Source organism: Haliotis cracherodii, unplaced genomic scaffold (assembly GCF_022045235.1).
Source record: "Haliotis cracherodii isolate W230 unplaced genomic scaffold, xgHalCrac1.p SCAF_23, whole genome shotgun sequence".
NCBI lineage: Eukaryota > Metazoa > Mollusca > Gastropoda > Lepetellida > Haliotidae > Haliotis > Haliotis cracherodii.
Window position 1 is genome coordinate 10,679,116 of NW_027266279.1, and position 64,993 is coordinate 10,744,108.

Consider the following 64,993-nt stretch of genomic DNA (forward strand, 5'->3'; position numbering starts at 1 on the left):
ACCCACGAACACGGGTATGGTGCTGACAAACCTAGAAACATAATCGGGGCGAACCGGGATTGAACCTCTCGACCATAATGGTCATATCCCCACTTGATGCCCCATAGAGCAGAATGAGGTGACAGAGCATCCAATCCCATGTCATTTCAGGGCTTGAGAGTGTTGGCGAGTCCATTCGGTACCAAACCGGTTTACCATTTCGCGATTTCCCGCTTCGTCAATACCGGTTCCTCCTGTTTTGAACAGCATTCCTCGATTGATAATCTATTTAAGTCGTCCGTGTCTCCTGAATCGGGCTTAACTGCACACAATATTTAGTGCATACAACCTCGATGCCCACAAACACAACTTCTAACTGGTGGCGGACTCGTAAAGATCCGGGGTAGAATATGTCTTCAGCAATCCATGCTTGCCGTAAAAGGCGACTAACGGGATCGGTTGGTCAGGATCGCTGACTTGGTTGATGCATGTCATCGTGTCCCTATTGCGTGGATCGATGCTTATTGTCAATCACTGGATTGTCTGGTCCAGACTCGATTATTTACAGACCGTCGTCATATAGCTGGAATATTGCTGAGTGCGGCGTTAAATAACAAACAAACAAACAAACAAATGCTGTCCGCCTCCTGGGATATGTGTAATTCTGCTTTCGGTAACTCTTTCCTTTTGACCGTTTTCACTATCTGAGTCATAACTTTCCATAAGATTCATTGTAGTTCGTGTTAAATCCTCGAAACTATTAACGAGTGTGAGGTCCTTCAACTTTCTCAGAGTTTAATGCTAAACCGAGTTTCAAAACGGGGGTTGGACCCATTGTTGACCTTGTTCTCTGGTAGATTTATGTCCTACCTTTAACCACAAAGACCCCTTCAGGCTCAGTGGCAACGATGATATGGACAAGAAACGTGTTGTCACGCGTTGGGAAGGAGCTTGTTCGGTTAAAGGACAAAGCGAGACAACTCAATCAACGTTTTCATGCACGCATCTCAGAGTTTTGTTGGGCAATTTTTAGTTTCATCCGGGTGGACCCGGCGTATTCCGTTTCCTACATAATACATCGATATACGACTCGTTGGATTTGTGGAGCCGTGCCGTTGATGGTAAAGGGAAGTAACTCTAAATCATGTTTACATTTGCTGAACAAACTTTCCTCCCTTTGAGACAAGGGACATTAATCTTGACTTGTACACGAATATCTCCCTTCGATTGAGGGCACACACCGTGTGTGAAGTTTTAAGCGTGACACCACGAGGAGTTCAAGCTCCTCACAGCGATATCCCGTTCGCGGAGCCCCCTATACTAAAAACTATTTACAGAGATAATAACGAAGGCGCTGGGAAGGAGCTTGTGAGGAGTTAAGGCACGGGGATTAACTATTGTACCATCTTCCCGAGGCAAGAGAGTTAACTGACTATAAAAGTCCAGTTTCCACCTTTGCCGAACTAGGCTGGTATTATGGAGTTACATTTTGGCTGGACTAACGAGTCTATGCATTGTCCAATCAAAATTGTGCACCGAAATTGAAATCCGGTTCGTAAACTGTCGTGCAGATTTCGGTCGATTGCAGGATTTGCAAAGCATGTTCACAACCAACTTGTTGTCAGCAGTTATTTTCCAAATCTTCTCACGTTTTTAATCAAGGTGCTCACGTGATTTGAGGCATTTCGCGATGTAAGACACGTTTTATCACAATATAGATATTGATTATCGATCTGATCGTCCTGACCGGGCGCAACCATTTTGTGTGAAGCAAACGCAAGTGATACGAGAGGTGGAATCTGATTGGTCCTTAGGAGAGGCTTAGAAGGGACATAATTGGTAATAGCCACTGGTGGCGCTACGATCGAGCCCAGTAATTCCAGCCTAGTTCGGCAAGGGTGGAACTGGACTTTTAAAGTCAGTTAACTCTCTTGCCTCGGGAAGATGCTATTGTACAGACACGATTACCTCCCTTTCTGAACACACTATTAAAACCTCGGCGAGATACGAGCCTGCAACCTCTTGATGTGTAGCCCTTCACGCTACTAACTGTGCTACGGACATTGTTAACGTCACACGTGTCATTATATTCTCGTCACCATTATCTCAGCTTGGTTTATTTGTACTTTGTGTTAATGTTTATTTATGTTTTTATTTTATTTTTAAATTATGTTTTTAAATTTTTAAAAATATTTTTGGACCTCATTTATTCATGTTAATTGTCCACGATTTTACATTTTACATTGCCACGTGGACTGATTATGTTAATATTGTGCCAAGTGTGTTGTACGTTCTGGTGGTACATGTGTTATGCAAGTACCTTTGAAACTAATTGCACACCTAATAAACATTATTCATGTTATCCATATTTAACCTAATGTTCAATAATATACACTTAGGACAGTACACAATGGTATGCACTGTGTCGTAAACGTAAATGAGATAATGGCACATTTCATGTGTTTTAGACCCTAAGCATGTTTAGATTTAAACACACTCCCCACACGTTTAGATCTAAACATGTCTTGTATGTGTTTACATTCAAATAAACATTTTTTACGCCCTGTGTAAGGCGTCCTAGCTTAAAAAGTGTTGAGTAAACATGACAGGTCGAACTTTAGCCGAACAAGAGTGAGTGAGTGAGTATGGTTTTACGCCGCTTTTAGCAATATTCCAGCAATATCACGGCGGGGGACACCAGAAATGGGCTTCACACATTGTACCCATGTCGGGAATCGAACCCGGGTCTTCGGCGTGACGAGCGAACGATTTAACCACTAGGCTACCCGACCGCCCCCAGTTTACATGAATACCCCACTCAGAGCTGACCAGAACTTGTTTTAGTCCCAAAATGGCGATCGCCAGGAAAACAGCACGTACCATCTTTTAACGTCTTTCGAAATGACCCGGCTGAGGATCGAACCCCGGACCTTTCGTCTCCGGGCGGACGCTAAACCACCAGACCACGGAGGCGGTCAGTAGAACAGTGAAATACGTGAGTTGGGTTAAACGCCGCTTTTAACAGTATTCCAGTTATATCGCGGCGTGTCAGCTTAATGTGGGAGGTAAGCCCGAAGTGATGCAGGCCTCAGACGTTTTACCACTTCGGTGAAACCCACGAGCACGGGTATGGTGCTGACAAACCTAGAAGCATAATCGGGGCGAACCCGAATTCGAACCTACAATACTAGGTTTCTGGCGTGCCAAAGGGACGAAACTCTGCACAGCGAATCGCGGCGCCTTAGACGATTGGGCCACCCGTGTCCCCTGAAATACATTAACAATAATGCAAAGGAAGTGATATTCGTGAGTGACCATGCGATATTATTGGAATAAACCTTATATTTTCTCCGCGAGGAGACGGAGTGCACACTCAGGCTTGTCAAACAGGTAACGTGGACACAAACATAAATCGGTTATTTTGAGTGTTTTTGGATTAGGACCGGATAGTTTGATAATGTAACCATGGTTACTGAGATTAACTCCGTTTTATCATAAAGCACTTGTTGACCTTTATCTCTATACCCGTAGAGCTAGCAGGTGGAGCGGTATGTAACAGTATCCTTGGTTAGGGCCTCAAAATCATAAAACTTGGCCCTGGTCGTGGAAATGCGTTTTTTCGCAGGTGTTTCGTTTTACAGTGTGTGTCTGTTTACTGAGCGAGTGAAGGTCGTGATGCTAAAACCCACGACCATGGTTAATAATATGGGATTCGAACAAACGACAAGCGGATTCTGGCAGAGCGAAGGGACGCAACTCTTCAAAGCGAATTGTAACGCATTTTTCAGGCCAATAGGTTAGCCGTTACATCATCTTTGAAAGAGCGAGTGAGTTGGATTTTACGCCGCTTTTAGCAATATTCCAGCAATATCACGGCGTGGGACACCAGAAACTGGCTTCACACATTGTACCCATGTCCGGAATCGAACCCGGGTCTTCGGCGCGACGAGCAAACGCTTTAACCACTAGGCTACCCGAGCGCCCCATCTTTGAAAGAGAATGTATCCCACAGTGGCCGTTAAGAGGTTAAAGAATTAATGGGTACCTTTAGATACACACCCAGTGCATCATTGTGGCAAAGCCCTGATCATGGTTAAACGGGTATCGGTATATGGTGATGTCTAGCCGAACCTTACGGAACTGACGTGATATTATCAGCAAGTCTCACAACTGATTCGTACGAATATTTCAATCAATAGTATTCAGTCAATGAACATCCAAGACCCACTGGTCTCATATGTTTGTTTGTTTGTTTGTTTATTTGTTGTTTAACGCCGCTCTCAGCAATATTCCAGCTATATGACGGCGGTCTGTAAAATAATCGAGTCTGGACCAGACAATCCAGTGATTAATATCATGACCATCGATCCACGCCATTGGGATCGATGACATGTATCAACCAAGTCAGCGAACGTGACCACCCGATCCCGTTAGTCGCCTTTTACGACAAGCATAGTCGCCTTTTACGGCAAGCATGGGTTGCTGAAGACCTATTCTACCCCGGAATCTTCACGGGTCGGTCCCATATGTGACAGAGTGTGTTTAAGCTGATCTGTAGTAAGGCGATCTTCATTCATATCACGGTACAATCATTATACGCCAACATTATACGCCACCTGACACTTGGAGGTCCAGAGTGATATTCAGGAATGGTCCAATATTCAAACCTGCTATTCGCCAATGTACATTTGAAACAAGCAGAAAACCGACACAGTGGCCATGCAGAGAAGGCAGCGATCATATAACGGATTGTTCGCAATTATACGAGTATAAGTCGCCAATACACCTGGGGACACATTGGTAACATTACCAGGGAACAATGACACCCTTAATTTGTTCTCACACCTCAGCAGACGACAATTGTCTTCTGCTTCGCGCTTCATCGATCGAGCAGACGACATGTCGGTAACACGATCTACCCAATTACAGAGTGTTGGATACCTGTTTGTCTCATTAATGTACAACCAACAGACAAGAACGGAGGTTTTAGGGATCCCCGCAGATATTGTGTCTCTGTGTAAGAAATGTCAAGCGCTGACAGCAACAACTCGCTACAATATCATTACGCATGTTTTTTCTTGGGTATTGATTTGAGGACAACCATCCGGGCCAGTTTATCCGTTTGATTATTAACTTCGACCAGTAACCACGCTGGAACAACTTTTCGCTGAAACTTTGAAAGAGGATTTTAATATTGATGGTTTCATGTCGAATTCTGTTCGACCCTTCTCGTTGCATCGTCTGTAAACTTGTTGATTGTGCGCGTCTAAAGAACAACGTTCTCAACGACAGATTTTAAAGTTTGGAGACATACCATGATATTCGAAAATTTAGCATCTGTGGCTTAAATATATTGATCTGTGACAATGTTTACCGACCTCTCGAATGGCGTGTCAACGAGTTGGAATGAAATGACGACACTTAACATTTTCAAGGCACCAGAAGGACCATTACACGTGGGTCAGAATGGAGGCAGGAAATTATGAATTCTGACCAAGGGCTTGTTTGTATGTCACGTGAGTCCCGCCGTTACATGTAACATTTCTATTGAATCCGGGAAGTTTGACAGTTTGAGCTGATGCATGTCGGAGGTGTCAAGCCGAGTTTTTCGACTGGTCAGAGCATGGTCGAATCTTTACAAATAATTGTGTTACTCATTTTAGATTTTCATCAACCTGGAGTGACGAATGTGAAAGGTTACAATTGTGAATTTTGTAAATATGTGATCGTTGAGTGTGGTATTCCAATTTGAGATGTTATGAGGCAAGTATCAATAGTCTCCTCAGCGACGTCAACAAATCTCGCATTGGCACAATAAGGTGTCCGATACAGCCATATTGTGTTTTAAACATTGTGAGACACAAACCTACCCATTGTTTAACTAACAGGTGAAAGATTAGATATGTCACATTTTGAACGACTTATCACAACAGAGGCTATCTGCTGAAGTGTGTGTTCGACAATATCCGCGTCACCAGCTAAATCACTATCTGTGGGCACAGCTTGAATGACACGCCAAGGGCCATCGGGGAAGTCTCTTTACGACTTGAAGCATCAAGGAGCAAATGTCCGACCCAAGCAAGGGCTGTTTTATGACCACAGAGCACACAGTAAATCCTGCATGTGTGACAGAGGCGATCACCACGGAGATGTATGGATAAAGTTGGGTGAATGACGGGTCATCACACAATTACGTAGAGGAACCACCAAGAGGTTTACTTCCTGTCATGGTTAGTGATGAGTGAACTGATTTCTTAATTGTGTCCTTCCCTTCAGACTGAGCTGAGGCCAGAGGAGTGTGGCAACAGGGACAGGAAGACAGGTGCATTGCCTTGCGCATCACCTATTTCCAGTGAAAGTTTAATTCTTCAAAAACGAGTTCGACGAATGGAAACGCAATGCCCGTGTTCGCATGAACCTACGATGAATTGTTGTGTGTGCTGAGAAAGGTTCCCGAAGTTCCTGAATTTTGTTTGGTTCTGTTCCAATCAACATCAACCGAATTTCGTTGGTCTTTGGCTTTCCAAGGGAACTTCAAGGATATTGACGCTAAAGAGAAGTGTTGTGTTTACTGAAAACAGTTCATAAAGACGTGGTATTACGTTATAGCAGAGCAAAAGGATATCTGTAGAAAATTATTTGAAGTGAAAGGCAAAATTGTTTCCTTGTGCGACAGAAATATAACATCGGCACGACGCCATTTGGTACCCCTGAGGGGGTTCAGGCTTTAACGGCACCTCAGCAAAACGTCACCGATTTTCTCTGGCGAAAACGGTACCGCATTTGACGAAAACGGCTACTATGTGTCGGGCGAAAACGGCATCTCTATTATTACGAACAAAAAGCGAACCAGTCTCTAAAAGGCACGTGGCAATTACAAGAAAGTAACTTGATCGACTGTTTTCAATCCAGTATATTGGTATCGATGTATTGCTGTGTTTTTTAACTGTTTGATGTTTCAAAGATATTACAATATGTCACGAGCCAATTAATATTATTATAACAAACAATACATTACGTCATCATCAAGTATATCTCTTTATACATTGCCAAAAGGCTGATGGTGACAGTTGTGCTTGCGATTTGTACTTCCGGTGAAACGCCATGATGGACAGTTTCCTGCTTGTCAATACCAACAATATTACTCGGAAAACTGCGACAGTCCCCACAGCAGGTGATAGTATCATATCTTACAGAGAACAACCCAGTGGGCGCATCTGTGGCAGATCCATATGAACTACAAATCTCATTACTTACTGATGTTCCTCTGCCGCGTAGATCGGACATCAAAGTGCATATTGATATTTCCGTGTAACCCGATGTAATGCCGGCACTGTGTGGCCGCCGGAATAGGTTGTGATATTGCATAACATTATACGTCTATGCCAGCGCCACAGGAGGCTTCTGTAGACGTTGATGAAAGTTATGGTAATTGAAAGCGGAAATCAAATTATCAAGGACTGCTATTACCTTTCATTGTCCTTTCATTACATGCAGGGTTTAAAAGCAATTGTACCTAAAACAGTTGCATGCTCTGATTATCGATTCTCACCAATGTAATCCACAATACGAAGTCTTGGTTTGCTTAGGGACCAGAGGATTTCGAGGGGGTCCTTTTCACATTTACATTGGTCTTCTGATCGGAACATTTAATCAAGGCAAACTACAGATGCCGTTGACAAGCAGATAATCTGTTGTTCAGGGATAATCTTTGACAAGCCTGCGTACAACCATTTTAGTCTACACTTTCATGACATGGCTATCGTCCCAGACATCATGTGGTTGTAGGGAAATATTGAAATGACTATGAGTAATTCACGCCATCTTCGAAGACCAAGAGACCAGAGGATGCACTGTGCGCCCTCTGGCGGCGGCAGAACATCTTCAAAATCGAAGGCCGTGACCTTTGAACATGATATTGGACGTGACCTTGAAACATGGCGTCTGTTGTGGCAGCGACTTCTACGGCAGAGGTGAGTTGAAGAAGTGAGTGAGTTGATGGAGTGAGTTAATAGAGTGAGTGACTGAATTAATAGAGTGAGTGACTGAGTTTATAGAGTTTATAGAGTTAATAAAGGGAGGTAATAGAGTGAGTTGACAAGGTGAGTTGATAGATTGAGTGACCTAATAGAGTGAGTTAGTTGATAGATTGAGTGAGTTATTAGAGTGAGTGAGTGAGTGAGTTGATAGATTGAGTGAGTTAATAGAGTGGGTTCATAGATTGAGGTGAAAGAGTGAGTGAGTTTATATAGTGTGTGAGTTAATATACTGAGTTAATAGAGTGAGTTGATATATTGAGTGAGTGTGTGAGTTAATATAGTGGGTTAATAGTGTGAGTTAATAGAGTGAGTTGATGGAGTGAGTTGATATCGTGAGTGAGTTAATAGAGTGTGTGAGAAAACAGCAAGTCATTTACGTCTGTTACCGAATTTCGTGTTCCATTTTTATCAGAGAACTATCATATTTTAACATTTTTTCGGGAACCTATGAGATGGCATGTACCTTTATACATGAATATATATACACAAAGTACGTCATCTAGATTACCAGATTTCGTTCTTTCATTTTGTGGAAGTTTCATTGCGATTCGATGCCTCACTCTGGCAGTGTTGGTTCGAATCCCGGACGGAATATGTACTTTGCTGGGAAAATGTTATCTCAAATATGACATTTGTTACATTTGACCTCTTTCTGAATGACATTGTGTGTTGAGTCAAACATGTGATGTCTGCCAACTGGCCTCAGTCTTGTGCTGCTAACAGGCTGTCACCGAGCGTCCATTCCACACACAGTGGAAGTGTATTCTCAGAGAATAACAACAATTAATGTTACGCCTGTTTCAATAACACCGACAAAACAAATGTCCATGGCCATAGGAAATCTCCGAGTCATCATCAAATAGTGATGACACCAGGTGTTTGCGAACAGGTGAGCGTATCGGGAACATAAGTTACAAGTCTAAATAGGGAATTGCACTGGACATAATATTCGTCAGGGATGCGTCAAATTTGGAAATGTCCTTGACATGCCTAACAATAACAAAAACCGAGGAAACACAGTAAAATTTAGTTTTGCGAGATACCTTTAATCAAGACGATGCGGGAAAATTCCATTGTGACGTATACGTAGTCACGTGTTACGTTAAGTCTTCCAGCCTTTTAGTGTGGCTCGATGACTTTCTCTAAGAGTCAAACATGTACCGGATGGTGATGACTTCTACTAGTATCTCGTGGACACTGCCATAAGTATTGTTAATGTCTGCTGCTGTTACTGAACATTATCACTGACTTGCGACGGTAACATTAACAACGTGTCTTGGGACATGAGACAGACATTCTTCTTCTCTGACAAGATGTCACTAGCGAGTTTATATGTAACGCTTTTATATCAGTGAAATACTCAGGATATCTGGGGGGAACGGGGTCCCAATTATGTTTCTAGGTTTGTCAGCACCATACCCGTGCTCGTGGGTTTCACCGAAGTGGTAAACGTCTTAGACCTGTATCACTTCGAGCTTTCCTCCCACATTAAGCTGACACGCCGCGATATAACTGAAATACTGTTAAAAGCGGCGTTAAACCCAACTCACTTACTCAGGTTATCTATACTTGTAGTGAGTGAGTATGGTTTTACGCCGCTTTTAGCAATATTCCAGCAATATCACGGCGGGGGACACCAGAAATGGGCTTCACACATTGTACCCATGTCATGAATCGAACCCGGGTCTTCGGCGTGACGAGCGAACGCTTTAACCACTAGGCTACCCGAGCGTCCCATCTTTGAAAGAGAATGTATCCCACAGTTAAAGAATTAATGGGTACCTTTAGATACACATCCTGTGCATCATTGTGGCAAAGCCCTGATCATGGTTAAACGGGTATCGGTATATGTTGATGTCTAGCCGAACCTTACGGGCTTCACACATTGTACCCATGTCGGGAATCGAACCCAGGTCTTCGGCGTGACGAGCGAACGCTTTTAACCACTAGGCTACCCGACCGCCCCTCTATACTTGTAGATTCATCAGGGCCACACTGTATCATGCGTGTCACGAAAGAAGCCCCGTAGGGATAATTAGTTCATGATTAAGCTGAGTGATTAGGCTGAGGTTGTATCATCGTGCTCCGAAGGCCTGTCACTCGATCAGCTTTATCGTTAGCCATATTGTTGTAGCCTGTTGTTCGATATACAATTGTACACCTATTTTCAAACTTGTCCCCATGTTGTTCGAACTGTATGCATTGTTGATATAGTTTCTGGCCTCTGCAAATAGATAATAACGAGAATATAACATGGCAGAATTAAATACACGTGTACGATATAAAAGGTTTAATATTATTTATTTTTGTTGAAACTATACCTACCGACCCTATTAATTTGTATTTTAATTTTTTTAAAACTTTAAATAGTTCGACTTACTCAAGCTAACTGGTAAGCATAAACTATATCCCTTTTGACCTTTGTGGATGGTAACGAGCGCTTGAGTCAGTACGATAACTTCAATCCTGCCTTACTTGCCTCGTGTTGAATATAACCAGTAACCCCGGAGAGTGTCTAACGTAACAAGTGTTATAATTGGGATAATATTTTCTTAGCAAAGTGGGGGCACGGGTGGCCCAGTCGTCTAAGGCGCCGCGATTCGCTGTGAAGAGTTTCGTCCCTTGGGCACGCCAGAAACCTATGATTGTGGGTTCGAATCCCGGTTCGCCCCGATTATGTTTCTAGGTTTGTCAGCACCATACCCGTGCTCGTGGGTTTCACCGAAGTGGTATACGTCTTCGACCTGCATTACTTCGGGCTTTCCTCCCACATTAAGCTGACACGCCGTGATATAACTGGAATACTGTTAAAAGCGGCGTTAAACCCAACTCACTCACTCGCTCTTAGTAAAGTACAGATTCTCGTAATTTTTGGGGTTGAGTCCCGTCCGGGATACCGGAGAGTATCTGTAAAGCGGAAACCATAAACAGTGTGTCCTCCCATTCGTCACCACTCGCCTCTTTCCGTTACCTGCAAGAAGACCCGTCCCCCATCGATGAATGTGCGAAAATACGACAAACCAATCAGAATGCGCGTATGATTTCAAGTTCTACGTCAAAGAATCCCTCAGAAATAATTTTTGATTTTATATATGTCTTGCATCTAAAAATATACCAAAGACACAGTTAAATGTTTTCAATCATATTGCAAAATTCCGCACGTCCCGATGGGCTCTAAGTTGCATCTGAAATATATATAATATATAGGGAAATGTGTGAACCATTACGCAACGAGTTGACAATTGTTTTAGGTATGCCCGTTTGCGCTAAGACGGAACCCGGTCGCTAAAATGGCCACGAGAAGGGCACGAGTCGCTCTTCGGCTTGTCCCGGAATAACACGAGTTGGTCACGAATGTGTGTCCTCCGTGGCTAGTTACGGGCGCTTCAGTCACTACGATGACGTCACCTCTCCTTTATTCCTTACGTCCTCCCCGTGTACTGAACTATCCAGTAACCCGTAGTGTAGTAGTCTGATATTGTATATCCATAGGAAACAGACACAGGGCGTTGTCTGAAAAACGTTGTCGTCAAAACATGAGCTATTCCGGGAAGGATTAAAGGTCCCAGCAAACTATTCCTGTCGCGAATGAATGGATTGGGTGGTCGCCTGACTTGGTAGATTTGCATGTCATCATATCCCATTTGTGTGCACCCAAAAGATATCTCCCGTGGAGACGAGTTTTGGATGATAAATAAGATTTACATGAGTACAACGTCACACGCTGTGAGGGGTGCCGATGAAGAGATGAATTAAAATATTTGAGAAAACCAATGTATCGCTTGTCTCAGTCAGGGAAACAATTTATGATCGTTTTTATTCATTAGCGTGATTTTAAAGCTTGGTGTTACAACACAAAACTTTAAATAGATTTTGTATTGTTGTGACCACATTCCTGAATACTAGGTCAGTGGATTCGTAGACCAAATTATGTAAAATAAAACGCTTGTCGAACATAGTTGAACTCCAATGACTAAAGCACTCTTTACAGCCATGAAATAGGTTTAACGATGGACTGAGCAAATTTCAGCTATATGACAGCGGTCTGTAAATAATCGAGACTGGACCAGACAATCCAGTGATTGACATCATGAGCATCGATCCACGCAATTTGGATCGATGACATGTATCAACCAAGTCAGCGAGCCTGACCACCCGATCCCGTTAGTCGCCTCCTACGACAAGCATAGTCGCCCTTTACGGCAAGCATAGTCGCCTTTTACGGTGAGGTGAGGTGAAATGGGGTTTAACGTCGCGACCAAGATTATTGCACTTATATAGCGACGTGCATGCACGTGTGTGTGTGGCTGCTTGTACTAGTCCGGACTGATGCCGATTTATAGTGCTAGCTCACTGAGATACCATGCCGCAGTTTAACATGAATATCCCACTCAGACACAGTATACTGACTCCGAGCCGACCAGTCCTTGTTTCAACCCCTTAATGCCGAGCGCCAGACAGGGTAACAACAAGTACCATCTTTTAGCGTCTTTTGGTATGACGCGGCCGGGGATCGAACCCCAGACCTTCCGCTCTCCGGGCGGACGCTCTACCACTAGACCACGGAGGCGGTCTCGCCTCTTACGGCAAGCATGGGTAAGAGACACATCAAGTTAGCGTTACAACACATACCACAAGAGAGGCCGTACAAACCCGATCTGATTACACTCACAATAAGACCACAGCAAATATAATACAAAGCCAACCTTTATTACACACGCTGGATAAATAACAATACGGCTCGAATGTAATGTTAATAAGAAAATCATACGCTGTGAGCACGTATCAAAACTTGGTATTAAGACTGATGAACCACAAAGAACTACAGTGTACTGCCCAGTATACGTGCCATTGGTATGTGTTGGTTAAAACCCGCGTACACAATGATATCTCCTGACTGTAAAGTTACTACCTGAGAACGTGTCCGCTGAAATCCGAGTGTAGTTATACACAAGGTCAAGTGTCGCCCAAATGTATTGAGGAAAAACATCGGGGACAATCTCAAAAATATTTTTATTTTTTTTGTATAAGCCTTTCCTATTAATCATCGGATTGTTTTACGAGTTGGTTCGCTAACAGTTTAAATGTTTTATTATTTATCAAATAAGGAATAATATTTGGTGATATATCAGGTATTATAACTTTTTTTTTGGTTTAACGCCGCACTCAGCAATATTCCAGCTATATGACGAAGGTCTGTTAAATAATCGAGTCTGGACCAGACAATCCAGTGATTGACATCATGAGCATCGATCCACGCAATTGGGATCGATGACATGTATCAACCAAGTCAGCGAGCCTGACCACCCGATCCCGTTAGTCGCCTTTTACGACAAGCATAGTCGCCTTTAACGGTAAGCATGGGTTGCTGAAGACCTATTCTACCCCGGATCTTCACGGGTCTTTTAGAATTGAATGAGATGAAATAATGATATAATCCCGTAATCTGAAATTATTACTATCTCTTGTTGGTTTAGGTTTGTGTACCATTAGCAGAGACCGGTGAACATCAGAGGCCAGTCCATATTTAATAAATTTAAAAAAATGAAAATATATTAATGTTCTGGTAGTGCCTTATTTAATCAGTAATACATACACACAGGAAAATTGAATTATATTTTTAAGAAAGACATTAAATACAGAGTCTTTCGCAATAATGTAAATCTTTAAACAGCAATGAAATATACCCCGGGTGCTATTTTAAAAATATTTTTAAAACTGGAAACTGTCCTCAAAACAAAATTAACTATGCTCATATTATTTTTGATCAAGTGCTTTTGCAGAAGAACGTTTTTAAAAATTCTTTCTCATTCTTCGAAAAGTGTACCGATGTAACTTGGTTTGAGGATTACTGTTATTTTTTAGTTTTGGGAGTTAAAAGGAGCTTCAGATTTTGATACGTTCCCTCAGATGGATCTCGTGGTACCGCATTATTGGGTTGTATTATGTTATTGGGGTGTATATATGAGAGAGTAATTGTTTGAAGAAAGGTATTTCTGTGAGACACGTCTGTGGGGAGCTGCCATCAACATGGAGATGATGGATTTCCCAGCGTTTGGTCAACCCAGAACTATAGTGGATGTTGTGAAGCAAATTAAGTGAGTTTTAATTTAAATTTGATTTTTAAACAATTTTGTTAAAAAACCCAGATACCCTTGATTTTGTTTACCCTAGGTATGCGTGAATGAGAAGGGAAATTGTATATGAATGTTGAGCGAGTGAGTTTGGTTTAGTGACTTTGAACACTATTTCAAGTTTTATATTCACCCGGTTTAACAACAAAGACCAAGTATAATAATTATTCTACAATGCATGAATTTAGACTATACTTAATTGTGATTTGCCATTCTGAGTTTCTAATCACGATAACCACCTCTGAAACAGATGATTTGACAGCCTCATCACCTCGTTATCTAATATTTTTGGTAATATACAGTAACCTAATTTGACACCGTGTACGGTCACTAAAGACACCATAACGAAATTATTATGCTGAAGTATCACTGCGCTGAGACGCATAGAAGGGGTGGATTTGATTTGAAATATGTCCATAGTGTGGGTATTGACAGCAACATTTCGTTCACGGAACTTTACTTTGTTGGACGCTGTCTACGTGCAGCCCACTCACAGTCGGACAGAGAAACTTAATACCAATCTATAAACTTGTAATATGTGTAGCATTGTGTTTTTTTTGTATTACCGGTTTTCAATAATAGCTTGAAATCATCACGTTAATTACAATCTCAAAAACCAATTACATGTACGTTTTTCGTTTTAGATCTCAGTGTGAGGTAAAGTTTTCGAATTGTTTGTGAAATCATTCGTTTGTTTGCTAAGCGAACGTCAATCTATAAACTTGTAATAATGTAGCATTGTGTTTATTTTGTATTTTTCAATAATAGCTTGAAATCATCACGTTAATTACAATCTCAAAAACCAATTACATGTACGTTTTTCGTTTTAGATCTCAGTGTGAGGTAAAGTTTTCGAATTGTTTGTGAAATCATTCGTTTGTTTGCTAAGCACTCCACAAGACTGTTTATAACGCGATGATTCATTAAAATGTAATTGACTTGAGTGCTTAACATTTTATTTGCTTTATTCGGAATTCCCACATGTTATCTTGATTTATTGCTTCAATTACTAAATACCTAAAATGACAAATATGACTACGAGCAAGAACTGTATCTTTGAAGCGGAGTTGGGCCTCGTGCTTGTGATGTGAGAGCTGTGATTTATAACCATCGTATAAAGAGCACAGGTGCTTTCATCGATTTGCACAAACATATTCCAATTATCACAGGCATGTCTTAGTTTGCCAACGCTTTATTAACGTTTTGTAATTGACTGTGTGTTTGCACAAATCCCATATCAAGAAGTGGAAGGATTGTGTCTTCATCGTCGTTAGTGCGGAACCCTAGCATTCCGACCTATTCGGAAATATCTCCAACACAAGCGGCGTGTCCTTGGGTAGTTAGAATGGTGCAGGGGCCCGTTCCACAAATCAGTCGTAGCGGTAAGGGGGCGGTCGGGTAGCCTAGTGGTTAAAGCGTTCGCTCGTCACGCCGGAGACCCGGGTTCTATTCCCGACATGGGTACAATATGTGAAGCCCATTTCTGGTGTCCCCCGCTGTGATATTGCTGGAATATTGCTAAAAGCGGCGTAAAAACATACTCACTCACACTTACTCGTAGCGGTAAGACTTTTCAAAGTCAGAGCGCGTCGTGAGTACAGTTTTCGGAGAGGAGCGAACACTTCAACCACTCGGCTACCCCTCCTCCCAGATCGATTTGCGGAATTAATTTGTACCTGCATCACCACAATATGTACATATAATTAGGGATGTCACTTCTGATCGAACTGTCCATGCGCAGGACAGTGGCAAGGTTATACAGTAAACTACGGTTATAACGAACTCAATGGGACTGTAGTTCGTTATAACCGTAGTTGTTATACGATTTACAGCAAATGGACGGGGCAGAAAAAAACAGTTCGTTATATCCGTCAGTTCGTTATAAGCGTGCCCGTTATAAACGTATCGATATTGAACACTCTAGACTATCGATAGTTTCTTTGAAGTGGCACATTCAAAATTATCGGTATTATCACCACATGGTATAAACACTTTCGTTTTCAATGAGAACGTTATCAAATTTTCACAAGATCTGAGCCAGAGCTGCCTTTCTTTAGCCTCATTAACTTCCATAGCGTTCTACCGAACCGTGGAATGGCGAAAGAATTTGGCTTGAAACCCTGAACATCCACGTTGTGAATGAGTATGGTTTTACGCCGCTTTTAGCAATATTCCAGCAATATCACGGCGGGGGACACCAGAAATGGGCTTCACACATTGTACCCATGTCGGTCATCGAACCCTGGTCATCGGCGCTTTAACCTCGAAGCTAACCGACCGCCCCTCTACGTTGTTAGAAGTTACAGATATCGCAGCATGATTTAAGTGAGAGAACAGTCTTCATTATACCACCCCACCCTCACCCCCGTCAGTCAGATTAATGACTGTCACAATCAGTAAGAACATGTGGCGAATTCGCTTGAATACTGTGTGTGAAAGTCCACAACAGCCGTGTAGATACAATGCGTCACCGCCTTTGCCCTTTCCACAGAACTCCTGTCTCTGCTTTCAGTACAACGTGTTTTACAAACAGTCAACCCTTCATGAAAGTTTATACCTCATAATGAAAAGACCCCCGCCCCAACCCCTTCTCTCCCCCGCGTTCCTCCGATCAGGTGAATCACGTTTGAAGCCTAACAAATCAAAGGTACACAGTCAGGTGCGCTATTGTCAGTGACAATGCATGTCATCGCTTCACTGATTGCTTGAACACGACTAGCTAAAGAAGCCAATGTCTTGTCCTCCCAGAAAGCATTATAGGGTCATTGAATTACACTAGCATGGAATGTAAAATCTTATGTTAGAATCGTCATCGGTCTTGTACATTGTGGATATCATTGACGACAATATCGTGAGTATTAGATGATCAAATTTGTACGTATGTATGGACGAACAATGACTTGTAATGGTTGAGTTCGTGAGTTAAGATTTAGTTTCGTAAATGTTGCATTTCAACAACATAGCGATTGGGTTGAATGTATGGACACGCACCTGTCTTCTTGTAACATTTTGTTTGTTTGTTGTTTAACGCCGCACTCAGCAATATTCCAGCTTTTTGACGGTGGTCTGTAAATAATCGAGTCTGAACCAGACAATCCAGTGATGGACAACATGAGCATCGATCCATGCTATTGGGATTGATGACATGCATCAACCAAGTCAGCGGGCCTGACCACCCGATCCCGTTAGTCGCCTCTTACGTCAAGCATAGTCGCCTTTTACGGTAAGCATGGGTTGCTGAAGACCTGTTCTACCCCGGATCTTCACGGGTCTCCTGTAACACATGCGTCCGAGGATGTATGCACGTCGTGTCATGTATTACAGAAGTGTGGAAACAGACCCCAGCGTGCGTGGGCATCAGCTAAAGAGGCTGACTCTCACGTGACGGTCACAACATTGCCAATAATAGATGAAGCGTCTCCAGTACTGGCAGTAGTACTAGTCTCAGTACTGTGGCCTGTTTTTGTTATACAGCTACTGTTATGCGTATATGATTTATGTAAGTTAAAACACAGTAAAAACACCAAAGCGAAAGCCGTATCCTGTAAAAGAGGTGCCGTTATAGGATTAAGGTCACATGTTGACCTGTCCGTCTAAATTTTTATGCACATTTAGTGGGGTGAGCTGAGATGAGGTGAGGTGAGGTCGCTTCAAGTCTATTGCACGTATGGCGACGTGCGTGAACGTGTGTTTTTGTGCGTGCGTGCGTGCGTGCATGCGTAGTCCACATAGATACCATGCCGCAGTTTAACATGGATACCCAACAAAAACAAAAGCCGCCAGGCAGGGTAATAACACGTCACTGGAATGACACGAACCTGGACAGACCCTCTATCCACTTGACCACGCCCGAGGCCAAACTATCTCAAATAACAAATGCTCAGTTGCCATGTCCTCGCATCAGGCTGGCAATTGTCTCAGCCCTGTGCTTGTAGTTCGTGCGTTGGCCCTACAGTGTTAGATTACTTCTCGTATGTCGCCGATATAGTAATGTGTTTGGAAGCGTGTTCAAATACACACCGCTGTCCAGTACGTCTTCATTGCCTCTCAGTCAGCTGTAAACAAGCCCTCCACTTTTACCGGAAGATGTCGCGTAATCCGGAACACTCGAAACATGTCACGAGCCACATTTTGACTCCACCGAGGAGTGCTGAATGCCGCCGAGTCGTGCTGAATGACGTGGTGTGTCGATTCCAGATTTACGACTCTGAGAAATAGGTTGAAACTGTCTGATGGGAAATTTGATCCAAGGTTCGACATTATTTTAAAGGTACAAGTAACAGGGGTCAAGGAATACCAGTGGATGACAGCATGAGCACTTTCCTACGGGGTAGGATGAAACTCAATCAGGCAGGTCAAACATTGTAACTGTTATACATAAGATGACACTTAAGGGTTTGAAACAAGGACCGGAAAGCTTGAAGTCGGTATATTGTGTTAGAGTGGGGTATCCATGTTCAAATGTGGCATGTCATTTCAGTTAGCTAGCACTATGAGTGAGTGAGTATGGTTTTACCCCCGCTTTTAGCAATATTCCAGCAATATCACGGCGGGGGACACCAGAAATGGGCTTCACACAGTGTACCCATATCGGGAATCGAACCCGGGTCTTCGGCGTGGCGAGCGAACGCTTTAACCACATGGCTACCCGACCGACCGCTAGCACTATGAAGCTGCATAAGTCGGACTAGTACAAGCAGCCGTACACATACGCACGCACGCACGCACGCACGCACGCACGCACGCATGCGCATGTGCACCTGCATGTGCGTCGCCATATAGGTGAAACAATCCTCAAAAGTCCTTTTCACCCGACCTCATGATACGTATCGTGTCATGAACATCCTCGACGTTCCAGGGATATATTATTCCAACTACCCCGAGTGAATGAGCGACTGGTGTTCAAAGCGCTTTGAACAGTATTGCAGTTATATATTACCGCCGTGGCAACTTATCTCAAGCAAAATAAAAACGTGCTTCATCAAATGTAGGATTTCAAACGCGGAAGCTGGGGGCGGAAAACGCGTGCAGCTAATTATCTGCGAAGAATGGTAACAATATTTCCCGTCTCCTACGGATTAGGAAAGCTTAACGTTACAAACATGAACCGTTGTCCGTGTTTGTGCGGAAATAAATGAGGTCAGGGAACAGGTTCCGCTGTTTACTTACAGTGTATGGGGTTGAATAAAGACGTACATGTTGTTGTCTTTGTGCCTCCAGGGGTCACAGCGTTTAGCAGAATAGCGCCCACGACAATAGACTCATTGGCAGTTGGTATTCAGTTCCTGGTATTAAGTAAGGTAGGGTCGGGGTGGGGTGAAGGACAGATTTGACAGCAGAGTAGAAACCAGAACAGCAGAGAACAGTGCGTGCGTGTGCGTGCGTGCGTGCGTGCGTGCGTGCGTTTGCGTGCGTATGTGAAAATATGATCAGATGTACACTGAAATCTAATTTTTTGCCGGAATAACGAATTACCGCCATGGATTACAGATCTTTGTTTCAGTGAAACCTCTATAATCCGGACGGTACTGTATTCAGTCAGTACGGGGGCGGCGGGGTATCATTGTGGTTAAAGCGTTTGCTCGTCGCACCGAAGGCCCGGGTTCGATTCCCCACAGGAGTACAATGTGTGAAACCCATATCCGGTGTCAAACGCCGTGATATTGGTGGAATATTGCTAAAAGCGGCGTAAATCCCTACTCACTCACTCAGTACGTTCTGATTAACATTTTGTTTTCGAATCACCGTCAAGGCTGGTTGGTTGGTTTGTTGTTTAACGCCGCACTCAGCAATATTCCAGCTATATGACGAAGGTCTGTAAATAATCGAGTCTAGACCAGACAATCCAGTGATTGATATCATGAGCATCGATCCACGCAATTGGGATACGATGACATGCATCAACCAAGTCAGCGAGCCTGACCACCCGATCCGTTAGTCGCCTTTTACGACAAGGATAGTCACCTTTTACGGCAAGCATGGGTTGCTGAAGACCTATTCTACCCCGGAATCTTAACGGGTCTCACCGTCAAGGAGTAATGTCCCTTGTTTCTTTTGGTAGACAGATCACGTCCACAATGTTGGATATCCAGAATAACGAGGTCCGCACATACGGGAAAAAATCATCTGTTCATTTTGTATTGTTTCGTTTTTACCGATTTCCAACACGCAAAATCATAAGAGAATCGGTATCCCAATAATTGTGACGAATTTTACATAAACATATGATTTTGATTTTAAAGTTTAAAGAAGATAAAACAAGATAACGATAATGATAGAAAAACAAACAAGACATTCAATCTAAACAAAATCGCATTGTTTATATTTATTTAGTATAATATATAAATCTATGAGATCGGGGGTGGGGGGTGGGGTGGGGGGGGGGGGGGGGGGGGGGTGGGGAATCTGAATTTAACGAGATTGATATTTGTCAATTATATAATCAATATTTATCCCCCAACCTATACTTATATTTGAAAACTACACATTCATACTTGACATAAGCCTTTCACAACACAAACAAGTTATTGATAATCAATAAGAGGCCTGAGTATTAACAAGGTATAGTTCGCGACATACCCCGGGTTCTATGGGGATAAGGAATGGACAATGAGGGGGCTTGAGTTTGTTTTACATTAGACTGCGCATTTCAATCGACTACGCTATAAGTAGCCCTTCGAAGTCATAATAAAGTAATACCTGATAACGTTGAGACGGTTTAATTTAATTTCAGTCGATACGTAACTTTTTAAGTTGAGCTCATAAATCCAGTGCATGATTTTGAAGACGTTGTGCGTTATGACCCGTGAGTTAAGACTGTATGGTATTTACTAAGTATGTCATAATATGAAGAGAGACTTGACAAGGCGAGAGGTGTTTTGTTATTGCTACTCTGTACACTGGGACATAGGTCTGTGTGGCGTTAGATTTTAACTATGAGTTCTAGACCGGGACGTCGTGGTAAGAAAACACAGAGAACGCGTCGACTCGTTTTTGAGAGACGGTAAGTCACTATGGAAATCTCATATGCTTTGTTAACTCTGTGGTGTCAGAGGTGGGGTGAGGTTAAATGGGGTTTAACGTCGCGTCCAGGATTATTGTACTTATATAGAGACGTGCATGCATCGGTGTGTGCTTGTAATTGTCCGGTGTCCGATTTATAATGCTATTCCACTGAGATACCATGCCGTGAATACCCTACTCAGACACAGTATACTTACTCCGAGCCGACAAGTCCTTGTTTTAGCCCCTCAATGCCGAGCGACAGACATGATAACATCAAGTACCATCTTTTAACATCTTTTGATATGACGCGGCTCTTCGGGCGGACACTCTACCACTAGACCACGGAGGCGGTCCATGTGGTGTCAGAATATCGTATATCATATTAATGGACATTACAAAGGATGTCTTAGTGAATATCATTGTGTTTGAAATAACGTTGAAGTATCATTTTGTAAAAGGGCCACGTTTGGCCCAGTTGTCTCAGGCACCGGAATTCGCTATGCAGAGTTTCGTCCCTTAGGCGTGCCTGGAAAATATGGTCGAGAGTTCCAATTCCGGTTTGCCCTGATTATGTTTCTTGCTTTGTCAGTACCGTACCCGTGCTCGTGGGTTTCACCTTAGTAAGGAGTAGTAAGTTCCGCATCACTTCTTGCAGATACGTCTTGACAAAACGGAACTAGTGTTCAAAGCGGCATTAAACCCACTCACTCACTCATCTGGTAACTAGCGAGTAAGTGAGATGGGTTTATCGCCGCTTTGAACTGTGTTTCGTTTTTGTCACAGTATGTCAGAGTGATATGAGAAGAGTGAGTGAGTGAGTGAGTTGGGTTTAACGCCGCTTTTAACAGTATTACAGTTATATCGCGGCGTGTCAGCTTAATGTGGGAGGAAAGCCCGAAGTGATGCAGGTCTCGGACGTTTACCACTTCGGTGAAACCCACGAGCACGGGTATGGTGCTGACAAACCTAGAAACATAATCGGGGTGAACCGGGATTCGAACCCACAATCATAGGTTTCTGGCGTGTCCAAGGGACGCAACTCTGCACAGCGAATCGCTGGGCCTTAGACGACTGGGCCACCCGTGCCCCTTGATATGAGAAGAAAGAACACTAGTGGCGTATTCCCAGTCTTCGTCTTTAACCACTTGCAATTTGGTGAAACCCACAGGCACGTATTTACAGTGGCAGTGTTATGTGTATCCTTATTTCATTATACGCAAAACGAGAGGCGATGGGACAACCAGGTGATCATGTGACCCTACATGGCTGCTGCGAGTGAAGCCCATTCTCGGTGCACCCGTTCTGGCTGGGAAAAGCGACAGAAAACTCACCTATTGACTCACTATTATGATAAAACTACAGTAACAAAACGCAGATTAGTCCAACACATTTCATGCATGCTAGTCCCAAAGTGACGCAGGAGACGTGTATAAATATAGTGGATACTTCATCCTATGCTTCATATAGTTACAACAAAAGGCAGTGAAAATATTATAATCGTGAGGTTGACCGATCGTGTGGCAGATATGTTGTACAGTCACACAACGTTGTGTCGAAGTTGAAGGGACCTACGTTATCCGTCGCGAGGTTCGAAGCAACCGAAAATGATCTTAAAGAAGGGTTACACCGGGACCAAGCTTTTACTTCGAAACAAGCGTAAGTTCGACACATCCATGTTCGACACAACGGTGTTTAACATTTTATCCTCACACTACCGGCCACAGGTTTGCCTTGCACTTTTAAGACCAAAACGTTGGTGAGATGTTGATGAAAACGATAAATGGATAGTGTCCACAATGTAGCTATCACGTGAATTCTGACGGACGCAACAAATAACAGTATTAAACTTGTCATAAAAGCTGTAAAAAATGCTGTAATTATTTAATTGAAGAACGCCCGCTTTGTTACAATTTTTTTATAATTTTGTTTTTTAATCATGGAACTATTTTCAGGCGTATGCAGAAGATGGTGGACACCGTCATGGAGTCCCAACGCTTCTACGAAGACTACGCCCGCCAGAGAGACAAAGACGCGGAGGAACACAGAGAAAAAGACCCACCTCCAATCTTCAACAAACGTCTGTTCGTCTCCACAGGAAATGTCGTCATCACGAATGAGGCGAGAAGAATAATGTCACGCAACGGACGCGTAAGACCAAACTGCGAACCGGAACCGCTCACAAAATCAGAGCTGATGGTCATGCGCAGTGTGGTTGAAGGTTTAAAACTCGTGCACAAAGGTCACGACTATGTCAAGGACGCGTTGAGTCACGTGATAACGTTTGAATCGTATGGAGCGTTTCAGTACATCGTGAAGAGACCCTATGAAGAGTGCCTGTCTTGCTATTACATAGTTCAGGGAGGTGTGGAGGTGACCTATGACATGAAAATGGCGGAGACACGCAGTGTTTATCAGCCGAATATCATCTACAATCACGGTACGGGGGAGTTCCTTGGCTTAGTGTCGTTGGAAGGACTTAGCGAGGATATGTCCCCTCCCGCTACGGTCTACACGAAGGAGAGGTGCGAGTTTCTCAGGATTGACAGACAAAAGTTTCATTCTATAGTGGAGAAATACTCAGAGTTGTATGATGAAGAAAAACGTGCATTCATGTCACGTGGTCACTGTGTCCTATCGCGCATGCCCGAGGAATCGAAAGAGAAGATACTGGATAAGATTTACCGACAGGTGGGGTATTATCATGTACTTCTGTCTATTTCAATACAGTAATACCTCGTTAACACGGACGGTACCTTTCCATAGAAATCGTACGCGTCCGGATAAACGAGTCTTGGATACGGAGTAATGGTGTCTTGTTTATAAAACTCGTCCTCAACAAGATCACCCGGATGATGGGTGGTATTTACGGGGTCCGGACTAACGAGGTTTAGTTTAAACATATTTAATTCTCATGAAAAGGATTGGGCACAAGATTGGTCTCTCCCATAGATTTACGTGTTTGCTTCTTTACAGTTAATAAATCAAATGACAGAAAGGAAAGAAAAGCGGCGTAAAACCATACTCACTCACTCACTGGTGTCATCCGCCATGCTATTACGGGAATATTGCTGAAAGTGGCGAAAACTATACTCATTCACTCACTCACTTAAGGATGTTTCGAGGAGGGTGTTATTGAGTTCACCTGCTGCATCATTATGCATAAAATGTTTCAAAATAATATACAGTCACTTATTATTAGAACACTTGAATTTCCACATAATCAAATAATAAATAATAAAAGCGACTGAACCCTTTTAATAACAATAGGTAATATCTTCCATTTACGATTTCGACAATGTGTTTATGAATCACTATCAAACACTGATGATACAAGGTGATCGCGAAAAGAAGAGCATATCCTGCCGCTCCGGTGGCACCCGTCACAAACACTTGCAAAGGCAAGTCATGTGTTCACCTGAACAAACACGGCAACGTATATTACAAATCAAAATAGGGAAGTGCATCGACATAAGTTTGGTCACTGGTGTGTCAAATACGGAAATATCCTCCACATGCCTACTATACAACCAATTTAGAGGCTTTGCAAGTGTTGATAGATACGGAAAACTAACATATGAGACCATTGCAAAGAGTGAGTGAGTGAGTTGGGTTTAACGCCGCTTTTAGCAGTATTCCGATTATATCGCGGTACGTCAGCTTAATGTGGGAGGAAAGCCCGAAGGGATGCAGGTCTCAGACGTTTACCACTTCGGTGAAACTCACGAGCACGGGTATGGTGCTGACAAACCTAGAAACATAATCGGGGTGAACGGGGATTCGAACCCACAATCATAGGTTTCAACTCTGCACAGCGAATTGCTTCGCCTTAGACGACTGATCAACTCCGAGAGGACATAGTTACAAATATTCTGAAATGATGAACATGTGTTTTTTCAGGACTTTGCTCCCAATCGTCAGGTCATAGCACAAGGGGACTCTTCGGATTTCATCTTCTTCGTTTATTCGGGTAGGTGATGAAAATATGTGCACACACAAAACGTCATCTTTTGGATGTTTTGCACAAAACATTCGTGAAATTATTATTATTATTATATTATTCCAAAGAATTGGAACCTTCTAAAAAGTCAAACCCGTATCTGTAAGTCAATGATGGTATACTGCAATATTGTATTCGATTATCCAGAGCATTTGATCTCATTTGATACCTTTGCTTCGTTTCGAGCCCGGTTCAAATGATCCCATGAAATTACGTTCTGTCGTGATTAAATCGGATTATCGCCTTATTTCATACAACAGTAAACTACGGTTATAACGAACACGCTTATAACGAACTGACGGATATAACGAACTTACTTTTTTGTCCCGATTATTTGCTGTAGTTATGCTGTATATATGCATATAACGAACCACGGCTACAACGAACTAAAATTAGTGGTCGCTTTGAGTTCGGTATAACCGTAGTTTACTGTATATCGAACTGGGAACGACTCAGTCGGACAGCAAAAGGACAACTCCTTTCTTTATACGTAAAAGTATTTTCTAGTTAAAACTTCACCTACATGTCTAGCAACTTCTGATACTCATTTGCGTTAAACATGCCGGGGGTTAGCGCGCACGAGGCCTCCATTTTGAATGTAGATTGACGCCGAGCTCTCGCTTTATTTTGATTGGTTGTAGATGTCAATACGCGAGATACATTCTGCGATAAGTCAGTGATAAGAGCGATAAAAAGGTGACATCTCCTCCGAAACAAAACACTGGTGCCTAATGGGCCAGGGAGATGTTATCATCAGACAAAACACTTTCGTTATTTCTATTGTTGTTTTTTGTTGTTTTTCATTGTTTATTGTTTAATGCTGCACTCAGCAATATCCCAGCTATATTGACGGCGGTCTGTGCATAATCGAGTCTGGACCAGACAATCCACTGATTGACATCATGAGCATCGATCTACGCAATTGGGGTACGATGATATGCATCAACCAAGTCAACGAGCTTGACCGCTAGTCCCGTTAGTCGCCTCTTACGACAAGCATAGTCGCCATTTACGTCAAGCATGGGTTGCTGAAGACCTATTCTACCCCGGATATTCACGGGTTTATTCCTATTGAAAATGATTACTATTGCACAACATATTATATTCCTCCTGAAGGTAAATCAAATTAGAAATACTGTTCCTTAAATTGTTTTGGATATAAATACACATCTACTTCTGTTATATCTCTGCTCATCTTCCCGAGGCAAGAGAGTTAACTGACTATAAAAGTCCAGTTTCCACCTTTGCCGAACTAGGCTGGGATTATGGAGTTACATTTTGGCTGGGCAAACGAGTCTATGCATAGTCCAATCAAAATCGCGCACCGAAATTGAAATCCGGTTCCTAAACTGTCATGCAGAGTTCGGTCGATTGCAGGATTTGCAACGCATTTGCATCGCCAACTCGTTGACAACAGATATTTTCCGAATCTTTTCATGTTTTTAATCAAGGTGCTCATGTGATTTGATGTACGTCGCGAAGTAAGAACCGTTTTATCACAAAATAGATCTTGATGGTCGATCAGATCGTCTTGACTGTGCGCCACCATTTTGAAGCAAATGCATGTGATACGAGAGGTGGAATCTGATTGGTCCATCTGGGAGAGGCATAGAATGGACATAACTCGTAATAGCCACTGGTGGCGCTACGATCGAGCCCAGGAATTCCAGCCAAGTTCGGCAAGGGTGGAAACTGGACTTGTAAAGTCAGTTAACGCTCTTGCCTCGGGAAGATAATCTCTGCTATGATAATGTATTTTCGGCCAGTGGCCTTACACTGAATAAAATGTCTGTCTATCTGTAATGTATATTACTGACACATCCAACCATGTTTGTCTACTGAATACAGGTCGCTGTCAGCTTTACAAAGAGGTTTACGTCCCGGAAACTGGTCAGAAGTCCAACTTCCTTCTTACTTCTTGTGAAGAAGGTGAGTGTCTCAAGGTTATGGCAGGCTCATTATCGAGGTGAAGGTCGGGTCATAGGTTAGCCATGAAGGGGTCAGATGCATCGTTCACAACCCCAGCCCATGTGAATTAACCTTTCCTGTTCGGTTACAGGGAGTTTTTTCGGCGAAGAGTGCATCCTCGATAAGACGGGGAGTTACTGCACCGCCACAACGGCCTCGCATACGACCATCTTCAAGGTACACAAGTAAGTCACGCTAAGTCGACGAACGTCTGAAGGAAATACAAATCGTACAACAAACTTCGGCATAAAGTGAAGCGTTTTTTGTAATATTTATTTGCTGCGGCGTGAGAGTTTGGAAAACATGTTTTAAAAAACTCACCCGATTCTGTCATATATATTATATATGTTGTATTGGAAATGACATTGTCGTAACCAAGAAACAAGTTAAAAACATTATTTCCAAATTCCAATTTTCATGATAAAATTAATTGACCAAGACTTGATAGTTTGATATGTTCAATCAGAAAATAATGACATATCATCTACGGAATATTAATGGTTAATCTGATTCATAATGTCGGTGACTTTCTTTACGTGAAGCTATGTGAAAGGGTTTATGCAGACCAAATAATGTATATGTTTAATTGGTTTTATGTGCCTCGGTACAGGTGACATGCTACTTTCGTACGGTTTACTCGAAGTATCGATATAACCAGTGTTTCGACATAAAGGGAATACTATGAACTGACTTGATGCAGTAAGTACTCCAGTTCAAGTTCACGAAGTAGCCAGACAGATAAGATAATACTCCGCACCATCAATTGTTTCAGTTTTAGAGCGATGTTCGCTTAACTCGAATAGAGGGTGGAAATACCGTGAAGCTTCTTTAAGTCCGTTTTGTTACTACGAATATAGTTTCAGACGATGAACTAGTGTGGCCGCGGCCTTATCTTTAGCTCCTATCTACACTCCGCTTGTCTCGTACTTCGGATTACTCGAGATATGTGGATCGAGTTATAAGTTGTTTTACCGTATTGCTGTACGGATATGTCGAACTGTCTTTCATACGTTTCTGGTCTCTTCCCACAGGTCAGCGTTTGAAATAGTCAGCAAAGATCATCTTCATAATCTCATAGAACAGCATCGTAATGAATACCCGGATGAGCACGATCTGCGTGAACGAGGCTACACTATACATACTTGGAATGACTTCAAACACAAGGCTGTCAGACAGTGTCTGGAAGAACGGGGGCACTTGAAGTACATGAACACACGCGACCCGCGCATTGTGCGCACAAGACCACCGACAGCATGGTATGTATACATGTGTATTCATTTAAATTTGATACAGATAAAATAATATAATAATTATGAATAACCAGTCTCAGAATATATGCCAAAACAGATCATACTGGGCGTAAAAGGTTAACTTTGATTTTGGTTTTGGTTTGGTTTGTTGTTTTACGCCGCACTCAGCAATATTCCAGCAATAAGACGGCGGTCTGTAAATAAGCGAGTCTGGATCAGACAATCCAGTGATTGCCATCCTGAACATCGATCCACGCAGTTTGGATCGATGACATGCATCAACCAAGTCAACGAGCCTAACCACCCGATCCCGTTAGTTGGCTTTTACGACAAGCATAGTCGCCTTTTACAGCAAGTATGGGTTGCTGAAGACCTATTCTACCCCGGATCTTCACGGGTCGGGCGTAAAAGGAAAATAGTAGCGACAATTATATGAATGGATCATAGAATATGTGTTTTGACACCAGGTGTTCGCGAAAAGGGTAAGAACGTTCTGCTCTACCGGTTACACCCGCCACTCACACAATACGTTAAGAGCTCGCTAATAGGTTCGTGCCCGGACCAGGCAAACCAGTGCTCGATGGCATGAGCATCAGTTCATTAAAAGTTAATGATTGGGGACAAATCCTGATTCTAGAAAAAGGAAAAATAAAGAGTAAAAGAAAGCAGAGGTTCATTGTGTTAAAGTAAAGGTTCATTATGGCAAGGTAAATAAAAGGTTCATTGTGTTAAGGGGAAGGTTCATTGTGTGAAGGTAAAGATTCATTGTGTGAAAGTAAAGACTCACTGTGTGAAGATAAAGTTTCACTGTGTGAAGGTAAAGGTTCATTGTGGGGAGGTAAAGGTTCATTGTGTGAAGGTAAAGGTTCATTGTGTGAAGGTAAAGGTTTACTGTGTGAAGGTAAAGGTTAACAGTGTGAAGGTAAAGGTTCATTGTGTGAAGGTAAAGGTTCATTGTGTGAAGGTAAAGGTTCATTGTGTGGAGGTAAAGGTTTACTGTGTGAAGATAAAGGTTAACTGTGTGAAGGTAAAGGTTCATTGTGTGAAGGTAAAGGTTTACTGTGTGAAGGTAAAGGTTTACTGTGTGAAGATAAAGGTTAACTGTGTGAAGGTAAAGGTTCATTGTGTGAAGGTAAAGGTTTACTGTGTGGAGGTAAAGGTTCATTGTGTGAAGGTAAAGGTTTACTGTGTGAAGGTAAAGGTTCATTGTGTGAAGGTAAAGGTTTACTGTGTGAAGGTAAAGGTTTACTGTGTGAAGATAAAGGTTAACAGTGTGAAGGTAAAGGTTCATTGTGTGAAGGTAAAGGTTCATTGTGTGAAGGTAAAGGTTCATTGTGTGAAGGTAAAGGTTCATTGTGTGGAGGTAAAGGTTTACTGTGTGAAGATAAAGGTTAACTGTGTGAAGGTAAAGGTTCATTGTGTGAAGGTAAAGGTTTACTGTGTGAAGGTAAAGGTTTACTGTGTGAAGATAAAGGTTAACTGTGTGAAGGTAAAGGTTTACTGTGTGAAGATAAAGGTTAACTGTGTGAAGGTAAAGGTTTACTGTGTGAAGGTAAAGGTTAACTGTGTGAAGGTAAAGGTTTATTGTGTGGAGGTAAAGGTTCATTAATTGGAGGTAGAGGTTCATTGTGGGGAGGTAAAGATAGTCACCACACTATCACACTAATGTAATGGTGGATGGTCCCTCGATTGTCACAGTTGTAGGGACGTGGATGAGTTACGTTCAGCAAGAAATAATGCAAGATAATGATTTAACATTAAAAATACCTGCACATTTCCCCCAAAGTAGCATGGTTCTGACAAGGCAGCCTTTCTAATACTGTAATAAATCACAATTCAACACACGTCATTTCCATGGTGACAGCAATATGTGACTTCAATCAAACTACACAATGGTATTATAATATATATCACATGCAATATACACCTCCAGTAGATGAACACCTGTGGTTTCAATGGCATCCAATACCTCAATGCGAGGGACTATTGACATACACACTGTGTGTTAATATCAGTTAATACAACTCTCGCTGTGGGATAATGATTGTATGACCTTTCATGGCAGATGTGTTTATTACTTCTTGGTGTTTGTCAACATGATATGTACACATGTTTATTTCACTCCATTTTGGGCTGGTTTTGATGTGACATTTGGACTTCAAGGAGGTCATTGAGTGCATTTACGGGTTAATGGCCAATGCTTGATTCAGAATTCTTTGAAAGGGGCAAAATAAACAGCTGTAATAATTGTAAATGTTAGAACCTCTGTTTCTGTATTGGATAATAATCTATAATATTAATATGATTTTTATCCAATACTGAAACAGAGATGTTAAATGTTAATTATTTTAACGGCGGGTAGTATGCTCACTCTCCTTTTACAAAATCCGTTATTCACCCCTGAAACGTGAATATGACACATCTGTGAATAACAAAGTCGGATTTGGCAATATATCTGATATATCGAGGGCATTTGTGATTCTTGATCCGTGAAATTCAAAGGTTATGATTCAAGAGATCCCATATATAACGAAATGATCATAGGTTTTGTGAAATTACTTTCACCCAGAGTTGAATGTGTGTTTATTCATATCATTTTAGTGAGAGGAACAAAGAAAACATGTATCGGTTCATGGTGAAAGGTGGACGATATGAGCCAATGCGCGTGCGTGAAATCTCAGCTCATCCTACTTCCGGTTCATCTTCACGTGCACCTTCCCGCCCTCGCACTGCCATCGGCCTCCGCCACAGCACACCCCTCTCCAACCGGAGCGCCGACACACGAGATAAAGACCCCGCGGGTAGTTAATTATTTCTTCTTACATCCTTGTCTCAAAGTTCATTATCATATAAATGTGTTTTGGATAATTATATAGGTGATTATTTTGATATTACAGGTGATCTTCTTGGTCATAAAAAAACCCATTACTACGTTTTCCTCACTTCAAATTACCTTTCGGATGGGCTGACAATTTAATATAAGGGTTGTCAAAAATGAATTTCAGATCCAAGGCATACAGGCCATGTTTAAATACATGTATAGTGAGTGAGTGAGAATGGTTTTACGCCGCTTTTAGAAAAATTCCAGCAATATCACGGCGGGGGACACCGGAAATGGGCTTCACACATTGTACCCATGTCGGGAATCGAACCCGGGTCTTCGGCGTGACGAGCGAACGCTTTAACCACTAGGCTACCCGACCGCCCAGTTTAAATATATGTCTCTATTTGCGGCCATTTTGAAACAAATGGACGAGGGAGTGTTCATTGTGGCCTAGGTCTAATGAAGATGGAATCGGATTCTAAAGTGTTCTTCCCTCCTGCACATTAAGTTGCTAAGTATTTCAGTAGAAACTACGTTGTAGATGACGACCCTGAGGCTGTGGACAGCCTGCGACTGAGTGGATCCATCACGCAGATGCCCTCTGACATGGCACGTGTTCTCGCAAAGCATGTCGGGAAGGTGGGTACTTCCGCTTTGCTGCTGTGTTGACAACATAAACCCGTCCACACACAGTACCAGAACGGTGTTTTACACGAGTGTTGAGTATGTTCGCTTTCAGTAAACTTCGGTTATAACGAACTCAAAGGGACCACTAGTTTCGTTCGTAATAATCGTAGATCGTTATAAGCCTGTTCGTTATAAACGTAGTTTACTGTATTTCAAAAATTAAAAAAACGTCAAGTTGGTCAATGTGGAAGGAAAGTACAAGACTAAGACTACTTTCATCCGACCGACAACACTTTTCTGAAATCATTTTTCTTTCCACTACCAACACCATAAAGCAAAACATATAAACATTCTCAGCACAGAATAGTGATGAATACTTCATTCAGTGGTGCTAGTGATAAGATTTTATATGAACAAGTTTCTGTCGTTAAACATCTTACATATGACATTTAAATGTTGATATTGTTGGTACAAAGTTGACTGCCACAAAAGACTTGTATTTCCACTTTCAGCAAATGTCAAAGGACCAGATTCAGCAGATACTACGGGTATGTACCCTCCACTTAATGTCGCCATATAGAGGTGAGGTGAAATGGGGTTGAACGTCGCGTTCAAGATCATTGCACTCATACAGCTACGTGTGTGTGCCCTAGCCTATTGAGATACAATTCCTCAGTTTAATGGTACCCACAGTGAGTGAGTTTGGTTTTACGCCGCTTTTAGCAATATTCCAGCAATATCACGGCGGGGGACACCAGAAATGGGCTTCACACATTGTACCCATGTCGGGAATCGAACCCGGGTCTTCTGCGTGACGAGCGAACGCTTTTAACCACTAGGCTACCCGACCGCCCCTGGTACCCACAGAGACACACTATACTGACTCCGAGCCGACCAGCCCTTGTCCTGTCTCCTAAATGCCGAGCACCATCTTTTCATCAAGTACCATCATTTGACGTCTTTTGGTATGACGCGACCAGGGACCGAACCCCGGACCTTCCGCTCTCCGGGTAGACGCTCTATCCACAAGACCACGGAGGCGGTACAGCATATGGAACTAATATGTAGAACATGAACAAGTTCCTCGGTCTGTTTCTTAAATGAATCGGGAAAAACAAGAATGATTCCAAAGGAGGGTTGTATCGGAGGCTGTTGACGGTTCAGCTTGTTGGATTCAAATCATTGAAACATTTACGCTTACTCATATTTTACGGGTATATTTCATGTATATCAAACCTTCAGTTAGGTATCACACAAGGGGACAATTACATCCTAGATCTAGATTGGAAATAAGCATTGTATCTCTTTGAATGTGAAGTTTGACTTGAGCTAATTTAAAAACATGAAACATTTCCATAATTATAGGAAATATCTACGAAAAGCAGAGTCGATTGTACGATTCCGACTGTATCATAAACATGTCTATATGAATCACTATCAAATAGGGGGGCACGGGTGGCCCAGTCGTCTAAGGCGCCGCGATTCGCTGTGCAGAATTGCGTCCCTTGGGCACGCCAGAAACCTATGATTGTTCGAATCCCGGTTCACCCCGATTATGTTTCTAGGTTTGTCAGCACCAAACCCGTGCTCGTGGGTTTCACCGAAGTGGTAAACGTCTGAGACCTGCATCACTTCGGGCTTTCCTCCCACAATAAGCTGACACGCCGTGATATAACTGGAATACTGTTAAAAGCGGCGTAAAATCCAACTCACTCACTTACTTTCAAATAGTGATGATATCAGGTGTTCGCGAAAAGGTGATCGTTTCCCCGCCCCAAAAGGTGGCACCCGTCACAGACAGGCCCTTGAGGTTATTCAAGTGTCCTCGAACAATAACAGATCCACGAGAATTGTCTGTCAGCGTTTTTCTGTGTGCATGGCATTATAGCTTCGACATTTCTACACCGCATTGACTGTTGTTCACAGGAGGGAGACTGCAGAGAGCTACTGAAACTCTTGGATGAGAGCAGTGAAGTGGGGAGACAACTCCGTATGGCCATGGAAGCACCTTCGGGAAAAGAGGGATTTACAGTAAGACACATTTGTGCTTTGGTTTCTGCGTGAGTTAGACAGTTGTTGTTTCTTTTGCCGCATTTATCAATGTTTTAGCCGTATCACGGTGTGGAACACCAGAGTGAGTGTGGTTTTACACCGCTTTTAGCAATATTCCAGCAATATCACAACGGGGGACACCAGGGCCCACTTGCACAAAGCGATCTTAGCGCTAAGACTATTGTTAGCCTATGTTAAAGTATGGGAGTTACGATCATCTTAGCGCTAAGATCGCTTTGTGGAAGTGGGCCCAGAAGTTGACTTCGTGCATTGTTCACGAGGGAATCGAACCGCACCTTCAGCGTGACGAGCTAACGTTGCCCCATTGCCTCCATTGTTTTTTTGTGTGGAAAGAAACGACTATTCTTGATTTCACAATGATTACAGGATTAATCTAAAATATTACCAGTATACGCAATGGTTAACTGTTTAAAGCTTTATTAATCCATTTATGTTTATCTATTTATTATGTTTAACTATAAAATATCTTGTATACATATACCTACGCCTAAATTCTTCTGAATATGTACAGTACCATGGCTACCACTGAAACTGTTTTTGTGAGATGAATGGATGAGTTTGGTTTAACGCCGCTTCAAACAGTATTTCAATTATTTCACGTCAAGTCAGCATGATGTGGGAAGAAAGCCTGAAGTGATGCACGTCTCAGACGTTTCTCCTTTGAAATTAAAGGTGACTATGCTTGTGGTAAGAGGCGACTAACGGGATCGGGTGGTCAGGCTCGCTGACTTGGTTGATGCATGTCATGGTATCCCAATTGCGTGGATTCATGCTCATGACGTCCGTCGCTGGATTGTCTGCTCCAGACTCGATTATTTACAGACCGCCGTCATGTGGCTGCAATATTGCTGAGTGCGGGTGAAACAACCAACCAACCAACCACCCTTTGAAGTCGCGAGCTCGAATATGTTAACAATCCAAAACTTACAATTAATGAAAATCTGGAATTCGAATCCACGAGCATAGGATGTTGGCGTGCAAGAAAGCACAACTCTCAATAGCGCCTAACATCCACAGCGGAACATTTTGAAACACGTTTTGGCAAACAAAGAATTCGTAGCATGACTGTGCCAGGTATGCCCTGTCGGTGTTTTGTAATATATATGGTGAGTTGAAGCTAGACTTACGCTTAGTCTCTGATACTTTTGAGTGAGTGAGTGAGTTGAGTTTAACGCCGCTTTTAACAGTGTTCAAGTTATATCACGGCGTGTCAGCTTAATGTGGGAGGAAAGCCCGAAGTGATGCAGGTCTCAGACGTTTACCACTTCGGTGAAACCCACGAGCATGGGTATGGTACTGACAAACCGAGAAACATAATCGGGGCGAACCGGGAATCATAGGTTTCTGGCGTGGCCAAGAGACGCAACTCTGATCAGCGAATCGCGGCGCCTTAGACGACTGGGCCACCCGTGTCCGAAATAGAAAAGGAAACCATTGAGATGGGAGATTCAGGAACCAAAACCTGAGGAAAATCTAGACTTGCTTTATTTAATAATCTGCATTACAAATAGGGCTGGGCGGAAGGGAAAATAGTATGGTAAAGAGGCTGTGAGACAGACAAAGTTGTAGCGCTCATAAGAAGCTGGTTAATCTGACATAGGGGAGGTAACTCTTGTTGAGTTATCTGTGAGGTTTCAATCACTATCCCCCTCAATTTCTGTAGAAGACAACGGTTTTGATGACGATGAAGACGGATGACATCGTGCGGAAGGCGAAAGAAATGGCCGAGAGCAAGGGCGATAACCGCAACAATGACATAGACGACGACGGCCAAGAGTAAGTTAAAATGAATGCAAACAGTTTATTTGATAATTCTCGTTTTCCACACCATATTTTTTCAGTATTCATAGCTGGTTGGTAAACTAATTTGAACCCACGAAGTATGAGCTGGTTCGGAGAGTGACTTCGTGTTCATTGTGTCAAGCTGTAAAAGTGGATTAATTATTTTTATCATTTTTTGTTATAACATTCTTAAACCATGACATTCCTGGGATTTAGCAAAGGGTAGCTCTAGCAGAACAGTTGCTGTAAGAGTTGCTATCGGAAATGCTCGCGAAAACAGTCCTCCCGTACTCATCACATCTTCGACCGCCTCCGTGGTCTAGTGGTAGAGCGTCCGCCCGGAGAGCGGAAGGTCCGGGGTTCGATCCCTGGCGCTCGGCATTAAGGGGCTAAAACAAGGACTGGTCGGCTCGGAGTCAGTATACTGTATACTGGGGGGCTTCACTTACCCGTGCTATCTTAGGAACCTGAACACTGAACTTTCGAATGCCAAACGAATGTTTTATCCACGAGATTCTCCACAGAACAACCTTGCTTCGTGTTTCAGATGGAACACTGTCCTCCATGAAGAAAACAAACACGCCAAAGCCCAGATAGCAGCAGACAGATTCCGAGTTGCGCATCTCTCACGGAAGATGAAAGCCCTGACGAAGAGACGGGAAACTCTCAGACAGAAGCTTGCTCCCAAGCAGACGACAGAACCGCCGCCGCCGCCACCACCACCCAAGACGTTCATCCTGGACAAGATCCAACAGGATTACCAGGGTCTCCATCCAGAGGAAGCCAAGAAGAAGGTAACACTAAACTCGGAGAGTGACTTACAATGAGTCAGTAAATTTGGTTTGGGCATCGGGAAGATGGGTTTGGGAGGAAAATCCAAAGTCTTAGACAATGACCTTGCTAATGATCATTCAACGCACGAGTGAGTGAGTGAGTTGGGTTTAACGCCGCTTTTAACAGTAGTCCAGTTATATCACATCTAGTCAGCTTAATGTGGGAGGAAAGCCCGAAGTGATGCAGGTGTCAGGGACGCAACTCTGCACAGCGAATCGCGGCGCCTTAGACGACTGGGCCACCCGTGCCCCCTGGAATGCACGTGCACGAGCTCAAAAAAGGATTACGAGCACGTTTACGAACACGAGCACGGTGTTGACAGGCCAAACATGATAAATGGCTCGAATCTTGGATTTGAACCCGCGATCAGCAGATACTGGTACGCCTAAGGTGAGGCGCCAAGACGCCCAGAGAGGCGAAGTTAGAGGACGAAGTTGGGGGGGGGGGGGGGGGGGGGGGGGTTGGGGTGGTGTGTGTGGATTTAACCAGCAGGGATGTCACAGTTTGCCGATTACCAGTATCACATATCTTTATGATAAACTGGAATATCAGGATTTCAAGCTCCATACAACGATGCGATGCCTTCTTTCTCAATTAATTCTTGACTCACGTCCCCAATATGCTCAGATGGGGATTCCCAGTGAATCGCCCTGATTCTGTAAACACACATTGCTGCAAGTTCTTTAGCACTATCATTCGTGACCAACTCGTGTTATTCCGGGACAAGCCGAATAGCGACTCGTGCCCCTCTCATGGCCATTTTTGCGACCGGGTTCCGTCTTAGCGCAAACGGGCGTACCTAAAACAATTGTCAACTCGTTGCGTAATGGTTCACATATATTTCCCCATATATAAGATATATTTCAGGTGCAATTTAAAGCACATCGGGACATGCGGAATTATACAGTATGATTGAAGACATTTCACTGTGTCTTTGGTATATTTTTTTAGATGCAAGACATATGTAAAATCAAAATATATTTCTGAGGGATTTTTTGACGAAGAACTTGAAATCATACGCGCATTCTGATTGGTTTGTCGTATTTTCGCACATAACATTCATCAATAAGGGGACGAGTCTTCTTGCAGGTTACGGAAAGAGGCGAGTGGTGAGGAATGTAGCACCATGTGATAAACTTTGGTCAATTCACTCAGGCGCTGTATTCATACGCGGTTTCTAAATCTACTTTTTTGACTGAAATTACTTCTAAAACACCTATTATTCTTAGAATGACGTTATGATAAAGAAATTATTTCACTCGTGTGATAAAGGCTCGCATAATACAAATTGTGTTCTTAATATGTGATGTTTATGGCACAGAAACACGAGAGTCGTCTGGTTCCCTTCATTTATCACCTATTTAACCCACGAGGACGAGTAAGGCCCTAATAGTGAAGGGTTCATTATCGGCGTGAATCTCAAACGTGAAATATCTGACCCCATAAAGGCGGATCCACCCTCCCCCACCTTTTTGAAAACCATATGTAGTATTTGTACGCAATAACCCCCTACCGTGGACCCTGCCCCGTCAGAAGAGTGAGTCAGGTTTTACGCCGCTTTTAGCAATATTCCAGCAATATCACGGCGGGGACACCAGAAATGGGCTTCACACATTGTACCCATGTCGGGAATGGAACCCGGGTCTTCGGCGTGGCGTGCGAACACTAACCACTAGGCTACCCGACCGCCACCATCAGAAGAGTGAGTGAGCTGGGTTTAACGCCGCTTTTAACAGTAATCCAGTTATATCACAGCGTGTCAGCTTTATGTGGGAGGAAAGCCCGAAGTGATGCAGGTCTCAGACGTTTACCACTTCGGTGAAACCCACGAGCCCGGGCATGGTGCTACAAACCTAGAAACTTAATCGGGGCGAACCGGGATTCGAACCAACAATTATAGGTTTCTGGTGTGCCCAAGGGACGCAAGTCTGCACAGCGAATAGCGGCGCCTTAGACGACTGGGCCACCCGTGCCCCGAAGGGCAGAAGAAGACTGTGGTAAAAGCAATGTCACGTGTAACCCATCGAAGTACATGTAAGTTATGGAGACTAAATTCGTACTTCTCATTGGCAGACCCAAACAATAGGACTGACCGCCCTCTTCCTCGCACGGAACCTATCTAGGAGGCACCGCCAGTCTTCCGATACAAGCTTACTTCAAGCATCCGGTGAGCGCAGGAACGAGGCTGTTGAAACGCTTGCAACGGTATGAAATCCACATATGTTCTTACAAGTTAAAGTGACGTATATTTCAGTTCGTTGTTTGTCAGTGCACTTTACAATATTCCAGGCTGTAAACAATCAGACAATCCAGTGATTGATATTATGAGCGACGTCCCACGACATCTGAGGTCATCCAATTACGGGTCACGTCAGAACGACCTTTCCGGAACTTTGAAATGCTTACAATAAGTGGACATTAGCCAATCAGAAAGCAGTTTCCTCGAGCCTTACGGTACTAGTTTCAAACTGGCGACTTCCATTCCACACGATTCTTTGAAAAATATTTTTATAAGTTATCTATTCAAGATTCGAAAACATTGTCTGGTAGGTGTCCGAAACTATACGGCAGTATTTCCCACGGGCTGTGGAAAGTCCCTTCCATTGCTGCATATGTGGGCTGTTGGTCGAGCGGAAGGTCCGGTGTTCGATCCCTGGCTGCGTCATACCAAAAGACGTTAAAAGATGGTTCTTGTTGTTACCCTGTCTGGCGCTCGGCATTAAGGGACTAAAACAAGGACGTGTTAACCTTTACCAGGTTGCATGATGAGAAAACACATTCCAATTGTCACTTTTCTGATCTGGTAAGCTACGCTCTGAAAGGTTGTTATGACGAGAACCGTAAGTGGAAGTCCTCAGATCTTCATCTAGAGGTAGCGGACTAAGATCTGATTTTGGAGAGATTTATGATATGTTCGAAATTTTACAAGGGACTCTGTTTTTATCAGACGTTTCTTATGATTATGAAAAGGGTTTTGTCGCTTTTATTTTGATAGTCATAGCGCTAAGATCGCTTTGTAGAACGGGGCCCTGGTTCTTAACCTAACTGTAGAATGTGTTACAGTAGACTACGGTTATAACGAACACGCTTATAACGAACTGACGGATATAACGAACTTACTTTTTGGTCCCGACTATTTGCTGTAGTTATGCTGTATATATGCTTATAACGAACTACGGTTATAACGAACTAAAATTAGTAGTCCCTTGGAGTTCGTTATAACCGTAGTTTACTGTACGTTGCCTGTTCACCTATGCCCAACATATGAATACACTGATTGAATTAAGTACCAGTCTATTTGATATAAACGAAAGCAAAAGTAATAATCAACACTTTTACAACTGCCACTTACATGCTGTTTTTATTTGTACAGCATGACAACAAACGGCCGATCAGCGCCCCTACATCCATGGTGAACCTCACAAGGCACACAGCAGTGCGCGGTAGGTGATGCGCGTGAGACTGTCTAACGCTGCTTAAAACAACTTCAGCTGCATCACGGCAGCCCCGTGAAGATCCGGGGTTGAATAGGTCTTCAGCAACCCATGCTTGCCGTAAAAGGTGACTATGCTTGTCGTAAAAGGCGACTAACGGGATCGGGTGGTCAGGCTCGCTGACTTGGTTGATGCATGTCATTGATCCCAATTGCGTGGATCGATGCTCATGGTATCAATCACTGGATTGTCTGGTCCAGACTCGATTATTTACAGACCGCGATCATATAGCTGGAATATTGCTGAGTGCGGCGTTAATTAACAAACCAACCAACTAACCAACATCACGGCATGTCAACTTACTGTAGGAAGAAACTCAAAAGTGATTTAGATCTTAAACCTGTACTGTTTTTGGTAAACCACACGAATCTTGTATTCAAACCCACGAAGAGCGGTTCCTAATGCGACGATGGACACAAGCCGGCAGAGAGAAATGCACGACTTTAGCCTTTGATGACGACATGAATACAATTTACTTTGTGTCAGAATTCGAAAGGGAAATAGCCTTGGAAATTGAAGAAATTGGAAGTTTGAATTACCCCTTGATATATGTCCACCATGTTCACAGAAAATGTTAAATGGTACTAATTTGAGTAGATCATACAAGAAGCAATGGTCGGGAATCATTTGGTTAAATATCCATGTTTGCAGCAGTTGGTGTTCTCATTCCAGATCTCAAGATGAAGACCAAACCAGACACAAACACAACAAATGGGAGACAATCCGGCCTGACACGTGATCAACTCAAACCTCCAATGGTGGTCCGAAAAATCAAAACAGAACAAACAAAAACAGCACCTCGTTCTGCGCTGCCTAGACCGAGACAGTTCCTGTCCTAGCACGTTCATACCCGGATGTAGACTATTCCTTGAGGAAATTATGGTAGTATTTTGCCATTTAACCCCTTTACCACCACTGCCTGAATAGAGGTGTGGCTTAGGGTACCTTAATGCTATGCTACACCAACGTCGTCGATCTACGTCATTACACAGTGGCCAGTCAGATTAACAGAGCCCAGTTAAACAGGGACGAGACGATTTATAATGATTCAGAAAGGGAGCCTCAGCCCAAACCCCGAAGACACTTCTTTATAGATGAAATCACAATCTGGACTTGTCGAGTGCGTGTGAAATAGGGAAGAAGCAATGTCTGCTCAGCTAGAGTCAATATGGCAGTCCCAGTCTAACCTATGGAGAGGAGCCCACCTTTAAGATCAAACCGCCATCGGGACTGAAGTCGAGTGTGTGGTCTCGTCACAAGAGGTTATCTCATCTTGGCTTCCACAAACTCCATAAGCGAATCACCAGCTACGTTAACATTGATGCCAGGGGCACAATCTCCGTGTCTATCAGACAATCAACGAGGGGATGGATTAAAATTACTCATCCTAAAACTTAATATAAATGCGAAATACGTAGGACAATCGTGTCCTGGAGAATTAACGTAAATGTACCCCATATGGAGTAATTCAAACTTGGACTTTTTCCAGGTCAAGTCACAAGTTGTAGACAATATGTGAAAATAAAACATAATAATCTCAGAAACAGCTTCAACAAATGTAGAGATTCTTCACATGAATTTTTGCTTTCATTATGATGTTCTTTAAAGGTCAAGACATATTTATAGCTTCTCTCTGACATCAAATTAACCACACTACTTTGTCAAATACAGACACACCCTCCTCACTTGATTGCTGATGTTCAGATCACTTTGAGGTGAGGTGAGGTGAAATGGGGTTTAACGTCGCGTCAAAGATTATTGCACTTATATAGCGACGTGCATGTGTTTGTGTGGCTGCTTGTACTAGTCCGGACTGATGCCGATTTATAGTGCTAGCTCACTGAGATACCATGCCGCAGTTTAACATGAATACCCCACTCAGACACAGTATACTGACTCCGAGCCGACCAGTCCTTGTTTTAGCCCCCTTAATGTCGAGTGCCAGACAGGGTAACAACAAGTACCATCTTTTAACGTCTTTTGGTATGACGCGGTCGGGGATCGAACCCCGGACCTTCCGCTCTCCGGGCGGACGCTCTACCACTAGACCACGGAGGCGGTCAGATCACTTTGAATGCACATGGTGAACATCAGTGCCTTGACCATAGTTAGATCATTTGAAAATTACGATTCAAGTTTGTGTGCTTTTACGCCACGTTTGGCAATATGGAAATCATATCACGGCAGGGTTCGCCAGAAATATCCTTCGCCATATTCGGAATCGAACCCTGGTCTTCGTCGTGACAAGCCAACGCTTTATCAACTGGGCTATCATCCAGTTCCCAGTTTCGAATTTCGACCTTGTGGTTTTAAGGTAAATAAAGGAATATGACTAATGTATCAGGTGTAAAACACTATCTGTCTCTCACTCGTGTGCATTACGATAGACATCAACGCAAGCTTTGTGTTTAAGATAACAGAGAAGACATGGGTGTAAAACACTATCTGTCTCTCACTCATGTGCATTACGATAGACATCAACACAAGCTTTGTGTTTAAGATAACAGAGAGGACATGGGTGTAAAACACTATCTGTCTCTCACTCGTGTGCATTACGATAGACATCAACACAAGCTTTGTGTTTAAGATAACAGAGAGGACATGGGTGTAAAACACTATCTGTCTCTCACTCGTGTGCATTACGATAGACATCAACGCAAGCTTTGTGTTTAAGATAACAGAGAGGACATGGGTGTAAAACACTATCTGTCTCTCACTCATGTGCATTACGATAGACATCAACGCAAGCTTTGTGTTTAAGATAACAGAGAGGACGTGGGTGTAAAACACTATCTGTCTCTCACTCGTGTGCATTACGATAGACATCAACGCAAGCTTTGTGTTTAAGATAACAGAGAGGACATGGGTGTAAAACACTATCTGTCTCTCACTCGTGTGCATTACGATAGACATCAACGCAAGCTTTGTGTTTAAGATAACAGAGAGGACATGGGTGTAAAACACTATCTGTCTCTCACTCGTGTGCATTACGATAGACATCAACGCAAGCTTTGTGTTTAAGATAACAGAGAGGACATGGGTGTAAAACACTATCTGTCTCTCACTCATGTGCATTACGATAGACATCAACGCAAGCTTTGTGTTTAAGATAACAGAGAGGACATGGGTGTAAAACACTATCTGTCTCTCACTCGTGTGCATTACGATAGACATCAACGCAAGCTTTGTGTTTAAGATAACAAAGAGGACATGGGTGTAAAACACTATCTGTCTCTCACTCGTGTGCATTACGATAGACATCAACGCAAGCTTTGTGTTTAAGATAACAGAGAGGACATGGGTGTAAAACACGATCTGTCTCTCAATTGTGTGCATTACGATAGACATCAACGCAAGCTTTGTGTTTAAGATAACAGAGAGGACGTGGGTGAGGGAGGAGTCCACTAATGCCTACAGTCTAAAATAAACATTTATATCCTTCAGTGGTTTTACATGTGATACCCTGCTACCTCTCTACAGAGTTGAACTGGCCCATTTTAGTGTACTATTGCCTACAGTGACAAATGACAAACACTAGCAAAGTGTTTAGTGTTTTTTCTTTATTCATACATTTCTTCTGATATTTCATACATCATACATCATCCATAGTTTCATTTATCATATTTCATGTACATTAGGATTCAAACATCACATTCACACTCCCATTTTATCACAAATCTTACATTATCCATATATACATTTGATTCAGTTTCATTTATCATGGTTAATGTACATTAGGATTCAAACATCACATTCACACTCCCATTTTATCACACATCTTACATTATCCATATATACATTTCATTCAGTTTCATTTATCATGGTTAATGTACATTAGGATTCAAACATCACATTCACACTCCCATTTTATCACAAATCTTACATTATCCATATATACATTTGATTCAGTTTCATTTATCATGGTTAATGTACATTAGGATTCAAACATCACATTCACACTCCCATTTTATCACACATCTTACATTATCCATATATACATTTCATTCAGTTTCATTTTTCATGGTTAATGTACATTATATACATATCAGACTTAGAGTCACATTTCTAAAGCACTAATTAGTCTGTGTTTACAGTGTAGGCAATAGTGAACACTAAATAGAGTAGACCACTTGAGTGCAGGGGTGCTAAAACAACAACTTTTATGGGCATTAGTCACTGTAGGCATTTGTCACTGTAGGCATTTGTCACTGTAGGCATTAGTCACTGTAGGCATTTGTCACTGTAGGCATTAGTAGACCTAACCTGGGTGAGAGAGCTTTAACAAAGCAAAACGTTCAGTTGTGTGGATGGCTGGTGTCATCAATGGTGGGAGGAAAGCCCAAAGTGACACAAATTGCCGAGTTCTACCAGTTTCCCTAAACTCCAAACAGGACACACCAACCTAAATAACCACCTAAAAAAAATTAAAAAACACACTACAGGTAACTGCCCATACTGCAAACAACCAGAAACCCCAGAACACGCACTCATCCACTGCACACACTACCTAACACATCGAACCGCATTACAAACCACCCTCAATCTAAACAAGGCTCTAACTCTAGAAGAAATACTAAACCCACAAAATAAACTAGAAAACTTCAAGGCCTTAGGCGTATTCTTAATCAAAACGGAACTAATAAAACGCATCTAAAAACACAATAACCTACCAAATCAAAATCACATAAACAAACAATTATCCACCATACCCAGCTCCCTTAGTTCTCCTCCCCAATCCCATCGGCATCTATTCCAAATCTCAAAATTCCCAAATTCTATATAAGCAACCCCTAAACCCCCCCCCTCTTGGGTTGCACAGACCACCTTCGCCCCTTTCGGAAACACATTAAATGGCCTGGCCGGGCCCGTGTGCGAAATACGCATCAGTCGGAAAGCGCACGTTAAATCTCCAAAGTAAGTAAGTAAGTAAGTTTCCCGAAACCTACGAATTCGGATATGGTGTAGACAAACAAAGGTTCACAAGCACCTCACAGCGATAGCTGTTCGCTGAACTCACTCTATTACACCAGGAACAATATTTAAGGGGACACCCAACTGATATAGTGAAGTCCATGCCCCGTGAGCATCGATGCAGGCGCGACATCTTCTGGCCATACTGTTATCAAACGCTGGATTGCCTCCCGTTGTACCCTCAGCCATTCTCAGCTGTTCGAGCTGTTCCAAATCCTGGGAACGATTGCAAACCCTTAGGCACAAAACATTCCCAATATATTTTCAATCGGTGACGTGGTGAGATTTGGCTGGCCAGGACACTGTTGTGACATCTTGCTGCCAATAACAGTCGACTGCAACACGACCTCTGTGGTGACGTGCGTCGTCACCCTGGAACTCAAAGTTCTGGGAGTTATCTTTCTAGGCCTTCCCCTCGTCCTCCCCATTTGCCGATATCGTTCCCTCAGTCGAGGATATCACACTTTTGGATTTCTGGCAACTGCATTCTGTGATTGGCCGGCCTTAAATCATACCTATGGCGTATAAGTTTTCATTTTCTGTAATGTACGTTTGGAGGCATGTTTTTGTCTATGTACCCGATCAATGAACCACGTGGTTGTGACGTTTATTTGCACATGCCAATTACCAGGATGTGTCACCATGGACGACATGCTTTACATGCACAATGTGCACAGTTTGAGTGAGTTTGCCATCCCCGTTCAGAAACTCTTGCAACAAAGATGGTCATTTCATTATTTTAGGGGGCGGTCGGGCAGCCTAGTGGTTTAAGCGTTGGCTCGTGACGCTGAAGACCCGGGTTCCATTCCCGACATGGGTACAATGTGTGAAGCCCATTTCTGGTGTCCCCCGCCGTGATATTGCTGGAATATTGCTAAGCAGCGTAAAACCATACTCACTCACTCACTCATTCTTTTAGCTGAAATTACAGTTGTTCCCTTAAATATTATTCCTCGGGGGGGATACGAAGGTGTCACGCGCTTTGAAAGACCGTGGCAGAGGCCAAGGGACGCAACTCTGCACAGTAAGCAGGGACGTCTGTGGATGACTACAGAGCCGTTTTGTAAGACAGTTTCTCGTCAGGTTGTAACCAGCGTTGGAAGAAAAGGAGAAATTGCATCCATGTAATAAGGACAATCTGTCCTTCCTGGATTGATCTACTTTCAAATGAGTCCTGCAGATTTTACAAAGAGTGCACAATACGCGTCTGGACACCTTCTACAGTTAACAGAGACCTATATACATATTGCTAACGGCGTCGAGAAGGATGTTGCATTGATGATCATATTATGGTAATTATCGCACCAGCCCCCGGGACGGGCGTCAGTCCATACAAACATACATTCGGAACGTTCTCTTCCAGTTACCAAGGATGGACGCCGTGATATAATTGGAATAACGTTAAAATCACAATGGACCAACAATTTTCATTATTAAAAGTATGCGATGGCAGATATGTCATAAACAACGCAGTGTCTGGTTGTGCTGGCAAATACAGATTTTGAAGATTATTGCGTTGTAATTTAAAATGGTCGTCGCAATTTCCTAAATTAAGATTGGATTGGTTTAAACTTGAGCAACGAGGCACCGAGTGGCTGTCACTATATATTGTACTCAAAAGGAGTTAAAGAAACGCCCAATATTAAAAGTATATCTATATGTTTATCCGGGTCCGGCACTTTCACCTTTGGGGCCAACTATTTGATAATCGGGGAGGGGCCGGGGACTAGTCTGAGAAATTTGGAAAACAATAAATGTTTTGTTCTTAGGTTTTACAGATTAAAGTAAATCATTCACTTGACATGCTGGATGTTCTGAAAAAATGTGTTGTGAATTAAGAAAATAGCTGACATTGACTGAAAATATTACATATGAAACAAAAATTCCAGAATATAAAATGGAAGGTCCGAACTGGCGATGTGAACAAGGAGAGATCCATCAAACCGGAGAGTCACGCGGTGCACGTGGAGTTCATGCTCTGATAGCATTCGTCAGTGCCCGACGTTCGATCAAATAAAGTAATGCTATGAACTTGGAGGTAAATGATCAAGGAAGTAACGGGAATGCAGATTTTTTAAAAATTATGATTTGTAGCTTATCGGAGCTATAGAAGTGCACTGTAAGTACTTCAAGAGTGATCTGTAGCCCCAGGAATGCCAAATAAAAATATGGAAAAAAAACCAAACGGTGAATGAAAGACGGATATGGGAAACGCAACTAACAATCCCGAAGCTGTCTGTACCTGCCTTCAAGGATTGATAGAGGTTTTCCAGACTGTCGGCTGGTTGTGCTGTGTAATGTTGGTTGGTTTGTTGTTAAACGCCGCACTCAGCAATATTCCAGCTATATGACGGCGGTCTGTAAATAATCGAGTCTGGACCAGACGATCCAGTGATTAATATTATGAGCATCGATCCACACAATTGGGATCGATGACATGCATCAACCAAATCAGCGAGCCTGACCACCCGTCCCCGTTAGTCGCCTTTTACGACAAGCATGGTCACCTTTTACGACAAGCGTGGGTTGCTGAAGACCGATTCTACCCCGGATTCTTCACGGGTCTGCTGTGTTATGTGAAAGTCGCGTGCTACGAGCTAGTTCCATTATGAATTCTACCCTGCTGTGGCCGATATAACATAGACTATAACAGACTCGGGTGAGTGAGTGATTATAGTTTTACGCCACTTTAAACAATATTCCAGCAGGGGACACCAGCAATGGGCTTCCCATATTGTACCGATGAAGGGAATCGAACCCGGGCCTTCGGTGCGACGAGCGAAAGCTTTAACCACTAGGCTACCTTCTGACTCGAGTGAAGTACCATAAATCACTTTAAAACTATGCTTGTCATAAAAAAAGTCAACTCAAGGGATCGGGGTGGGTGCGTGTGTCAGGGTCGGTTATTTAGTTGACGGTGCTCATAATATCAACCACTGTTTTGTCCGAATCGAAAATTTACAAGCCGGCATCAGATAGTAGGAATATAGCCGCGTACGGCGTTGAACAACAAGCAAATCAAAGCATCAATCACTGGTTAGTCTGATCCAGACTCGATTATTTACATGCCAGCGTCAAAAAACTGGAATAGTGCAAAATGGGGAGGCGAGAAGCAAACAAATCGTAATATCAATCACTGGTTTATCTGGTCCAGACTCGATTTTACCGTTAGGCGTCGTTATATAGCTATAATATTGCAGAGTACGGCGTTGAACAACAAACAAATCATAGCATCAATCACTGGTTCCTCCGGTCCAGACTCGATTACTTACAGACGTCGTTATATCACTGGTTTGTCTGCTCCAGAATCGATTAGTACGGCGTTGAGAACGACGTTGAGAAATACACAAACCATCAACCAATGGTGGTTGGGTAGCCAAGTGGTTAAATCGTTCGCTCGTCACGCCGAATGCCCGTGTTCGATTCCCCATATGAGTACTGTGTGAGAAACCCATCATATTGGAGCATTGCCAAAAGCTGCGTAAAGTGTAAAACCTCACTCACTCACTCACTCACTCACTCACTCACTCACCGGGTGAAATGTAGGTGACGAGACCCAATCTGTTACGTTTGCCCTAATTAGCCATAGCAATGAGTACTTGATAGTTTCTTTTGACTTAACTTCTTGGTGTTGCATGGCATGGTTTTTGGGTTGGTTTGTTGTTTAAGCCGCACTCAGCAATATTCAAGCTATATGACGGCAGTCTGTAAATAATCGAGTCTGGACCAGACAATTCAGTGATTAATATCATGAACATCGATCCACGCAATTGGGATCGATGACATGCATCAACCAAGTCAGCAAGCCTGACCACCCGATCCGTTAGTCGCCTTTTACGACAAGCATAGTCGCCTTTTACGGCAATGCTGGGATCCTGCAGACCTATTCTACCCCGGAATCTTCACGGGTCGTTGCATGGCATGGGCTTACAAAACGAATCTGGTGCCCCCTGCCCTGAGACTGGGAAACATTAAGCAGAGCTTTGGTAATCATATTTAAACCCTGATGTGAAAACAAAACCTACATTAAACCCCAATTGCTTTGAAGATGGTTTTACTGCTTTCAATAAAGTAAAGAACATCAATAGTCAATAGCTCATGGCGACCATTAAGAGACAGTTTATTGGTTTTTTTACTTCTTCTTACAAATGAGGTCCAAATAAAGGTATCATATTTACGATCAATATAAACAAGGACAGAATGATTTGTTACACAAACTAGATGGGAGAAGTTTTGAATATTCATAAACACTTCACACATGGAACACAGGCCGGTGTCCCCTCGAGGTTGATTACGTTAAGATTAATAAATATATTTTGCTTCCACAATAGTGATCAGTGATCTGATAACGACCAATAAAAGCGTGGGAAGGGTAAGGGAATGTATTTCAGTCGGAATGACAAACATTTTTTTTATCAAGCGAGTCATGACTTTACCTCGGGTGTTTCCGTTGGGAAAGGATATGTAATTGTGATTGTTTCTGAAGGAAGACAGTTGAACAGGTATCTCGGTGGCGCCCGGACGCAGATTTGAGAGACCAAGATGGCGGGTCGTACCATATACAGTGTGGTTAAAACTGCATTTGTCTTATCGCAAGCTTTGTTTTATGTCGGAGCTGTTGTGTTTAAGATAGAAGCGGAAGACATCGCCCTTGGACCAGCTCAAGGAAACGTGATGTTGAGGTCGAAAGCGTCGCACTATAAAACGCTTCTGAGAGGGGAGTTCGACAAGGGTGCGCTTCAGCAGACGTTTTGTTTGAAGAAATCAGCCAACTTTTCCATTTTGGACGTTCGCTACTCCAATGACGGCCACACAAAAGATCTGTTTGAGGTGTTGATCGACGGACGGTCTTGCGGTAAGAAGTATACCCAACCGGACACAAACTACGGCCATGTTTGGAACGACTTTAAGAGCACGGGACCTTTCGACAACGTCCTTCCCGTCGAAGCTGGAGTTCACACCCTCAAGGTCATTGTCAGAGAGTGTGACAAGTTTGGCATGGAGTTTGATGAGATAATGGTCGAGATTTCTGATCCCGACTTCGACCCTGACGACTTCCGCTGCAAAGCAGTGTGTGTTGATGGGGAGAAGAAGAGCTATCAGTCCCTCCCCGCTAACGCTGGCATCCGAAAGGCAGGAATTACTGTCCAGGTGGAAGACTCCCATTGTCCCCTTGACAATAACGTCCACGTGAAGTTCTACCATAACCTTGCTTCTTCCTTTGTCCTTAAAGGCGTTCATCCAAACTACAGGTATTTAACCATTTCTTAATTTGTTACGCTTTAATTTTCTAGAAGATCTAGAAGTTCTATAATCGTAAGAGAAACACCAAATTTTGAATACCATGCGTTCCGATGCGTTGATGCACCTATTTAGAGGTGAGGTGAAATTGGGTTTAACATTATTGCACTTATATAGCGACGTGCATGCACGTGTGTGTGTGTGTGTGTGGGTGTGTGTGTGGCTGCTTGTACTAGTCCGGACTGGTGCCGATATATAGTGCTAGCCCACTGAGATACCATGCCGCTGTTTAACATGAATACCCCTCTCAGACACAGTATACTGACTCCGAGCCGACCAGTCCTTGTTTTAGCCCCTTAATGCCGAGCGACAGACAGGGTAACAACAAGTACCATCTTTTAACGTCTTTTGGTATGACGCGGCCGGGAATCGAACCCCGGACCTTCCGCTCTCCGGGCGGACACTCTACCACTAGACCACGGAGGCGGTCATTCCAATTCTAACGCAGTTCATATATATTTTTTCTACTACATGTATGCATTTCACTGTTAAAGATCAAACTGTTGCATTTCCGCGTGACGAGCAAACGCTTTGACCACTGGGTTACCCCGCCGCCCTTATAGTGTGTTTGAATCTACCGTTCAACAGCCCACTTGTTATATCGGAAAAAAATTGGTTCCCTTGAAATTATACCGGTCGTAAGAGGCGACCAATTGGTTAGAGTGGTCAGGCTCGGTGACATGGTTGATGGAGTGTCAACGTACCCAGATGATGTGGATCGTTCCTCACAATGTCAATCACAGGATTGTCTGGGCCAGAATTGAATATTTACAGCCCGCTGTCATATAGATTGCCGGGCGTGGCGTGAAACAACAAACAAACAAATTTTCACTGGTATTTCAGTTATAGGCCAGATTAACGTAGCGGAACCGCCTGATTAACTCCGGTCGAGCACGTTGGCAAGATTTGTTAAACCCACGAGCAAAGATGTATATTGCTATCACAGCGATGCTTATAATCAAGTTTCTTGCCTCAAATTAGAAGTTCAACGTTGCGCGGTAGACGAGTTTGTTCTTAGACGTGTGGGGGCACGGGTGGCCCAGTCGTCTAAGGCGCCGCGATTCGCTGTGCAGAGTTGCGTCCCTTGGGCACTCCAGAAACCTATGATTGTGGGTTCGAATCCCGGTTCTCCCCAATTATGTTTCTAGGTTTGTCAACACCATACCCGTGTTCGTGGGTTTCACCGAAGTGGTAAACGTCTGAGACCTGCATCACTTCGGGCTTTCCTCCCACATTCAGCTGACACGCCGCGATATAACTGGAATACTGTTAAAAGCGGCGTTTAACCCAACTCACTCACTCACTCACTCACTCACTCTTAGACGTGTTGGTTCAATTCATGTATAATTTACACTTTAATACATTGTCACATGAACCTTATTATTTATTATCATACGTGAAGATCCAGAGAACATGTGTGTTTACCTCATCAAGTGCCCTGAAAAGTTGGCATTCTCCTGGTCGTCGCGGCCACAAGTGAAAAATGATTTAACAATAAATTTTGGGTTTGACGCATTGTTTAACTCATGTTCACAATCTTTCTCTGAAAATTATCATTGAAGAAGACTGAAAGTAGTTCCTGCATAAATTGTTATTTCACTCCAGAGGGATATCGATTTTATATTTTCGGATAAACACACGTCAGTATTTCATCACAAAATAATACTATGTGTACATATTCACATGCCGTTTCAATCCCTTTCAATTCTAAACAGATAGGCTATAGGTCTGAGATGCAATTCATCGTTTAGAGTTAACCCCGCAAGGATCTGTTAAATGTAAGTTCGAAGCACAGATTTGCCCGCATTATGATCGCCGGTTTGTCAGCACCAACCTAGTAAACGTCTCCGACCCGCGTCACTTTGGGGTTTCTTCTTACAATCATCTGATACAAAACCCTTTCCACAATCATCAGAACTTTTAGGTAAAAGCAGAGTCCATTGTACAATTCCAACTATACTCAACAACAAAAGCTCCTGTGACACCAATATTTTAGTGTATTTTTCAAAGAAGTAAAGTTTGGTTTTCAGTATTGTAATACATGTGCAACTGCTACAGAAAAGCAGGCATTCCATGCAAAAGTTGACTTTGATGCAAGCCCCATGCATTTCACTGCCCAAGAATGGGTATAAAAACATGTGCGCTCACGGGATTCCATATGCATTGTTTAGCATCGTGCTGACAACAACCACCTAGAAAAACAACAAAATTACACAATTATTCAACATTACGAAATGCCATGCCTGTCCGAAAATGAGCGTCTGCGAGCCATTGGTATGCTTGAAGCAGGATCGAGTCAACGTGATGTTACAAGACAATTTAACGTCCACAGAAACACCACTTGGTGCTTATGGCAACATTGGCAACAGACGAATGCAGTCAGAGACCATCCTCGGAGTGGCAGGCATAGCGTAACCAATAATTGACAAGACAACTGTACTCGAACAACACACCTACGAAATCGATTCCATCCAGCAACAGTGACTGCAAGAAGCATCCCTGGCCTTCGACGAATATCTTCACAAACCTTCGACGTCGCCTAAGATGTGCAGGGATTGTCGCCAGAAGACCCGCCAGACGTCCCATTTTGACAGAAAACCACTGTCAAGCACGTTTACAGTGGTGCAGACAGTGTCTACGCTGGACGGCCATGCATTGGGGACAAGTTCTATTCACTGACGAGTCTAGTTTTCACCTCAGCCACAGCGATGGACGGATTCGAGTGTACCGACGTCGAGGTGAACGTTACGTTAATCATTGTGTCATGGAAGATTCGGTTCTGAGGCGGCAGCGTTATGGTATGGGGTGGGATTACAGCAAGACAGGGGACCCGTTTGATAGTGGAAGAGGGAAATCTCAATGGACAGCGCTACCGCGACGAGATCATCGGCCATGTTGTTCTACCGTTATTGCGTCGTCATGGCCCAGGCATTACCTTTCAACATGACAACGCCCGGCCTCAAATTGCTCGACTTGTTCAGGATTCTCTTCAACAAAACAATTTGAATGTCATCCTCTGGCCGGCTCGTTCGCCTGATCTCTCACCAATCGAGCACATGTGGGATGAGATGGATCGGCGCCTTCGACGTCAACTACGTGTTCCACAGACACTCCAGGAACTTCGAAACATGCTCCAGCAGATATGGACAGATATCCCACAGGACTTTGTGCGACGCCTGGTCCATTCCATGAGACGAAGGTGTTTTGCTTGCATGGCAGCCAGAGGTGGACAGACACGCTATTGATTTGTAAATTGACATTTTGGCATCTTTTTTTTTTTTTATGAAATCACGCAATTCCTGATGTCAGTATGGCAAATTAACCATTTGAACACTTAGAGGAGTCTTTTATCTGTTGCAAACCGATTTTTTTTCAGATTTGGTAAAAAACATAACTTTGCATTAAATCTTATTCAATGTCACAGGAACTTTTGTTGTTCAGTATATATATTAAGCACGTGTTTATGAATCACTACCAAACAGTGATGATACCGGGCGAGTGTATCATCACATACACATGCAGAGGCAAGTCAAGTATTCACTTGAAAAAAACACGGGGAAATTATGGTACGGTCCAAATAAGGAACTGCATCAGATTTGTTGGACAGTATCCAAAGTTGCGCTAACTTTCTCGCTGACTCAATCGCTTTCATTTCTTAGCTCCTAAGGGCCGTGTTCAAATCTTTCCGAAGGCAAAATACATGGAGACATTTCATGCTTTTCCCTCAAAGGTTAAAGATGAGTAAGGGTGTCAGACTAAATGAAAATATATATATGGTATAATATGGTAAATGAGACTCCCAAGGCTAAATGGCATCAGGGTAATATCCATCAAAAGTTGCTTCCGTTACCTAGAGCACAACATCAGCGTGCGTTGTCGAAATAAACCACTTCACTTAACCTACTTGAGAATATATGAGTGAGTGAGTGAGTGAGTTGGGTTTAACGCCACTTTTAACAGTATTCCAGTTATATTGCGGCGTGTCAGCTGAATGTGGGAGGAAAGCCCGAAGTAATGTAGGTCTAAGACCTTAACCACTTCGGTAAAACCCACGAGCACGGGTATGGTGCTGACAAACCTAGAAACATAATCGGGGCGAACCGAAAATCGAACCCACAACCATAGGTTTCTGGCGTGCCCTAGAGACGCAACTCTGCACAGCGAATTGCGGCGCCTTAGACGACTGGGCCACCCGTGCCCCCTGAGAATATGTAGCATGCAAGAGCAATATGAATTGGCTTAGTTCGTCATACTGTTCCTTTCCTTGGGTCAAAAATAAAATTGCTTGACCCACGAGTAGTATATATTGATTTTCACTTCCCCAAAATTAGCTTCCATTCCATAAAATTTCTTCAAATAAAATCGCTTTGTTTCCTATCCAAACAGCAATGGAGCAAAGATCGTCCATAAATCGTCTTGACTACCCCATGAGCTACTTCCTCGGCTTATCGTGAACTGATATGCCGGTCTCAGTAATCCCAAACATACGTATCATCTAAGAATAAATGTTCTGAATCTCGAAGTGACACAGGGGCGGTCGGGTAGCCTAGTGGTTAAAGCGTTCGCTCGTCACGCCGAAGGCCCGGGTTCGATTCCCGACATGGGTACAATGTGTGAAGCCCCTTTTCTGGTGTCCCCCGCCGTGATATTGCTGGAATATTGCTAAAAGCGGCGTAAAACCATACTCACTCACTCACTCGAAGTGACACAGGTGTAAATGATTTCCCACGGGTATGATGTTGTCAGAGCGAGGGATTCGAACCCAGGAACAGCAGATCGCCTCACTGCTAAATTTAACACAGCACTGTAAAGGCGATAGATCTACACCGAAAAGTGGACTTTACAGTAAATAAAGAAGTTGTTATCCATGAATTGTGTCCACTTTGTCATCCGTCAACTTCTAAGTAATGCCTATCAAACAACTAACAGCACAATGAAATATGAAATACACGAGTATCTCATGTGACCAATGTCGTAATGTATTTATTACCTACGTAAACTGTGTACATTACTAATTAAATATGTAACACTCACTGAAACATTGTATGCAATGAATACAACATTTAAAACTGGTTATTCTACACCAGTAAACCGTTCTCTGAAGGAACCACAGGCAATAAAGGTCTTCTTCGCGATCAGTAATAAAATAAAACATGCAAAGTCTCAAAAACATGCTTATTATATTCGAACATAGAGCATGATCATTCGGAAAAATCTTCATAATATCAAACACGATATTGGCTGACTGCATGTATGAGTGAGTGAGTGTGGTTTTACGCCTCTTTTTGCAGTATTCCAACAATGTCACGGCGGGGGACACCTGAAATGGGTTTTGCACATTGTACCCATGTCGGGAATCGAACCAGGGCCTTCGGGGAGACGAGCGAAAGCTTTAACCACGTGGCTACCCCACCACCTCTTAGCTGTATGAAATGTTAAAAGAAGTAGATAGAACATATCTGGCTATTAAAAGGACTCTGAAGGCCAGTCGCAATTACCTGTGCAGATTTGCGTCTCTTAGCACTGATTATGTTTCTAGATAAGTCAGGAGCTAACCCCTGTTGGACGGTTTCATCAAAGTTGTAAACGTTTTGTTTGTTTGTTTGTGGCTTAACGCCGCACACAGCAATATTCCAGCTACATGACAGCGGTCTGTAAATAATCGAGTCTGAACCAGACAATCAAGTGATTGAAATCATGGGCATCGATCCACTCATTTGGGTTGGTTGGTTTGTTGTTTAACGCCGAACTCAGCAATATTCCAGCTTTTTGGCGGCGGTCTGTAAATAATCGAGTCTGGACCAGACAATCCAGTCATTAATATCATGATCATCGATCCACGCAATTGGGATCGATGACATGCATCAACCAAGTCAGCGAGCCTGACCATCCGATCCCGTTAGTCGCCTCGTTCGACAAGCATAGTCGCCTTTCACGGCAAGCATGGGTTACTGAAGACCTATTCTACCCCGGATCTTCACTGGTCAGTTTTAAACATATATCCTACATCAGTTCGGGTTTGCCTTCCATGTTAAGTTACGAAGCAATGCAAAAACTGACATATTGTTAAAAACGGGTTAACCCAAACTGATTCATTCACTTACTGTGTTTTAGGACCTCGTTGAAGGAGAGCGCTGAGGACCTTAGTCATTGCCAACACGCTTCGTCGTCAATATGGCGATACACGGGCTTCACAGTGGACTCCGGCAGTGTCGGCAGATCTCTGCAACCAGTTGCAGGCCTTGCTGACATGGAGGTCAAGGACACAGGGTTGGGAACCTACATCGTGGAGGTCACATTTCCTCTTGAGGGTCCTAGTACGGGACAGTATACTTCAAGCATCGGGTCGAAACTGTATCTGAAAGCGATCAATGTCACAGGTGAATTGAAAATCCCATTTATGTTCAAGAATGGACGAGCAGCTGAATGGACAGAAGGTTTTACTGTGACCTTGACCTCGGATATGCCCGACGGGATGTGGGTCATACCTGATTTCAGTTGGAGCGAAGGAAAGGGTAACATGGTAAAAGTCACGATTCCAACAGGGGTCGAGGTCGAAAGTTTTGAGATGCGCATGCGTGAGGAGGCGGGTGAGAAATTGACGGAGATTTGGTCCAATGCTTACTACACGATAGAGGGCGTGAAGTACGACTTCTGGTGGTTTTCCCCATCCTACATGACCGTCAGCTGGTTCACGAACACCTCCTACACTCGAGTGTTCGACTACATTCGAGTAAAAGCTACTCCCATTCTCGAACCCGGATCGAAGAAAGTCGACGTTTTTATCATTTATCAAGATGGCCGTGTACAGCTTGCACCACTTCCCCTCGAAGGTCAAGAAAGGGAAAGGATTTCTTTCGGCTCTCATGCAGTGATTGGTGGTCCTAATTCAAATCACGTGAGACCAAATTCACCAATTAAACGTATCGACATCAACGTCGGCGCGCTGGACTTCGACGTCATATTCACCGACGGCGGCTTTGTCAAGTTGGAGCTGACACCCGGCGTGGAAGAAACCATTTTACAAGCAAGGGATGTCACCTACAAGATGTCCCCTGACCACTTCCCATTCATGATGGTCGAGGCCACTTATATCGAAGACGGCATGTCGGAAATTGACCACGTGGCTGCTGACGGCGCCATCTTGAGACACGTGCAAGGGCTTACTCCTGAAGAAATCATCAATGGCACTTCGTTTGCGTTCTTCAGACGCTGCATCTCGCGACTACATACCCAGAGTGCGGATCTCATCGTGAACATGACTGATTAGCCTTGCGTTTCAAAAAGTATATATACCTATATTTTTATACATGTTATCAACCATCCTCCAATTCAGGACTGAACACTGGAAGAAAGACCTGTCTTTCCCGCCTTCATAAGAGCACTGAATAAACTCACAATCGAAAACCTTACTTTCCAAAAGACGTCCAGAAATAAATTTATCTGGTTTGTTCTGGATATTTGAGTCGGGTTTATATCAGAACTAAGATACGTAACAAACGTTTGGAAGTAAAAGGTTGACAGCTCTTTGTCCAGTGTGTGTTTGCCATTTTCAACAAAGGTTTGAACGTTTGTCAATGAGGATATATAAACATACTATTATATATATTCATATCAACAATATTCTCCTGCTAGAAAAACAAACCGGGAATATTAACGATTCGCTCAAATACCCATTCCGGATCGGAACTTTTATGAAACATTTTGTGTCAAACAAAAACGAAATAGGATTGTTATTATTAACAGAGGCAGCAACAATCGTACCATTGTCTTCAAGCAAGGATTCATCAAAATATCAGAATTGTAATCAGAATGAAACAGCGATAAGATTTTATGACATTTTGGCGACATCATTTACGCAAGCATAATTCAACAGTGGCATGTAAACCGAGTTTTTCGAGATTTCGTTTTTTATTGCTTTTCTTTATTCTGATATACCCTACACAGTATACGGATGATGTACCGATTATAGCAATTATTAGATTTATGCGAACAGCCTCCGGTCACAGATAATGACATGTATTTTAGGTGCTATTTCCTTCGAGAACTGTTTTATCGTTTCTTAGATAAAGATGAATCAGACATTTGATGTTTTGTTTTCATGACCCAGGTGATGAAAGGCGAGGCTGGTGTTTGTTATCAGTGCTGAAAGGTCCTGGGACACAATGAGGAAAGTTTGGTGTGAAAATGTACATCCGATTGATGTTGGGTCATGTTCAGACATTAAGACATTCCGCCCCCCTCGGCAGATATCGCCGGTTGCCGTAACAGTGCTTGCTGAAAGTCCAGGGACTCAATTAGGAAAGTTTGGTGTTGGGTCATGTTTGTAAACACATTAAGACATTCCACCCTCCACGGCAGATATCGCCGGTTGTCATAACAATAAACAATAACATACACAATAAACGTATACACATCCCATGACAACTGGGGCATGCGTTTGAACTACAACAAAGAGTTCATTATTAATATAACATGCAGGTGAGGTGAAATTGGGTTTACCGTCGCGTCCAAGATTATTGCACTTATATAGAAGATGAAATCTCAAAATAACACAGGTCGTGTGTGTGTGTGTGTGTGTGTGTGTGGCTGCTTGTACTAGTCCGGACTGATGCCGATTTATAGTGCTAGCTCACTCAGATACCATGCCGCAGTTTAACATGAATACCCCACTCAGACACAGTATACTGACTCCGAGCGGACCAGTCCTTGTTTTAGCCCCTCAATGCCGAGCGACAGACAGGGTGACAACAAGTACCAACAAGTACACTGTAGATATCGCTGCACTGAAATTACATCACAATGCTTTGCAGACCATTGTGACGTCACTGGTTACCATGACGTCACAATCAAATGACATCACAAATGGCTCCGCTACTGAAGCTGTTTGCAGTACTTTTTACACTGAAAACACTGTTAATTACTGTCTACAAATTGAAAAAGTTGAAAGAATGTTGGATGATAAATAAAATCACCCTCGTGTCTTTTGATATCAAATATATCAACACTCGTTGATAAAAGTGGCAAAAATCCTCCGCAAGCCTCGGAATTTTCCCACTTTTATCAACGAGTGTTGATATATTTGATATCAAAAGACACTCGGGTGAGATTCTCTATATGACGTCTCTCGGTATGACGCGACCGGGGACCGAACCACCGCTCTTCGGACAGACACTCTATCCACTAATTATAACCCTAACCCCATGTTTCAGACCCCAAAGGAAGATTAGGTTGCATTTTACTGTCAAATTAAATATTCTAAAATCTGTTTTAAGGGGCAATTGTTTACCATTTCTCTTAATTTAAAATATTTTAACTGCTTCTAGGGGTTTTCCGCTTGCTACGACAACCTCTAGAAAACACATTTTAAGTCATTCAAATGACATTGAAAACAATAACTCTATGGTTGAAATAAATGTATTCAATAACTTTAGTCGCGTTTAAAGATTATTATAATTTATTCTTGTTTTATTACAATACGAGAGAATATCCCGCACATGCAGAATCTTCTACATCCATAATCCAAGATAACATATTTGTTCTAAAAATCACAAAGAAAAACTAATGTTCTAATCTAAGTTAAGACGTTTACAATAAGGAAAAACACGCTGATGATAATCGTTGCAGAGGGATTGGTTGTCTCACAGCCGGCAATTAAGATAAACATGAGTGACATAGCCTCGAGGGGGACGTAGAGATGATGTGGAAATGATGACGATATTCCAGTCAAGGATGGCGAAACATTCCCCTTGGGGGAAAGATGGAGGGAAGATTCGAGAACAGCCCCCCCCCCCCCCCCCCCCATTCCCCCCCCCCCCCCCCATTCTCCCCCCCCCCCCCCCCCCCCCCCCCCCCCCCCCCATCCCCCACTGTCCGGGTCTGAGAGAATGTTTCAAAGTTCGATGTCTTGTGCCTTGAGGGTATGATGTAATTATATCGGATATCTAGGCCACTAAAATCATCGCCGAGAAAATGAACCAACGAGACAGGCTGCCTTCATATTTTGTTTTGTTTGTCTGTTGTTTAACTCAGCAATATTCCAGCTCTATGACGGTGGTCTGTAAATAATCGAGCCTGGACCAGACAATCCAGTGATTGACATCATGAGCATGGATCCACGCAATTGGGATCGATGACCATCTTCCTGAGGCAAGTGAGTTAACTGACTATAAAAGTCCAGTTTCCACCCTTGCCGAACTAGGATGGTATTATGGAGTTAATTTAGGCTGGATTAACGAGTCTATGCATAGGCCAATCAAAATCGCGCACCGAAATCGAAATCCGGTTCATAAACTGTCATGCAGATTTTGGTCGACTGCAGGATTTGCAAAACATGTGGACCGCTAACTCTTTGTCAACAGATATTTTCTAAATCTTTTCATGTTGTTAATCAAGGTGCTCATGTGATTTGATGCACTTGGCGATGTAAGACTCGTTGTATCACAATATATAGATCTTGATTATCGATCAGATCGTCTTGACTGGGCGCAGCCGTTTTGTTTGAAGCAAATGCAAGTGATAAGAGACGTGGAATCTGATTGGTCCATAAGAGAGGCATAGAAGGGACATAGCTCATGATAGCCACTGGTGGTGCTACGATCGAGCCCAGAAATTCCAGCCTAGTTCGGCAAGGGAGGAAACTGGACTCTCTTGCCTCGGGAACATGATCGATGACATGCATCAACCAAGTCAGCGAGCCTCACCACCCGATCCCGCCATCACATTTTGAGATATTTGTGATTGATATTTCACGCAGTTTATAATTATCCACGCAGTTATCACATGACACAGGGTACTAAGAAAGATCTTTCTACATTGTGTGGTAAGGTTTAGTAGGGTTTAAAGTCGCGTTCAAGATAATTGCATCAGTTAAAATGGCTTCCCGATAAATCGCATAGAACAATGAAAAACGAAGCATGGTTTATAATACACTTAAGTGTGAAAAGACCCAACGTTTTCCGAAGTTGAGAAAAGTGATATTGTCGCTGCACTGAACATAACAAATGATAGTTCACTACAGTGAGCATAACACTTGATATTGCACTGTTGTGGACATAACACTTTGACGGAACTATAGTCATACAATAGTGACCTCCCCTAAAATTGTCTCCCTTTATCGCAAGTGTCTTGCCCGTTCACAAACTGTTGACGTCCTTCTTACCTTAGTTCCCTGTTGACAAGGCAAAATAATGACACATGGTTATCTATGGAGTTAATATCGCCTCATGGCATTTGTTACTCTCTTGAAAATGTTGTGTTATAAACTGTAAATTTCTCACTTATCTCGTCAATCGAGACCGTTCGTTCGCAAAGCGCCATTTTTGTAACTTGACCATCGTGTATTCTTTCGCTTCCAACAGCGGTCTCGGAGTTTTCAAGAATAGTTTTTGTTGAAGTTGATTTTGTATACAATCATATCTTCATGTTTGAGACAGAATTTTCGCGACCCAAAATATATGTTGTTACTTTTGTAAACAAACACGAGAGTACAAGGGCATTCGTGACCAACTCTTGTTATTCCGGGAAAAGCCGAATAGCGACTCGTGCCCCTCTCGTGGCCATTTTTGCGACTGGGCTCCGTCATAGCGCTAACGGGCAACTCGTTGCGTAATGGTTCGCACATCTTTACCCATATATTATATATATTTCAGATGCAATTTAAAGCACAGCTGGACATGCGGAATTATACAGTATGACTGAACACATTTAACTGTGTCTTGGGTATATTTTTAGATGCAAGACATATGTAAAATCAAATATTATTTCTGAGGGATTCTTTGACGAAGGACTTGAAATCATACGCGCATTCTGATTGGTTTGTCGTATTTTCGCACATAACATTCATCGATAGGGAAACGAGTCTTCTTGCATGTTACGGAAAGGGGCGAGTGGTGACGAATGGTACAAGGGGTGGTGAGATAAACAACCGTGGTCGGTATTTACCGTACAATAACACACTGCAGGGAGAATAGGGAGGGAGAATTTATTCTCCCTGCAGTGTTTTATTGTACGATAAACAACTCCCACTGGTCGTTTATTTTCTTAAAAATAGCAACGTGCATACACGTGTGTTTGTAGTTGCATGTACTGTCAGGACGATTGTCAGTTTTACAGTGCTAGCCCACTGAAATACCAGTAAGGTGAAATGCAGTTTTACATCGCATTCAAGATTATTGCACTTATGTAGCGACGTGCATGCACGTGTGCGCGCGTGCGTGCATGTGCTTATACTTGTCAAGAGTTATTCCAGTTTTATAGTGCCCGCCAACTGAGATACTATACCGCAATTTAACACACATACCTCATCCAGACACAGCATACTCACGCTGAAGCGACCAATCCTTGTTTTATCCCAAAATGCCGAGCGCCAGGCAGGGTAACAAGAAATACACAATATTAACATTCTTTTTGAATGACGTCTAGGAGGTCGAACCACCGACCATCCGCTCGCCGGGCAGACACTCTACACTACGGAGGCTGTCCTTCATCATATCAGGAATGGAAATCTGGTCTTTGACCACGCTTTCGCTGCTGTCTTCTCACGTTAACCTTAAGAAAATGAGTCATTTAGATAAACGCCGATCTGAACAGCTTTTCAGTTACATCAAAACATGTCTGCCAAATGTGACACAGGCCCAAATGTATCCATGAGCACGGGTATAGAGCTAATAATTAAAGCATGGATCATAATCACGGCGAATCTAGGCTTCGAACTCGCAATCAACGGATTCTGGCCTAACTAATGAAGCGTACACTACTGAGCCATCCGTGACACCCTTGGTGTCAATAACGAACCAGTCGATAAATAGCCAGAAGGCTATGAGGCCATTTATGCTTAATGGGGTTAATAACTAACAGATCCGGGTTAGAACTGGTCTTCAGCAACCCATGCTTGTCGTAAGAGTGAGTTAGCAATATTCCAGCAATATCACGGCGGGGGACACCAGAAATGGCTTCACACATTGCACCCATGTCGATATTCGAAACCGGGTCTTCGGCGTGACGAGCGAACGCTTTAACCACTAGGCTACCCGACCGTCCCTTGTCATAAGAGGTGACGAGCGAAATGCGTTGATCATGATGTCAATTACTGAATTGTCTGACCCAGACTCGATTATGTACAGACCACCGTCATAAAGCTGGAATATTGCGGCGTTAACCAACAAACAAACAAACGAACAATCAAACATAATATCTGAACAAAATCCGAATTATGAGCACCACAATGTTTCATCTGGTTTGTGGCAGATTAAGGGTGGTCTGATATGTGGACTTAACAAACAACGGTTTGGTTGGTTTGTTGTTTTACGCCGCACTCCAACATTCCAGCTATGTGACGGCTGCCTGGAAGTAGTCGAGCCTGGACCGGACTATCCAATGATGGATATTGAGAGCAACGATCCAATTATGGTTTTGGTTACGTTTTTAAATTAGAACATATTGCTTATCCGAAGTTGTTCATAAATGCTATAACACAAAGATTAAAAGATTTATATTTTCAGTCATGGAATGCAACTCTGTTATATAGCAGTTTCAAGTCATATATCATTGCAGAGCAATACCTTTTCAGCGTTAGTCTTAGAAAATTTAGGGTAGCACTTGCAAGATGCCGATGTTCATCACACGATCTTTTAATTGAAAAATGTAGATATCAAAATATTCCGAGATAAAATAGACTCTGTCCACTATGTGACCTAGGATTAATTGAGGACGAGTATCAGTTTTTACTAGTATGTACGCATTATGACGAACTAAGAAAAGTTTATTTACCAAAATATTTTCATGTAAACCATTGTACATTTAAGTTTAAACTATTACTGACCACTAGCAACATTGAAACCATAAGACATTTTTCTATGTACATATATCATGCTTTTATACAAAGAAAATCTAGTTTGGAAATTATATGATTGTACCAATTGCTCCTGTAATCATGATTGTACTATAGGCCTGTGGCCTCCTCAGTACGTTGAATAAAGAAATTGAAATTGAAATTGATCCACGCCGTTGGGGTACGATGACACGCCATCAACCAGCTTAGCGAACCTGACCATCCGATCCATTACATCGCATCTTACGTCAAGCATGGGTCAAGTTTCATTTGATTTATGACACTAGTTGGTGAGTGAGTGAGTATGGTAATACGGCGCTTTTAACAATATTCCTGCAATATCACGACGGAGGACACCAAAAATGGGCTTCGAACATTGTACCCATTGGGGATACAAACCCTGGTCTTTGGCGTGACGAGCGAACGCTTTAACCACTAGGCTACCCGACCGCAACTGACACAAGTTGGACCTTGTTTTTGAAGTTTCATTCGGATTTGGAGCATAAGAATTCATCTGATTTGAAGAAAATTATGTATGGGAGTTCCGTCTATCGTACCACAAGGGCCGCTCTGTGACGCACTGCCCAGTAGATACAAACATATATCTGAAAATACAATCCCAAAATAGCTGCCATTTTTCGCCTCCAGCTGCCATCTTTATGTCTTACATTTTGTACTTTTGTACATGGCAAGATTTTCTATTTTAGCCATGTCGGCGGTGAGGTGAGGTGAGGTGAGGTGAAACGGGGTTTAACGTCGCGTCCAAGATTATTGCACTTATATAGCTACGTGCATGTACGTGTGTGTTTGTGTGGCTGCTTGTACTAGTCCGGACTGATGCAGATTTATAGTGCTAGCTCACTGAGATACCATGCCGCAGTTTA

The 64,993-nt window shown here is 42.9% G+C and overlaps 2 protein-coding genes across 2 annotated transcripts; both read left to right on the plus strand.

Annotated features, from left to right (window-relative positions):
* The first annotated feature begins 7,766 nt into the window (after window positions 1-7,766).
* Window positions 7,767-41,410, plus strand: LOC139471784 (uncharacterized). Its single transcript, XM_071254277.1, has 15 exons — window positions 7,767-7,952; window positions 23,110-23,845; window positions 25,055-25,124; window positions 27,003-27,083; window positions 27,214-27,307; window positions 28,154-28,378; window positions 30,974-31,173; window positions 31,738-31,835; window positions 32,336-32,371; window positions 33,750-33,854; window positions 35,560-35,672; window positions 36,226-36,472; window positions 38,586-38,717; window positions 39,886-39,955; window positions 40,679-41,410. Exons 1-15 carry the CDS (start codon window positions 7,780-7,782, stop codon window positions 40,843-40,845), a joined length of 2,547 nt encoding a protein of 848 aa, XP_071110378.1. The 5' UTR covers window positions 7,767-7,779; the 3' UTR covers window positions 40,846-41,410.
* An 8,109-nt stretch (window positions 41,411-49,519) lies between these two features.
* LOC139472002 (uncharacterized) lies at window positions 49,520-57,548 on the plus strand. The gene is made up of 2 exons (XM_071254510.1): window positions 49,520-50,229; window positions 56,393-57,548. The coding sequence occupies exons 1-2, from the start codon at window positions 49,520-49,522 to the stop codon at window positions 57,546-57,548; spliced, it is 1,866 nt and encodes a 621-aa protein (XP_071110611.1).
* Window positions 57,549-64,993: the final 7,445 nt, after the last annotated feature.

What these genes read in the sequence shown, in the direction of transcription:
- LOC139471784 (XM_071254277.1), top strand. Translation starts at nt 7,780, where the DNA reads ATGACTATGAGTAATTCACGCCATCTTCGAAGACCAAGAGACCAGAGG. An exon ending in TCTTACTTCTTGTGAAGAAG is followed by an intron (nt 27,084 to 27,213) that starts GTGAGTGTCTCA and finishes GTTCGGTTACAG; the next exon opens with GGAGTTTTTTCGGCGAAGAG. An exon ending in CTGTTGAAACGCTTGCAACG is followed by an intron (nt 38,718 to 39,885) that starts GTATGAAATCCA and finishes TTATTTGTACAG; the next exon opens with CATGACAACAAACGGCCGAT.
- LOC139472002 (XM_071254510.1), top strand. Translation starts at nt 49,520, where the DNA reads ATGGCGGGTCGTACCATATACAGTGTGGTTAAAACTGCATTTGTCTTA. An exon ending in GGCGTTCATCCAAACTACAG is followed by an intron (nt 50,230 to 56,392) that starts GTATTTAACCAT and finishes ACTGTGTTTTAG; the next exon opens with GACCTCGTTGAAGGAGAGCG.